The 57,095-nt window shown below is 37.0% G+C and overlaps 5 protein-coding genes and 1 long non-coding RNA gene across 7 annotated transcripts; 4 read left to right on the top strand and 2 right to left on the bottom strand.

The window, feature by feature from the left end:
- Positions 1-232: 232 nt before the first annotated feature.
- LOC128382343 (sialoadhesin-like) lies at positions 233-33,905 on the top strand. Its single transcript, XM_053342342.1, has 11 exons — positions 233-316; positions 1,427-1,502; positions 1,755-2,138; positions 2,694-2,999; positions 3,104-3,361; positions 13,429-13,734; positions 13,839-14,096; positions 32,342-32,414; positions 32,551-32,602; positions 32,872-33,069; positions 33,783-33,905. The coding sequence occupies exons 1-11, from the start codon at positions 302-304 to the stop codon at positions 33,903-33,905; spliced, it is 2,049 nt and encodes a 682-aa protein (XP_053198317.1). The 5' UTR covers positions 233-301.
- On the top strand, positions 3,831-4,680 carry LOC128382203 (uncharacterized). Of its 2 annotated transcripts, none has more exons than XR_008323701.1 (3): positions 3,831-3,884; positions 4,018-4,054; positions 4,422-4,680. It is a non-coding gene; the product is annotated as an uncharacterized LOC128382203 (long non-coding RNA). The 2 variants fall into 2 exon arrangements; XR_008323700.1 differs by having other exon boundaries at positions 3,842-3,884; positions 4,419-4,680.
- LOC128382200 (myelin-associated glycoprotein-like) lies at positions 19,952-21,579 on the top strand. Its single transcript, XM_053342190.1, has 3 exons — positions 19,952-20,024; positions 20,277-20,660; positions 21,221-21,579. Exons 1-3 carry the CDS (start codon positions 19,952-19,954, stop codon positions 21,577-21,579), a joined length of 816 nt encoding a protein of 271 aa, XP_053198165.1.
- LOC128382199 (myelin-associated glycoprotein-like) lies at positions 30,491-31,911 on the top strand. The gene is made up of 3 exons (XM_053342189.1): positions 30,491-30,563; positions 30,816-31,199; positions 31,556-31,911. The coding sequence occupies exons 1-3, from the start codon at positions 30,491-30,493 to the stop codon at positions 31,909-31,911; spliced, it is 813 nt and encodes a 270-aa protein (XP_053198164.1).
- Positions 33,906-36,717: 2,812 nt separating the features above from the next.
- Positions 36,718-48,878, bottom strand: LOC128382342 (sialoadhesin-like). The gene is made up of 9 exons (XM_053342341.1): positions 48,815-48,878; positions 48,179-48,562; positions 46,939-47,244; positions 46,574-46,834; positions 38,557-38,862; positions 38,195-38,452; positions 38,013-38,085; positions 37,312-37,363; positions 36,718-36,927 (listed from the first exon to the last, which is right to left on the bottom strand). Exons 1-9 carry the CDS (start codon positions 48,876-48,878, stop codon positions 36,718-36,720), a joined length of 1,914 nt encoding a protein of 637 aa, XP_053198316.1.
- A 1,856-nt stretch (positions 48,879-50,734) lies between these two features.
- On the bottom strand, positions 50,735-56,754 carry LOC128382341 (vascular cell adhesion protein 1-like). The gene is made up of 6 exons (XM_053342340.1): positions 56,712-56,754; positions 56,088-56,459; positions 54,809-55,114; positions 54,433-54,704; positions 54,238-54,288; positions 50,735-50,992 (listed from the first exon to the last, which is right to left on the bottom strand). Exons 1-6 carry the CDS (start codon positions 56,752-56,754, stop codon positions 50,735-50,737), a joined length of 1,302 nt encoding a protein of 433 aa, XP_053198315.1.
- Between the last annotated feature and the right edge of the window lie 341 nt (positions 56,755-57,095).

The following is a 57,095-nucleotide window of genomic DNA, read 5'->3' as shown; positions in this document are numbered from 1 at the left end:
GCTGCTCATATACTGTAAACTTGTTAAAATTCTCACAGGATGTGAGCAGTAAAGGTGAGAACTGTTTCTAATTGTTAAATATTTATATCACTCAGGTCAGCTGATCTACAGCAGCTTTACCACAAAACCCGATGGACGTGATCTGTAGGTCTTCAAACACGGGAAGTCAGCTCAGTTTTAAACTGCAAACACTAAAAGGAAGTTGGTTAGTTGGTCTGTTGCACGACAGCTCAGTTTAATAAACTGGACAATTTTCACATAAGATCATCAGTTAAAGGATTTTACTGCTGCTCTGATTCTGATGTGGACTCGTTGGGTAAGACCTTCTTAGCCTTTTACCCCAACAAATATTTATTATTTTGTTATTCTTCGTGAACTGAAGTGGAAAATATTTCATGTGATCAATTTGGGGTAGATGGGACAATGTCTGTAGGAGTTATAAGGACTTCCTGCTTTATGGCGAAGCATCAATATTTTCTACACAGCCACGCCCAACAAGAATAAGTCATACAAAAGATTCTGATAACTGGTCTTATGTCTCACCTGAGTCAATTTCAAGTGAAGATTACGGGAGTAATTAGTCAAAGACTGAAACGAGTGACTTCCTGTCACCAGTCGGTGGCGCTATGACTGTCACTAAATATGAGACTGTACATGTGTTCAGACGAGGACGCTGAACAAGCATATTAAATTTGGAAGAGCTCAGACCAAGTTATGAGGGTTTGAAATTTCATGGCGAGACATTGAAATTGGCTGTGTTGCCACGGCAACCAGGAATGACGGGGAAAAGCTTTTGATAACTTTTCATTTCCACTGTCTCAAGATGTTTCTGAGCGAATTTGAAGTGGATGGGATGAAATCTCTAGGACTAGTTTGTTCAAATATGATGGCAAAATTTACATTAAAATTGAAAATTTGATTCAAAATGGCTGACTTCCTCTTGGTGTTAGGGTATGTGTCCAAGAGAATTTTTGGTGCGTCTTGACATGATGAATATGTGTACCGAGTTTCGTTTCTCTATGTCAATCTGTGACGAGGGGCTCGATTTTATTGATTTTGCAGGGGGCGCTAGAGAGCCATTTTGCCACGCTCATTTATGCAAACCTTAAAATATCAAATTTTTTCGCCGGGTCTGGCTTGCATGCAAACTTTGATGAGTTTTGGGGCACGTTTAGGGGGGCAAAAAGGCCGTCATTTTGCAAGAAAAAATTTTTTTTTGGCAATTACAATAGGGCTTCACACTGGTCAGCGCTCGGGCCCTAATTATATTATAGTCAATAATGTAGTTCTGAAGATTTACATCTCTGGTTTGAATGTGTGAGTTTGTGGATAATCTGGTTGAAAATAAGTTGCATCAAGTTGCAAAAAACCATAACATGATTAAAAGAAGAAAATAAATCCTGCATTGTTGTGTTTGTAAATCCAGGTGATGAGATTGATGGCAGTCCTTTCTACAAATATGTTGACAGTCAACATGTTACTGAGTGTCTTCTTTCTTCCAGGTGAGCTGTTTGTTCACTCACTTTTATTTGGAGACATTACTCAAATCATTTACAGTCTGAAACAAAGCAGAAAGATCAGCTACTTCTTACAACTGTTCACATCCTGACTGCAAAGTTCAATGTTTTATTTTAAAATTGTTACAAGACAGCAAAACATGCAACATACAGCTGCTGAAGTGTATTTATTGTATCATGAACCATCTCATCATGGAGATTTTTCTACTTTATGTTAATGATGATCTGATCTCACAGGTGCTTTGGCTGCTTGTCCTGAAGATTCAGCCCTCTTCATCACTGCACCACTGAAGATGGAAGCACTGAGTGGATCTTGTTTGCTAATCCCGTGTAACTTTAGTGCTAGAAAAGCAACAGAATTTGATGGAAGCAGAGAAACAACTGGAGTGTGGATTAAAAATGACCCATATTTTAAACAAAATTCAAACAATGTGATTTTCAACAGTAGTCAGACTGTTAACACCTATCCAATGAAAATTACTGGAAACCTGAAAGAGAAAAACTGCACCACTCTATTTTCCAATTTAATCACAACATATACAGACATATACTACTTTAGAGTTGAGAACTGGCCATTCTTGTCAACAGCTGTTTGTGATCCTCTTCATATAACAGTCACAGGTAAGATAGTTTTGTTTTTTCAGTCATATTATTGTTTAGAATAAAAAGGAAATCAGTTGCAGCTTTGGTCTGAACAGCAAACACCATGGCCCTAACCTTACTGTGATATTAAATATGTGATGAACACAAAGGAATCTCAGTTGTGGTGAAATGTGAGATAAACCAGGCTTATAACAGATAGTCACTGGTTTGAATGTCCTGACTCACAGCTGAATAATACCTGAATATTTATTAATTTGAAAATAAACTTTATTAATGTTGTCCACACAACTCTACAGTGAGAGTCACAAAATGTTTGTGATCTACTGTTTTTGCTTGAAAAAGGAAATCTGTGAAGTTATTTTCATTCCTCCATATTCACTGAAGGACCAAATTAGTTGTAGTTTGCTTAAATTGCTGATTCTGAAAATCTCTGTCTCAATGAATGTTCTCAATACTCAATGTGGTTTTTACCAATGGATAAAAACTAGGATGAAATGTTACATTTTTCAGTATAGCTATAGAATAAGTAACACTGATGTATAGTGTAAAGTGTGTGTTTGATTTTAAACACAGATTCTCCTCCGAGCCCAACAATTAAACACTCAGGTGAGCTGAAGGAGAAGGAGTCTGTCACTATAACCTGCTCAGCTTTCACTCCCTGTCCACACTCCCCTCCTAAACTCACCTGGAATCTCCAACAAGACGCTCACAACACAATAGAGGAGAACACAGATCAAACCTTTACCACTAAAATCCAGAAGACCATCACTCTGTCTGACAAGGATGATGGATACACCATCACCTGTTCTTCCATCTACTCTGTGAATGAAGGACACAATGTTAAGTCAGCAGAGGGAAAAGTGACTCTCAATGTTTCATGTAAGACAACCAGAGTTTGTTATTGGATCCTGTCAGCACATGATGATTCATGAGATATCAGCTGATTTTTAATAAATAACAATAATCTGTCACATTTTCCTCAGATGCTCCTAAAGACACCTCAGCAATGATCAGTCCATCAGGTTTGGTGTCACCAGGTAGCTGGGTGAACCTGACCTGCTCTAGCAGAGCCAAGCCTGCCGCCAACTTCATCTGGTTCAAGATCACCAAAGATGGACTCATGAGACTATCTGATGGAGACTTCTACAGCTTCATTGTGACAGATGGAGGAGTTTATTACTGTGTGGCCACAAATGATGTTGGTACTCAGTCATCATCACGGATCCATCTGACTATTAAAGGTAAATGCAGAACTGTACTGAATCCAGTCTAATTTGGGACTCCAGAAGTGGGTGCACAACATCACCTGTTATGAGATGCTCTGTGAATGAAGGAAAAGATTTCAAGGCAACAGATGAATAACTGATTCTCAATGCTGATCTGTTCTTGATCATGAAACCTTATCAACCTAAGTGTGATTTTACAGCAGAGCCAGACTTCTGATCTTGTGTTAGGAGAGCCAAGAGAATTTTTCTACAAAGATTAATAATGTGTCACATTGTTGGTTCAACCTTTATGATGTTAAAATATAAAGAAATGTGTCATTTACACAGAACGTTTCCTTTCAAACAGTCTTCTTTTACAATGATATATTCTTCTTCCAGACTCAGGAATGATAGTTTGTGATGTTTTAGAAACAGTTTACATTAAAGAGAAGGTGACCATGTGTTGTGTTACAGGTCATGAGAAATTGGTTGATGTCTACATTATAGTGAAGGCTGTGGGAATTGTAATGCTTGTCAGTACAATGGTCATCTTTGAGTGGTGAGTCCAACTTTTTGATCATTTGCAATTTTGCAGAAAATTTGATTTGATTTAAATGTGGTTTGGATGTTTGAGATAGATCATTATTATCACTGCAGGAACTAAAATGAGACTTTCTCCCTTTGTTTTCAAGTTGGTTTAGAACAAGACGCTCCACCAAACCAGTGAAGGTAATGAAAATGAAAAATCTTAAAATCTTTCATTTTAAAAATCCACCATGAAATGGTCCCAATCGACTGACCCACAGCTACAGTATGTTGCTGTCTGATCTACTCAGTAATCACTGTTTATATCTTATCCTGTCCTACTTCTGAATACAAGTGTTGTTTTATTGAACCATTATACTAACTCACAGATGTTATCATGCTAACATATTAAATTATATCTTAACATTATACCTTCTAAACATCTGCATCGTTACTTTGAAAAGTCACTTTGAGCTGTACAGTGAATAAAACTCTCAGCAGCAGTAAATTCACTACATATCACTAACACCCCACTGTCTCTGTGCTGTTTCATTTCCACAGGACACAGCAGAAAATGTCAGCAGGGTGTTTGAGTTGTCATCATGAGCCACAAGGAGAGGATGACAACATGTTCACTATCAGTGGAATTACATGATATCCATTATTGTCTATTCTGTATTATATGCTTATTCCTTATTTACATGTGTTAGTGTGCCATTTACAAGAAGGCAGATCACTGCTTCCTCCAGGCAAATATTTAATGTTGTTAGTTTGTATAAGTGTGGAAAGATGAACAGGATGACCCAAGACTTCATCAGCATGTTGCGGTATTTTTGTTTTTGTTGTATTTTGTTTGTTTTTTGTACATTTCTTCTTTTGAAAGTCAACATGACAACATCTTCTTTAGTAATGTTGGACTGAGTCATGGCAACAATGTTTTTCCTTTTGTTTTTAAGATATTGAAAAAAAAGAAAAAAGAAAATTAAGCATGTAAATAATACATTATTAATGAAATGAAAAACTGTTAAAATATAAATTTTCAGATTTCTTGCCAGAAAACTTTTCATGCAGTGTTTAATATAAAAACCTTTTTATCACTTATTCTATCATTTGTGTTACATGTTTAAAGAAATTGGTATTTACAGTGCAAAAAAACAAACATAAAAATGGGATATATCTTGTACATATGCATAATAAAGAAGATTAAGCACACTGATTTGTAATGAGTTGTGTGAATGTTTTTTGTCTTTTTGTTTTATTTTACAGTCAATCATTTGAAGTCTGAAGTTTTTTACAGCATCTGACTTCCTTCCTCACAGGACGTCAGTTGCTACATTATTCTTTTGAGTTCTGTCACAATTAAGTAATTGCCTCACTAATATTACTCCAAAATCATGTTTTTCTCATTGTTTCGAGGTGAGTTTGGTTTTTAATGGCACCTTGTACTTCTGGACCTTAGTGCAGTCTTTGACACAATTGATGACAGTATCCTCTTCAACACACTGAGGCATGGGTGGGGTACCTGGTTCAGCAATTCATCTTGCCTGTCAAATGAGAGGTTCTGTGTCTCTATGAACAGCGATGCCTCTTCATTTTCTTATATAAAGTATGGTGTATATACATGCTTCTCCTTGGCCCATTATTAAGAAACATGGTGTTGAACCTTTACGAGCTGGGGACTATAGCAGTTATCATGACTCAGTTTCAGGCACTTTAATCTGAATAATCATAGTTCAGTTTCAATCTAGATTTTACATTTATGTGTTTTTTGTTTTTTGTACAGCACTCTCATGTTTCTCAAGTGGTTTAAGTCGACACATCCACAACAGACTGAGGTAGGAAAATACTGAACATTACTACAGCACTTTACTGTTTGTTGTGAATATTTTAAAAATGTTCACAGCATGAGTTCATCCAGATCATTTCACACATCTTAGTGGGGAACTTAAGTGACTGTGTTAAATATGAAGTAATACCACAAACTCAACAAACATCTTCTTTCCAGGCTTATTTGGTGCAAGGTGGAAGACTTTGCAACTGACATGAGCAGATAATTTCTTGAAACAACATACAATGTTTCACTGCTGTGAAAACAGTTTATTGTGATCTTTACAGTCTATCAGGGGGAGCTGAGTGAGAGAAAGAGGTGACATTGAGAGGTTAAAGCTCCACCTGATGCTTCTAACAACTGTTTGCAGAGTCAAACAGGTGAAGAAGAGCTAGCTAAAACAGAAGAAGAAGGGATCCATTATGGAGAGATCAACTTCTCCAAGCAGAGACCTGGACAGTCCTCTGACTCAGTGCAGGCCAGCAGAGAGCAGCAGGATATTGTGTATGAACAGGTCAAAGTGTCCACGCCACAGACTGCTGACGGCCCAGAGGAGCTGTATGCTCAAGTGAAGAAGAAATGAGAGTTGTTTTGTTGTTTAAAGACAGATTACACTTTAGTGCAATTCATATAAACATAACTTTATTTTGTATTCATACATGCATTCATACAGGTTATTTTATGTCAGGAACAGATACTGAAGCCTTGATAGAACATTTTCACTGTTCACAGTTCAATGAAGAGAAGCTCAAAACTTCCTCATCCTGCAGCTTTTTTCATTTCTGTTATCAATATGTTACATGTGTGCTGACATAGCATAGCTGTTTTATTATTAGTCATGTAGATTTCAGATATAGATAAAAACTCCAAATAGGGAACAAGTCTAAAGAAATCCAGTGAACGTGACACCAGAAGCAGTTCAGCACACACAGCAGCAGCGTAGAACAAGATTAGATTGAACCATAAATTGTTTCTGTATCATTTTGTTTTGTGATATTTTAAATAGGCAAAAATAACTACTACCTTATCATGGTGGAGGGGTTTGTGTGTCCCAATCACCCCAGGAGCTCAGTTGTCGGGGGCTTTTATGCCCCTGGTAGGGTCTCCCATGGCAAACAGGTCCGGGGGGAGGGGCCAGACAAAGGGTAGCTCAGAAAACCCTAATGATGAATAAGACATATGGTTTTCTGTGTCCCTTGTCCGGACGCGGGTCACTGGGGCCCCCCCTGGAGCCAGGTCTGGGGGTGGGGCTCGGGGGCGAGCACCTGGTGGCCAGGCCTTCGCCCATGGGGCCCGGCCGGGCACAGCCCGAAGAGGGGGACCTTGGTGGTCCGACCCTCGGCTGCATAAGCTAGCTCTAGGAAAGTGGAACGTCACCTCTCTGGTGGGGAAGGAGCCTAAGACAGATTACACTTTAGAGTAATTTATATTAAACATCACTTTATTTTGTATTCATACATGCATTCATACAGGTTATTTTATGTCAGGAACAGATACTGAAGCCTTGATAGAACATTTTCACTGTTCACAGTTCAATGAAGAGAAGATCAAAACTTCCTCATCCTGCAGCTTTACATGTGTGCTGACATAGCATAGCTGTTCTATTATTAGTCATGTAAATTTCAGATAAAAACTCCAAATAGGGAACAAGTCTAAAGAAATACAGTGAACGTGACACCAGAAGCAGTTCAGCACACACACAGCAGCGTAGAACAAGATTAGATTGAACCATAAGTTGTTTCTGTATCATTTTGTTTTTTGATATTTTTAAAAGTGAAAAATCATTCTGTACACTTTGTGCTGGGTGTGTTTTGTTTTTAACCTCTCCTCTCTATTTTACCTTTAGTCACTTACATGAAGAAAATCATTTGAGTGTTTACTGCTATCTTTTCTACTGCTAACTTTTTAACTCACATTTCGACCCCTCTGTTTCTCTGGACCACAGAGCTGACCACCTGATGAGATGACTTGTTTGTAACAAGCTGTGAAGTATTTTAGGAAACAATGATCCTCTCTGCTCTGTCCATGTGCACTTTTACTAACTTTAAAAATAAAAAAAAATGTTGTATACTTACCCTAATAATTCTCATCATACATTTATTTGTATTTTGATAAGTTTACTGTTGAAAAGCTTTGCAGTTATGTTTGAATGGCATGTTGCAAAAACAGTAATCAAAAGGCTTTTTAAACAAGAGAAATATGTCATCACCAGAACTCCCTCTATTGAACACATCACTCCTGCCCTGCTGCAACTTCATTGGCTCCCTATCAAATCCTGAATTGACTTTTAGATTCTACTCCTCACGTTCAAGATCCTTCCCAACCTGGCACCATCATATCTCTCTGAACTTATTCACATCTACACACCTTCCCGAATTCTCCGATCCTCCTCTGCCAACCAGCTCTCTGCCCCGTCTGCTAACTTAACCACCATGGGGTCAAGAGCATTCAGCCGATCTGCCCCCCGCCTTTGGAAATCTCTCCCACCAGATATTCCCACTTCTGACTCTGTCTCCACCTTTAAATCCAGCTTGAAAACGCACCTATTCAGAGTGGCATACTCTGTCTCACACTAACTATGCAATCACATTCTTGTTTATTTATTGAACTAATGCACTTTGTAGTCACATTCATATTTATTCTTTATCTTTGCACTAAATGTCACCTGATTTATATTGTTTGATGTACTGTTGTTGTGTTATATGTGCCTTGTAAGTAGGGGTGGGACGATATGCTTTGGTGATGATTCGATTGTATCACGATTCTAATTAGCCGATTCGATTTGTATCATGATTCTCGATAATTGCGATTCTACAAATATTGCGATTCGATATAATCAATCATTGCAATTTTCTTTTCCTTCTTAAAAACCAAATAAGTTGAATTATACACTTCTAGAGATGATAAAGCATGAGACATTCCCATAAACAATGCACATCAGTCTGTGTCACTGTAATGAATTGTTCAGTAGATGAACCAATATGTTTTTAAATAACAAGTAAAGTGCTCTGACTGCTCAGTGCTCTCTGAAGTAGTATAATGTCTGATAGCTTTAAAAAAAAAAAAAAATAACATACACATGTATGCTACACTTAAATAGGTATTTTCTGTTGTTCAGTCAACCTGAGCTGTTGTAACAACAAATAAAAAATAATAATAATGGTTTATTTTCGTAGTTAACAGTTTTACTTTTTCCATCATTAGGCTTCCATACTAACTATGTGAGCTAGATTCCCCTGCTGCTCTCCTCCTCTCCCTAGCTGCTGCTGACTGTGAGATCTGAGCAGGTAGAAGCTGATAGTTGACTAACTATAACCAGGGAGCACACTGCAACAAGGTTAATGATCCACACAGTCACATTATATCATTGATATGACGCGCAAAAGCGATAGAAAACCGATCGTTTTTGGTGCGCGTGCATACGTGCGCATGCACGCTTCGTGCTGACCTCGGCAGGATGCAGTAGTTTTATGTAATGTGAACTGCTCCTACACTTTAGAAGATTTAGGTGCGATTAGTGTAATAAGCAGCAACACACACTATTAGGACGCTGTGCTCTCACATGCGCTGCATTGAGTCACACACACACACACACACACACACACACACACACTGAGACACGCACACGCGCGCAGTCACTCTCTAGTGCGCGCTCTTGCTTGGTCTCTCCAGATGATGGAGACTTACAAGACGTCCAGGAGAGTCGGGTTGTCTGCTTTTGTTATCCCCCTACTTCAGTATCTTATGAAGGGAGGGGGCAGGTTGTGTTATGAAGCCTACATCGAAGCCAAAAGCGAAAATATATGGTTAACTAGCTGCTAGCAACTTCTAATGAAATCAAGCAAGTGATTAACGTCAGGTTACTTCAAGCACAGTCATTTTTGCAGTGGTGCTGAGAAGGTAGTGCTGTAAGGTAATAAAATAAAACACTTGGCCAAAATAGAGCCTCTAAAATAGAAAAAAAATCGATTCTGGGGAGAAAATTCGATTTTTAAAATCATCCCATAAAAATTGCGATATGTACATGAATCGATTTTTCCCCCCACCCCTACTTGTAAAGTGTCCTTGAGTGCTTTGAAAGGTACCTTTTAAATAAAATGCATCATTATTATTATTATCTCAATGTCACTTTTAAACCGCATTTTGTAGTTTTAATCTAAATGTCTTGAACTGTGTTGCACATTGTTCATTCTATGTTATGCTGATGACACACATATGTACCTGCCCATTATATCCACACACCCTGCCTTTGCAATGTCAAGGACTGGATGTCAAACAATTTTCTTCAGCTGAACTCAAAACACAACAGAGATCCTTCCTTGTGTCTCAGCACATGGAAAAGCAAATTGTGCCATCTGCTGGTTCCCTAGTGGAACATTTCAAACCTGGCATTTTATTTGACAGTAATTTAAGCTTTAAGCAGCACACCAAAACACTTGTGCAGTCTTCTTTTTATGATATTATAAACATTTGAATCATCTTTATTTAATCTTTACTTTTAAAGACACATAGGCAATTTTACATGCTTTTATCTCATCATGTCTAGATTATTACAACAGCATTTTTACTTGTCTGAACCAAAAAATCTATTGATGGACTCCAGATTGAACAGAACTCAGCTGTCAGGCTTTTAACCAGAACAAAGAGATGTGATCACATCCCTCCTGGTTTAGCCTCTTTACACTGGCTCCCAGTATGTTTTATAATTCATTTTAAGATCCTACTGATCACTGTTAAGGTTCTTCACAGCCTCTCTCCCAGATATTTCTCTGACCTCTTAGTGCTGAATGTGTGAATACGTACACACGTCTTTTCTCTGTTCCAGAGTCCCAGCTGAAAAGTACAGGGGGTAGAATATTTGCTGTCAGAGCCCTGAAACTCAGTTCTAACAAAAAAATCTTCAATTCTGTCCCAGTGAGCACCAACGATGTGATATTCAGTGAGAGTTTGTTGTGTCAACCACCTAAAATACGGTTTCAACGTCAACTTGTCATAAAACATAAATTAGTTTCAACATTTTTGATCTTTTGTTGAGTTGTAGACTGAAAGAGAGACAGTATTGATTAGTGCGAAGGTATTTCTCCAAAGTCACATTGCACTTTTGAGTGAAATGTGATGCCAAGCAATTATAATGTTGAATGTTCAACATGTTAGTTTTGCCAATTAGCACTAAACACAAAGTACAGCTGAGGCTGATGGGAAAGTGATTAGTTCAGCAGGAATTTTGTCATAAACCAAAGTATTGGACAAATTACAATTTAGATGTGATGGTGACAATAGATGAAAAGTCAACAGATCACCAAAGTCAGTATGAATTCCTCTTCTGAGGACCATGAATATCTGTAAAGTTTTGTGTTCATCCATTTAGCATGTTGAGATATATGAGTTTGGACCAAAAATGGTGGACCATCTGACAAACACTGCCATCCATACAGTCAAACATCTCTATAAAAGAACAAAGAACGATTACAATTAAAACATTGAAATGATGAGTCAGCAGAAAATGTCTGTAGCTGTGTAGATGACTTAATGCTGATTTAATGTCATCCAGCACAATGTTGACTCTGTAAACATTATATTCTGAAATGATTCACAAAATAACTTGTAGAACTTATTCAAAGATAAACGTGTAATAACACAATAACACAACTAAAAACATGCACAGTGAAAAAAGTATTTTCATCACTGATTATCTCATTAATACATGAAGTAAATATATCATCTGTTAATTATTTATTTAAATTATTTTGTTTTTATTTTGTTTTTTGTGGGATAAGCAATAGATTAGCTGAAGAGGGATGGGGAGGGTGAAGACTGGCAGGGGTTGGTTTGGGAGGGAGGGTTTTTGACAATCTCTGTATTTTCCCTGTCACCAATATTGTGTAATGTCAATGTATCTGAAAAAAGTCAATAAAGATATTGTTCAAAAAAAAATCTAACTGTTAAATATTCATATCACTCAGGTCAGCTGATCTGCAGCAGCTTTAACACAAAACCAAATGGACTTGATCTTCAAACACAGGAAGTCGACTCAGTTTTAAACTGCAAACGCTAAAAGGAAGTTGGTTAGTTGGTCTGTTGCACGACAGCTCAGTTTAATAAACTGGACAATTTTCAAATGAGATCATCAGTTAAAGGATTTTACTGCTGCTCTGATTCTGAGGTGGACTCGTTGGGTAAGACCTTTAAGATTTTTAACCCAAATGTTTTATTTTGTTATTTTTCGTGAATTGAAGTGGAAAATATTTAATGTAATATTTTTGTGTGTTTTGTTTATTACTATCTAATTAAATAGAGGTTGCTGATCATTTTACCATTAACAGAGACCATAATCTCACTACTTTGATGTCAGTAATAATTTACATTATATATTATAGTCAATAATATAATACAATATATATATATATAATAACAATATATCAATATATTGAATGTGTGAGTTTGTGGATAATCTGGTTGAAAATAAATTGCATTAAGTTGCAAAAAACCATTACATGATTAAAAGAAAAAATAATAATTCCTGCATTGTTGTGTTTGTAAATCCAGGTGATGAGATTGATGGCAGTCCTGTCTACAAATATGTTGACAGTCAACATGTTACTGAGTGTCTTCTTTCTTCCAGGTGAGCTGTTTGTTCACTCACTTTTATTTGGAGACATTACTCAAATCATTTACAGTCTGAAACAAAGCAGAAAGATCAGCTACTTCTTACAACTGTTCACATCCTGACTGCAAAGTTCAATGTTTTATTTTAAAATTGTTACAAGACAGAAAAACATGCAACATACAGCTGCTGAAGTGTATTTATTGTATCATGAACCATCTCATCATGGAGATTTTTCTACTTTATGTTAATGATGATCTGATCTCACAGGTGCTTTGGATGCTTGTCCTGAAAAAATAGCCCTCTTCATCACTGCACCACTGAAGATGGAAGCACTGAGTGGATCTTGTTTGCAAATCCCGTGTAACTTTAGAGCAAAAGTAGCAAAAGAATTTGATAGAAGCAGAGAAATCTTTGGAGTATGGATTAAAAGTGATCTCAGTTTTTACACCTATCCAAACAATGTGATTTTCAACAGTAGTCAGACTGATAACACATATCCAATGAAAATTACTGGAAACCTGAAAGAGAAAAACTGCACCACTCTATTTTCCAATTTAACCACAACATATACAGACAAATACTTCTTCAGAATTGAGAACGGGCCATACAAGGCAACAGCTGTTTGTGATCCTCTTCATATAACAGTCACAGGTAAGATAGTTTAGTTGCAGATTTGGTCTGAACAGCAAACACCATGGTCCTAACCTTACTGTGATATTAAATATGTGATGAAGACTACAAAGTAAACTGTGTTGAAATGTGAGAAAAACCAGCCTGTGAACAAAGTCACTGGTTTGAATGTCCTGACTCACAGCTGAATAATACCTGAATATTTATTCATTTGAAAATAAACTTAATTGATATTTTCTGCACAACTATACAGTAGAAGTCCCCACATTTTTGTCATTTACTGTTGCTTGAAAAGGGAAATCAGTTAAGTTAATTTCATTGAAGGACAAAATTAGTCTTAGTTTGATTAAATTGCTGATTCTGACAGTCACTGTCTCAATGAATGTGGACAATACTCAATGTGCTTCATTTCAAATAGGTACAATTTAGGATGAAAGATTAAATTATTTTCATTTTAGCTGTAAAAAAATAACACTGTAATGTGGTGTAAAGTTGTTTTGATTTTAAACACAGATTCTCCTCCGAGCCCCACAATTGAAATCTCAGGTGAGCTGAAGGAGAAGGAGTCTGTCACTATAACCTGCTCAGCTTTCACTCCCTGTCCACACTCCCCTCCTAAACTCACCTGGAATCTCCAACAAGACGCTCACAACACAATAGAGGAGAACACAGATCGAACCTTTACCACTAAAATCCAGAAGACCATCACTCTGTCTGACAAGGACGATGGATACACCATCACCTGTTCTTCCATCTACTCTGTGAATGAAGGACACAATGTTAAGTCAGCAGAGGGAAAAGTGACTCTCAATGTTTCATGTAAGACAACCAGAGTTTGTTATTGGATCCTGTCAGCACATGATGATTCATGAGATATCAGCTGATTTTTAATAAATAAAAATAATCTATCACATTTTCCTCAGATGCTCCTAAAGACACCTCAGCAATGATCAGTCCATCAGGTTTGGTGTCACCAGGTAGCTGGGTGAACCTGACCTGCTCCAGCAGAGCCAAGCCTGCCGCCAACTTCACCTGGTTCAAGATCAACAAAGATGTTCACATGAAAGTATCTGAAGGAGACTTTTACAGCTTCAATGTGACAGATGGAGGAGTTTATTACTGTGTGGCCACAAATGATGTTGGTAATCAGTCGTCATCAGAGATCCATCTGACTATTAAAGGTAAATGCAGGACTGTAATGATCCAAGTTACTTTAATTGTTGAAAAGTGGGAAGTGAGCAAAGGCTCTAAGAACTTCATATGTCGTCACGTTTACATTGTTTTTTTTCCAAAAGCCCAGGGGGTAGATCTTGGAGGAATCATTGGGATCATCATACTCATCTGCCTGGTTGTCACTGTGTGGTGAGTATCACAAATTATAGCAGCTATCATGACTCAGTTTCAGGCTCTTTAATCTGAATAATCATAGTTCAGTTTCAATCTAGATTTTTCATTCATGTGGTTTTGTGTTATTGTACAGCACTCTCATGTTTCTCAAGTGGTTTAAATCGACACATCCACAACAGACTGAGGTAGGAAAATACTAAACATTACTGTACATTACTGCACTTTTTATAGTGAATGTTTTAAAAAGGTTCACAACATGAGTTCATCAAGATCATTTTACACATGTGAGTGGGGAACATAAGTAACTGTGTTAAATGTGAAGTAACACCACAAACTCAACAAGCTTCCTCTTTCCAGGCTGCTTTGGTGGAAGGTTTAACCCAAATGAGTCCACAATTTCTTGAAACAACATACAATGTTTCACTGCTGTGAAAACAGTTTATTGTGATCTTTACAGTCTATCAGGGGGAGCTGAGTGAGAGAAAGAGGTGACATTGAGAGGTTAAAGCTCCACCTGCTGCTTCTAACAACTGTTTTTTGGTTACTTTGTTTTGCAGAGTCAAACAGGTGAAGAAGAGCTAGCTAAAACAGAAGAAGAAGGGATCCATTATGGAGAGATCAACTTCTCCAAGCAGAGACCTGGACAGTCCTCTGACTCAGTGCAGGCCAGCAGAGAGCAGCAGGATATTGTGTATGAACAGGTCAAAGTGTCCACGCCACAGACTGCTGACGGCCCAGAGGAGCTGTATGCTCAAGTGAAGAAGAAATGAGAGTTGTTTTGTTGTTTAAAGACAGATTACACTTTAGAGTAATTTATATTAAACATGACTTTATTTTTTATTCATTCATGCATTCATACAGGTTATTTTATGTCAGGAACAGATACTGAAGCCTTGATAGAACATTTTCACTATTCACAGTTCAATGAAAAGAAGCTCAAAACTTCCTCATCCTGCAGCTTAACATGTGTGCTGACATAGCATAGCTGTTTTATTTTTAGTCATGTAAATTTCAGATACGATAAAAGCTCCGAATAGGGAACAAGTCTAAAGAAATGCAGTGAAGGTGACACCAGAAGCAGTTCAGCACACACAGCAGCAGCGTAGAACAAGATTAGATTGAACCATAAGTTGTTTCTGTGTCATTTTGTTTTGTGATATTTTAAAAAGTGAAAAATCATTCTGTACACTTTGTGCTGGATGTGTTTTGTTTTTAACCTCTCCTCTCTATTTTACCTTTAGTCACTTATATGAAGAATATCATTTGAGTGTTTTATTCATTTTTACTGCTACCTTTTCTACTGCTAACTTTTTAACTCACATTTCGACCCCTCTGTTTCTCTGGACCACAGAGCTGACCTCCTGATGAGATGACTTGTTTGTAACAAGCTGTGAAGTATTTTAGGAAACAATGATCCTCTCTGCTCTGTCCATGTGCACTTTTACAAACTTCTTTTTTCATGCTCTTAAAAATAAATGTTGTATATTTAAAATACCTTTTTTTTAAATCATTCCTTCTACATGATATATATTGTACAACCATTCTCATCATACATTTATTTGTGTTTTGATTAGTTTACATTAAAGATGACAAAACGGCTTTGTTTTCTGAATAAAAACACATTAATTCAACCACCTTCTAAAATTTGCAGTTAAATTTGTTGGTCCTAACATTTCACACATCAACATGTCTAATATTGTAAAATAGAAAATCATGTTCTTAAAATGAATTTATAATATCTTCCTTGGTGTATGTTAAACAAAGAGATTTTGGTTTTGCTGAAAACTAGTTTCATATGAAGGTAATTTAATGTTGAATTAATTATTACAGTGATTATGAAAATAACTTTCATATTTACCTTTAACTTAAACATCTCAGTACGTTAATCTACATACACTACAGAGCACATTCATTTAAAATTGAGACAAAGATTTTTTTTGTTAAAAATGACATCATCCTTTAAACAGACCAGGGTTTTTGTGCATGGTGGCTGTGATGCATATTTGAGTATGTAATCCACACCATCAATGTGCCAATGTGTACATAGATCAGGAGTGAAAATACAGCCAATGTGAATAACACCTGTGATCCATCTGCATTCAGACAGGATGGGACCAGTGTGAGGGCTGCTGCACAATCTTTATGTGCACACACTGACATGTTTTAAGAGCTGGATGTACACACTCCATGTCTCCACTTCTTCAGTCTGTGCTCACAGTTCTCTGTGTGACCACAAGAGGGCAGAGGACTGGGAAGAGCTACAGTGCTTGGTAAGAGAAGACTCCAGTGCAGAAAGCCGTGATAGTACCCAATCTGTGCCGGGTGCCTGATCTGTTCTGCCCATGCACAAAATGCTACAAAACACAAAATGCTACATGTCACCCCCCTAACCCTAACCATACCACTGCTCATAGGAAAAATCTAACTATATCTTGTACTGATGTTGTGTCGGTTACAATTGACACCTTAAAATCAAAACTAAAGTGATGTTAGAGGCACATGCTCAAACTTTGAGGAGTCTGTGTCCCTCTGGTTGCACTGCTTGCTCACTTTCATTTTCCCAGTCTTCCTGCATGCACTACCAGCTAGGTAACTACATCCTCTCTTCTCACTCTGTGCAGCAGCCACAGTTCAGCAGCCTTGCATGTTATCATGAATGGAGTCAAAGGTTCAACAGACATTGGCAGCCTACTTTTTAATCTTCAAGACTTGTGCAGAGGATACATGAGCATTAACTATACTAACAGTTAAATCACTTTGAGCAAATTGAGTTCAAACTGGGTAAATGGAGTCTGTAGCTTTGTAGATGACTCAATGCTGTTTTAATGTGTCATCCAGCACAATGATGACTCTGTAAACATTATATTTCAAAATAACTCACATAATATCTTGTGTAACTTATTCAATGATAAACTTGTAATAACACAAATAAACAAGTGAAACAAAAAAAGGATTTTCATCACTGAGATTATCTCATTAATACATGAAGTTAATATATATAAGTTATACATCTGTTCAAATGAATACATTATTTTAGTGATTTATACAATTGTTTCTACATAATAGTGAATATAAACCTGCATTGAGCTGCTCATATACTGTAAACTGGTTAAAATTCTCACAGGATGTGAGCAGTAAAGGTGAGAACTGTTTCTAATTGTTAAATATTCATATGATTCAGGTCAGCTGATCTACAGCAGCTTGACCACAAAACCAGATGGACTTGATCTGTAGGTCTTCAAACACGGGAAGTCAACTCATTTTTAAACTGCAAACGCTAAAAGGAAGTTGGTTAGTTGGTCTGTTGCACGACAGCTCAGTTTAATAAACTGGACAATTTTCACATGAGATCATCAGTTAACGGATTTTACTGCTGCTCTGATTCTGAGGTGGACTTGTTGGGTAAGACCTTCTTAGCCTTTTACCCCAGCAAATATTTATCATTTTGTTATTCTTCGTGAATTGAAGTGGAAAATATTTCTTGTAATATTTGAGTGTGTTTTGCTTAGTGTCTTATTAAATAGAGGTTGCTGATCATTTTACCATTAATAGAGACCATATTCTCACTACTTTGATGTCAGTAATAATTTACATTAAAGCTGCAAGCAGCGATGAATGGGCCCTCACTCTCCCCCACGCATGTCGGGCTGCGGCTCAGTCGGAGGGCGCACGCGTAGACGCCTTCATACGCAGGCTTTTATTTGACGTTGCATGAAGTGGTGAAATATCACTTCCTGTGTTCTTTATGTGGAGCTAGAAAACAGCCACAAAGTAACACACACAGCCACTAATCATAAGTCATGTTGTAGTGTACGATGTGGAGAACACATCCTGTAAATTTCATATAAATCGGATAATGTTTGTCATATGAGGCTGACTTCCTGTGTCCAGTAGGTGGCGCTGTGTATTTGACACAGTATTGATGCATAGATGTGTTCAGGGCAGGACCCTGTACATGTGTGATCAATTTGGGGTAGATGGGACAATGTCTGTAGGAGTTATAAGGACTTCCTTCTTTATGGCGAAGCATCAAAATTGTCCGCACAGCCACGGCCAACAGGAAGAAGTCATAAAAAACATTCTAATAACTGGTCTTATGTCTCAGCTGAGTCAATTTCATGTGTAAATACTTAAGATTATGGGAGTAATTAGTCAAAGACTGAAGCAAGTGACTTCCTGTTGCCAGTAGGTGGCGCAATGACTGTCACTAAATATGAGACTGTAGCCTACATGTGTTGAGACCAGGATGCTGAACAAGCATATGAAATTTGGAAAAGCTCAGACCATGTGGAGTCAAGTTATGAGGGTTTGAAATTTCATGGCGAGACATCGAAATTGGCTGTGTTGCCACGGCAATCAGGAATGATGGGGGTAAAAGCTTTTGATTACTTTTCATCTCCAATGTCTCAAGATGTTTCTGAGCGAATTTGAAATGGATGGGATGAAATCTCTAGGAGTAGTTCGTTACAATATGAGGCCTGGAAATGACCAAAAAACTCACCAAAATTAAGCATTTTCCCCAAGATGGCCGACTTCCTGTTGGACTTTTTGTGTGTCTGGAGATGATACGTAAACCTACCGAATTTCATTCTTCTATGTCAGTTGGGAAAGCTGAGGTTCAATTTTGGAATATTCAAGGGGGCGCTATTGAGCCGTTTCGTTACGCCCATCCCATTGAAATATATAGGATGTTAAATGAACCCACTCCAGACGTGTGTGTTGAGTTTTGTTACCGTGGAGGTATCCTTTGACCCTGATAACTGTAATCGTATTTCATGGCATTGAATGTGTTGTCATGGCAACAGTATTTGATGATGGGTCATGAGTTGCAGAATGTAGCATCACCAAGGTCTTATGTCTCAGCTGAGTCCATTTCAGGTGTAAATACTTAAGATTATGGGAGTAATTAGTGAAAGAAGGAAGCAAGTGACTTCCTGTTGCCAGTAGGTGGCGCTATGACTGTCACTAAATATGAGACTGTACATGTGTTCAGACCAGGACGCTGAACAAGCATCTGAAATTTGGAAAAGCTCAGACCATGTGGAGTCAAGTTATGAGGGTTTGAAATTTCAGGGTGAGACATCGAAAATTCGCCACGTCACCACGGCAACTAGGAATGACGGACAAAAAAGTTTTTGATCACTTTTCATCTCCAATGTCTCAAAGTGATTTTGTGTGAATTTGAAGTGGATGGGATGAAATCTCTAGGACTAGTTCGTTCAAATATGATGGCAAAATCGGCATTAAAATCAATAACTTGATTCAAAATGGCCGACTTCCTGTTAGAGTGACGTCATGGGTACCCCAGACTTTTTGGTGCGTCTTGACATGATGAACATGTGTACCGAGTTTCGTTTGTCTATGTCAATCTGTGGCGAGGGGCTCAATTTTTTTCATTTGCCAAGGGGCACGTTTAGGGGGTCAAAAGGCCGTTACTTTGTCAGAAGAAAAATAAAAATAAAGAGAAGAATCCTGGCAATTACAATCGGGCTTCACACTGGTCAGCGCTCGGGCCCTAATTATATATTATAGTCAATAATGTAGTTCTGAAGATTTACATCTCTGGTTTGAATGTGTGAGTTTGTGGATAATCTGGTTGAAAATAAATTGCATTAAGTTGCAAAAAACCATAACATGATTAAAAGAAAAAATAATAAATCCTGCATTGTTGTGTTTGTAAATCCAGGTGATGAGATTGATGGCAGTCCTGTCTACAAATATGTTGACAGTCAACATGTTACTGAGTGTCTTCTTTCTTCCAGGTGAGCTGTTTGTTCACTCACTTTTATTTGGAGACATTACTCAAATCATTTACAGTCTGAAACAAAGCAGAAAGATCAGCTACTTCTTACAACTGTTCACATCCTGACTGCAAAGTTCAATGTTTTATTTTAAAATTGTTACAAGACAGAAAAACATGCAACATACAGCTGCTGAAGTGTATTTATTGTATCATGAACCATCTCATCATGGAGATTTTTCTACTTTATGTTAATGATGATCTGATCTCACAGGTGCTTTGGATGCTTGTTCTGAAAAATCACACCTCTTCATCACTGCACCACTGAAGATGGAAGCACTGAGTGGATCTTGTTTGCAAATCCCGTGTAACTTTAGTGTTAGAGTAGCAACACAATTTGATGGAAGCAGAGAAACCTTTGCAGTGTGGATGAAAAGGGATCACAAATTTAAAACCTATCCAAACAATGTGATTTTCAACAGTAGTCAGACTGTTAACACCTATCCAATGAAAATTACTGGAAACCTGAAAGAGAAAAACTGCACCACTCTATTTTCCAATTTAACCACAACATATACAGACATATACTACTTCAGAGTTGAGAACAGGCCATTCAAGCAGACAGCTGTTTGTGATCCTCTTCATATAACAGTCACAGGTAAGATAGTTTTGTTTTTTCAGTCATATTGTTGTTTAGAATAAAAAGGAAATCAGCAGCAGCTTTGGTCTGAACAGCAAACACCATGGTCCTAACCTTACTGTGATATTAAATATGTGATGAAGACAACAAAGTAAACTCAGTTGTGTGGAAATGTGAGATAAACCAGGCTGATAATAGATAGTCACTAGTTTGAATGTCCTGACTCACAGCTGAATAATACCTGAACATTTATCAATTTGAAAATAAACTTTATTAATGTTGTCCGCACAACTCTACAGTGAGAGTCACAAAATGTTTGTGATCTACTGTTTTTGCTTGAAAAAGGAAATCTGTGAAGTTATTTTCATTCCTCCATATTCACTGAAGGACCAAATTAGTTGTAGTTTACTTAAATTGATAATTCTGAAAATCTCTGTCTCAATGAATGTTCTCAATACTCAATATGGTTTTTACCAATGGATAAAAAGTAGGGTGAAATGTTACATTTTTTCAGTATAGCTATAAAATAAGTAACACTGATGTATAGTGTAAAGTGTGTGTTTGATTTTATACCATAGATTCTCCTCCGAGCCCCAGAATTGAAATCTCAGGTGAGCTGAAGGAGAAGGAGTCTGTCACTATAACCTGCTCAGCTTTCACTCCCTGTCCACACTCCCCTCCTAAACTCACCTGGAATCTCCAACAAGACGCTCACAACACAATAGAGGAGAACACAGATCGAACCTTTACCACTAAAATCCAGAAGACCATCACTCTGTCTGACAAGCACGATGGATACACCATCACCTGTTCTTCCATCTACTCTGTGAATGAAGGACACAATGTTAAGTCAGCAGAGGGAAAAGTGACTCTCAATGTTTCATGTAAGACAACCAGAGTTTGTTATTGGATCCTGTCAGCACATGATGATTCATGAGATATCAGCTGATTTTTAATGAATAACAATAATCTGTCACATTTTCCTCAGATGCTCCTAAAGACACCTCAGCAATGATCAGTCCATCAGGTTTGGTGTCACCAGGTAGCTGGGTGAACCTGACCTGCTCCAGCAGAGCCAAGCCTGCCGCCAACTTCACCTGGTTCAAGATCAACAAAGATGGACTCATGAAAGTATCTGAAGGAGACTTTTACAGCTTCAATGTGACAGATTTACTAGATGTTTATTACTGTGTGGCCTCAAATGATGTTGGTAATCAGTCGTCATCACAGATCCATCTGACTATTAAAGGTAAATACAGGACTGTACTGAATCCAGTCTAATGTGGGACTCCAGAAGTGGGTGCACAACATCACCTGTTATGAGATGCTCTGTGAATGAAGGAAACAATTTCAAGGCAATAGATGAATAACTGATTGTCAATGCTGATCTGTTCTTGATCATGAAACCTTATCAACCTAAGTGTGATTTTACAGCAGAGCCTGACTTCTGATCTTGTGTTAGGAGAGCCAAGAGAATTTTGCTACAAAGATTAATAAGGTGTCACATTGTTGGTTCAACCTTTATGATATTAAAATGTAGAGAAAATTCATATTCCAAACATTGTGGTTTACACAGAACGTTTCCTTTCAAACAGTCTTCTTTTACAATAATATATTCTTCTTCCAGACTCAGGAATGATGGTTTGTGATGTTTTAGAAACATAACATTTTACATTAAAGAGAAGGTGACCATGTGTTGTGTTACAGGTCATGAGAAATTGGTTGATGTCTACATTATAGTGAAGGCTGTGGGAATTGTAATGCTTGTCAGTACAATGGTCATCTTTGAGTGGTGAGTCCAACTTTTTGATCATTTGCAACTACAGATAAATTGATATGATTTTAAATGTGGTTTGGATGTTTGAGATAGATCATTATTATCACAGCAGGAACTAAAATGAAACTTTCTCCCTTTGTTTTCCAGTTGGTTTAGAACAAGACGCTCCACCAAACCAGTGAAGGTAATAAAAATTAAAAATCTTGAAATCTTTCATTTTAAAAATCCACCATGAAATGTTCCCAATCGACTGACCCACAGCTACAGTATGTTGCTTTCTGATCTACTCAGTAATCATTGTTTATATCTTATCCTGTCCTACTTCTGAATACAAGTGTTGTTTTATTGAACCATTATACTAACTCACAGATGTTATCATGCTAACATACTAAATTATATCTTAACGTTATACCTTCTAAACATCTGCATCGTTACTTTGAAAAGTCACTTTGTGCTGTACAGTGAATAAAACTCTCAGCAGCAGTAAATTCATTACAGATAACTAACACCCCACTGTCTCTGTGCTGTTTCATTTCCACAGGACACAGCAGAAAATGTCAACAGGGTGTTTGAGTTGTCATCATGAGCCACAAGGAGAGGATGACAACATGTTCACTATCAGTGGAATTACATGATATCCATTATTGTCTATTCTGTATATGCTTATTCCTTATTTACATTTGTTAGTGTGCCATTTACAAGAAGGCAGATCACTGCTTCCTCCAGGTAGATGTTTAATGTTGTTAGTTTGTATAAGTGTGGAAAGATGAACAGGATGACCCAAGACTTCATCAGCATGTTGCAGTATTTTTGTTTCCTTTTTTTACATTTCTTCTTTCTTCTTTTGAAAGTCAACATGACAACATCCTCTTTAGTAATGTTGGACTGAGTCATGGCAACAATGTTTTTCCTTTTGTTTTTAAGATATTGAAAAAAAAGAACAAAGAATATTAAGCATGTAAATAATACATTATTAATGAAATGAAATGAAAAACTGTTAAAATATTCATTTTCAGATTTCTTGCCAGGAAGCTTTTCATGCAGTGTTTAATATAAAAACCTTTTTATCACTTATTCTATCATTTGTGTTACATGTTTAAAGAAATTGGTATTTACAGTGCAAAAAAACAAAAATGGGATATATCTTATACATATGCATAATAAAGAACATTAAGCACACTGATTTGTAATGAGTTGTGTGAATGTTTTTTGTTTTTTTTGTTTTATTTTACAGTGAATCATTTGAAGTCTTAAGTTTTTCCCAGCATCTGACTTCCTTCCTCACAGGACGTCAGTTGCTACATTATTCTTTTGAGTTCTGTCACAATTAAGTAATTGCCTCACTAATATTACTTCAAAATCATGTTTTTCTCATTGTTTAGAGGTGAGTTTGGTTTTTAATGGCACCTTGTACTTCTGGACCTTAGTGCAGTCTTTGACACAATTGATCACAGTATCCTCTTCAACACACTGAGGCATGGGTGGGGTACCTGGTTCAGCAATTCATCTTGCCTGTCAAATGAGAGGTTCTGTGTCTCTATGAACAGCGATGCCTCTTCATTTTCTCATATAAAGTATGGTGTATATACATGCTTCTCCTTGGCCCATTATTAAGAAACATGGTGTTGAACCTTTATGAGCTGGGTACTATAGCAGTTATCATGACTCAGTTTCAGGCACTTTAATCTGAATAATCATAGTTCAGTTTCAATCTAGATTTTACATTTATGTGTTTTTTGTTTTTTGTACAGCACTCTCATGTTTCTCAAGTGGTTTAAGTCGACACATCCACAACAGACTGAGGTAGGAAAATACTAAACATTACTTTACATTACTGCACTTTTTACAGTGAATGTTTTAAAAAGGTTCACAACACGAGTTCATCAAGATCATTTCACACATCTGAGTGGGGAACATAAGTAACTGTGTTAAATGAGAAGTAACACCACAAACTCAACAAGCTTCCTTTTTCCAGGCTGCTTTGGTGAAAGTTTTCTGTCCTCACTCTCGGGTATCTGGACGAGGTTAGACAGATAGCGTACAAAAACTCAGCCAAACCGTCTTCAGTTGTATGGTTTTTTACTGATGTTGTTTCTGTAAAACTGAACAGTACAGAACAGAATTTAATTACATGCAATACATGAATATACATAAAACACTGACATTGTAAACACTTTTACAACAATACTTACGGACAAATCTACTCCAAGGCTGAATGCAAAGGAAAACACTGCTCACTGTAAGGCTGCTAGGCTTCTAGGCTGCTATCTTCTAGCTTTTATCTGTAGCACATGGAGAAGGGAAAATGAGAGTAATACCAAAAGTCGCCACTAGATGGCCACAAGGTCAGGGGCTCAGCACAGAAAGGTTTAACCCAAATGAGTCCACAATTTCTTGAAACAACATACAATGTTTCACTGCTGTGAAAACAGTTTATTCTGATCTTTACAGTCTATCAGGGGGAGCTGAGTGACAGAAATAGGTGACATTGACAGGTTAAACCTGCTGCTTCTAACAACAGTTTTTTTGGTTACTTTGTTTTGCAGAGTCAAACAGGTGAAGAAGAGCTAGCTAAAACAGAAGAAGAAGGGATCCATTATGGAGAGATCAACTTTTTAGAACATTTTCACTGTTCACAGTTCAATGAAGAGAAGCTCAAAACTAACTCATCCTGCAGCTTTTTTCATTTCTGTTATCAATATGTTACATGTGTGCTGACATAGCATAGCTGTTTTATTATTAGTCATGTAGATTTCAGATATAGATAAAAACTCCAAATAGGGAACAAGTCTAAAGAAATACAGTGAAAGTGACACCAGAAGCAGTTCAGCACACACAGCAGCGTAGAACAAGATTAGATTGAACCATAAGTTGTTTCTGTGTCATTTTGTTTTGTGATATTTTTAAAAGTGAAAAATCATTCTGTACACTTTGTGCTGGATGTGTTTTGTTTTTAACCTCTCCTCTCTATTTTACCTTTTGTCACTTATATGAAGAATATCATTTGAGTGTTTTATTCCTTTTTACTGCTACCTTTTCTACTGCTAACTTTTTAACTCACATTTCGACCCCTCTGTTTCTCTGGACCACAGAGCTGACCACCTGATGAGATCACTTGTTTGTAACCAGGTGTGAAGTATTTTAGGACACAATGATCCTCTCTGCTCTGTCCATGTGCACTTTTACAAACTTCTTTTTGAAAAATAAATGTTGGATACTTACCCTACCCATTCTCATCATACATTTATTTGTATTTTGATAAGTTTACTGTTGAAAAGCTTTGCAGTTATGTTTGAATGGCATGTTGCAAAAACAGTAATCAAAACGCTGTTTAAACGAGAAAAATATATCATCACCAGAACTCCCTCTATTGAACACATCACTCCTGCCCTGCTGCAACTTCATTGGCTCCCTATCAAATCCTGCATTGACTTTTAGATTCTACTCCTCACGTTCAAGATCCTTCCCAACCTGGCACCATCATATCTCTCTGAACTTATTCACATCTACACACCTTCTCGAACTCTCCGATCCTCCTCTGCCAACCAGCTCTCTGCCCCGTCTGCTAACTTAACCACCATGGGGTCAAGAGCATTCAGCCGATCTGCCCCCGGCCTTTGGAAATCTCTCCCACCAGACATTCACACTTCTGACTCTGTCTCCACCTTTAAAATCTATTTATAATTAAACTGTGTTGCACACTGTTCGTTCCATGTTATGCTGATGACACACATATGTACCTGCCCATTATATCCACACACCCTGCCTTTGCAATGTCAAAGACTGGATGTCAAACAATTTTCTTCAGCTGAACTCAAACTAAACAGAGATCCTTCATTGTGTCTCAGCACATGGAAAAGCAAATTGTGCCATCTGCTGGTCCCTAGTGGAACATTTCAAACCTGGCATTTTATTTGACAGTAATTTAAGCTTTAAGCAGTACACCAAAACACTTGTGCATTCTTCTTTTTTATCATCTTATAAACATTTGAAACATCTTTATTTAATCTTTACTTTTAAAGACACATAGGCAATTTTACATGCTTTTATCTCATCATGTCTAGATTATTACAACAGCATTTTTACTTGTCTCAACCAAAAATCTATTGATGGACTCCAGATTGAACAGAACTCAGCTGTCAGGCTTTTAACCAGAACAAAGAGATGTGATCACATCCCTCCTGGTTTAGCCTCTTTACACTGGCTCCCAGTATGTTTTACAATTCATTTTAAGATCCTACTGATCACTGTTATGGTTCTTCACAGCCTCTCTCCCAGATATTTCTCTGGCCTCTTAGTGCTGAATGTGTGAATACATACTTTGAGATCCTCTGTGGAGGTCTTTTCTCTGTTCCAGAGTCCCAGTTGAAAACTAGAGGGGACAGAGTATTTGCTGTCAGAACCCTGAAACTCAATCAGGTCAGCTGACTCAGTGATCTCTTTTAAGTCCCTTCTTAAATCATACTTTTATCAAAGAGTCTTTCCTGGTATTATTTGAGTTTTAATTTTCCTTGAATTGCTTTTATCTCCTTTAAATATGTTTTGTCTATTCTTGCCTTTCTCCTATATTGAATTGTTTTTTATTGATCAAATTGTTATTAATTCTTTTTTAAAGCCTAATCATTTTGTGAAGTTCCCATGTTGAGTCCCTCTGTAGATCAATACATCACAGTGAAGGAGCTGCTCTGTTATGTTCAAAACTCTGACCCAGAAAGAAGTCATCTGAAAGTGATTTAGCACCATGTTCTCTGCCAGATAGGAGAGGGGCGACTGTCATCCATATTTGAGTCTGGACCAGAATGGTGGACTGGCAGACAAACAATGCCATCCATACAGTCAAATATATTCATAAAAGAACAGAGAATGATTAAAATGGTGACTCTGTAAATTATATTTTGAAATAACTCACAAAATAACTTGTGGAAATTATTCAATGATAAAATTGTAATAACACAAATAAACAAGTGAAATGAAAAAGCATTTTCATCACAGATTATCTCATTAATACATGAAGTTAATATATCGTCTGTTCAAATGAATACATTATTTTAGTGATTTATATAATTGATTCTATATAATAGTGAATATTGAGCTGGTTAAAATTCTCGCAGGATGTGAGCAGTAAAGGTGAGAGCTGTTTATAATTGTCAAATATTCATATCATTCAGGTCAGCTGATCTACACCAGCTTTACCACAAAACCAAATGGACTTGATCTGTAGGTCGCGGGAAGTCGCCTCAGTTTTAAACTGCAAAAGCCAAAAAGGGAAGTTGGTTAGTTTGGTTAGTATTGTCAACTCAGCTTAAATTACGAGTTTCACATGAAATCAGTCAAAGGATCTTACTACTGCTCTGATTCTGATGTGGACATGTTTGGTAAAACCTTTAAGCTTTTTAAGCCAATTTTTTTTATTTTATTGTTTTGTTATTCCTTCTGAAACGAAGAGGACAATATTTGATATAATGTCTTATTTTTTCTTCTTTAGTTAATTAATATTTAATAAATTAGAGGTTACTGCAACATTTTACCATTAACAGATACCATAATGTCACAACTTTGGTATCAGTTATATTTTACATTAAATATTGTAATTCATAATGTAGTTCTGCAGATTTACATCTCTGGACTCATTGTTTGAATTTGTGGTTTAAAGTGACTTCTATGATGATGAATAATCATAAAGTAAATAATACATTAATAATTAAATTAAAAACTGTTAAAATATGAACTTTCAGATATCTTGCCATGAAGCTCATCATGCAGTCTTTAGCAGAAAAACATTTTTATAACTTCTCTATCATTTGTGTTACATGTTTACACAGAGGCTTAAAAGAGCTACTGATGATGTCATTGTTAATGACATTTACAGCACAAAAAAACCCCATTATCTTGTCAGTGGATCAACTGTGTCAATAATATGATTTATGCCATGTATCTTATACATATATATAATAAAGAAGATTAAGCATAGTCTTTTAATGAGATGTGTTTAATTTTTAATTTTTAATTTTTTTAATTTTTTTTTTTTACAATGAATCATTTGAAGACTGAAGTTTCCATCTGATTTCCTTCCTCACAGCACGTCAGCTATATTTAAAGTGTTTGTGTGCAATGTTTTAGCCTCTGAGGTCACATGATATCTAGAAGCCTGTTAACCAAAAAGGTGAACTCAGAGAGGTTTAGCTGAAGACGTGTGACAGACCAGACATGAAATACAAATATGTCCCAAAGTGACCATCTTTCACTCATTCATATGTTTATCAGTCATTAATAAAAGCCTCATGGATCAACAGAGTTTTTTTCAATACCAGATACTGAACACTACAAGCAGGGCACTCAATGCCTGTGAAGATCTCAGTCATCCAGGTGATGCTATAATTCAAAATTGTTGAGTCAAGAGCAACTGGACTTGTACATTCTCATAGAAACAAAAGGCTTCATCAGTTGTTAGAGTTTGCAGAACTTCAGTTCTTCAATGTTTTGTTTGAAGGAGGTTAAAGTTAAAAAAGGTGATACAATACTGAAATGTACAATACAGGATGATGTCTTGAACATGTTTCAAACTATTCATACTGCATTCATAAGGTCTAAAATGGACTGAACAGGTTGTGAGTGAGTAAATGTAAAAAAAGAAAAGAAAAAAAGAAAGAAAGAAAAAAGAAAAATATATATAATTGAAAAAAAATCCTGTTAACAATCCACATGAACTTTTAATTATAATAACTATTAATCATTTTTAATCTAAGTGTCTGCACAACTGACGATTCATATAGGCTATACAAATTGAAATAGATCAGTGTGGAAAATATATATAAATGACTTGCTTGTGTCTTACATTACTGTAACAGAACATTCTTGAAATTAGCAAGAAATAGAAATAAAATCCATAATTCATATTCACATTCAGTCACTGGGGGTCACTGTCAGACACAACACAGAGAGCTGCTGATGCATCTGGAGGTGAAGTCAGAGCTTCTCTGTTGTGTGACAGCAATAAAGTCAGTTCATGTATTCATGTTCAAATGAATACATGATAGTGAATATAGACCTGCAGTGAGCTGCTCATATCCTGTGAGCTGGCCTGGATCAAATTCTCACAGGATGTGAGCAGTAAAAGTGAGAACTGTTTATACACGTATATATTCTCAAAATTGTATTGATCAATCTCATTGTACCTGGCCAAAGGTGATTACTGATGTGTATAAATAGAAAATAAAAAGAGGAATGTGTGTGAAAACAAAATGATTCCAACTTTATGGGCGACCATGTAATTGTCAAATATTCATATCATTTAGGTCAGCTGAACTACAACAGCTTTACCACAAAACTAAATGGACATGATATGTAGGTCTTCAAACACAGGAAGTTGACTCAGTTTTAAATTGCAAAAGCTAAAAAGAGAAGTTTGCTTTGTTGGTCTGTTGTACGACAGCTCAGCTTGACTTGAAATCACCAGTCAAAGGATTTTACTGCTGCTCTAATTCTGATGTGGACTTCTCAGGTAAGACCTTAACTTTTAACCCCAAAGGTTAATATTTGATATACCATAGAATAATTATATATGGTCATTACAGCATTTCTAAAACATCAAATCTAAATGTGTCTTCGGCACCCATTATCTGTAAATAGCAAGAATATCTGTCAAATTCAGTTAAAATTCTGACATTTCCACATCATCTTTTTCAGCGGACACACCTCAAAGTCCTTCATCACGTTTCTTATAGTGTGCAGATATACAGACTGTGCTATGGTCTTAGGCCACCATTAGATTTGTTGATTTAGCAATGCTATAATGACCATATATGATTATTTCTCAGTCTCTTTAATAGAATACAACCAGAAAAGACAGGAAATGTGTATGCAGTATTAAAAAAAAAGAAGAAAAAATAGAACAGAAAATACTTGGCTAAAGCAGCAGGTATTTAGTGTGACCTCCTCTTACATTTGAGGAAAAGCAGGAACCTGGCTCTCTTTAACCTAAATGGAATGGAACTTTAATTAAAAAAAACCATAACATGATTAAAAGAAAAAAATCATAAATCCTGCATTGTTGTGTTTGTAAATCCAGGTGATGAGATTGATGGCAGTCCTGTCTACAAATATGTTGACAGTCAACATGTTACTGAGTGTCTTCTTTCTTCCAGGTGAGCTGTTTGTTCACTCACTTTTATTTGGAGACATTACTCAAATCATTTACAGTCTGAAACAAAGCAGAAAGATCAGCTACTTCTTACAACTGTTCACATCCTGACTGCAAAGTTAAATGTTTTATTTTAAAATTGTTACAAGACAGAAAAACATGCAACATACAGCTGCTGAAGTGTATTTATTGTATCATGAACCATCTCATCATGGAGATTTTTCTACTTTATGTTAATGATGATCTGATCTCACAGGTGCTTTGGCTGCTTGTTCCTTACATTCAGACCTCTTCATCACTGCACCACTGAAGATGGAAGCACTGAGTGGATCTTGTTTGCAAATCCCGTGTAACTTTAGTGTTAGAGTAGCAACAGAATTTGATGGAAGCAGACAAACCTTTGGAGTGTGGATTAAAAATAACCCATATTTTAAACAAAATTCAAAAAATGTGATTTTCAACAGTAGTCAGACTGTTAACACATATCCAATGAACATTACTGGAAACCTGAAAGAGAAAAACTGCACCACTCTATTTTCCAATTTAATCACAACATATACAGACATATACTACTTCAGAATTGAGAACTGGCCATACATGGCAACAGCTGTTTGTGATCCTCTTCATATAACAGTCACAGGTAAGATAGTTTTGTTTTTTCACTCATATCGTTGTTTAAAATAAAAAAAAAACAGATAGTCACTGGTTTGAATGTCCTGACTCAAAACTGAATAATACCTGAATATTTATTAATCTGAAAAAGGAAATCTGTGAAGCTATTTTCACTTCTACATATCCATGGATGGTCAAAATTAGTCTTAGTTTGCTTAAATTGCTGATCTGACAGTGACTGTCTCAATGAATGTTCACAATACTCAATGAGCTCTTTAACAATGGATTCAAAATGATGATGTAATGTTAATTTTTTCCAGTTTAGCTGTAAAATAAGTAACACTGATGTATAGTATAAAGTGTGGGTTTGATTTTAAACCACAGATTCTCCTCCAAGTCCCACAATTGAAATCTCAGGTGAGCTGAAGGAGAAGGAGTCTGTCACTATAACCTGCTCAGCTTTCACTCCCTGTCCACACTCCCCTCCTAAACTCACCTGGAATCTCCAACAAGACGCTCACAACACAATAGAGGAGAACACAGATCGAACCTTTACCACTAAAATCCAGAAGACCATCACTCTGTCTGACAAGCACGATGGATACACCATCACCTGTTCTTCCATCTACTCTGTGAATGAAGGACACAATAAGTCAGCAGAGGGAAAAGAGACTCTCAATGTTTCATGTAAGACAACCAGAGTTTGTTATTGGATCATGTCAGCACATGATGATTCATGAGATATCAGCTGATTTTTAATGAATAAAAATAATCTATCACCTTTTCCTCAGATGCTCCTAAAGACACCTCGGCAATGATCAGTCCATCAGGTTTGGTGTCACCAGGTAGCTGGGTGAACCTGACCTGCTCCAGCAGAGCCAAGCCTGCCGCCAACTTCATCTGGTTCAAGATCAACAAAGATGGACTCATGAAAGTATCTGAAGGAGACTTTTACAGTTTCAATGTGACAGATTTACTAGAAGTTTATTACTGTGTGGCCACAAATGATGTTGGTAATCAGTCGTCATCAAAGATCCATCTGACTATTAAAGGTAAATGCAGGACTGTACTCATCCAAGTTACTTTAATTGATGAAAAGTGGGAATTTAGCAAAGGCTCCAACAACTTCATATGTCGTCACGTTAATACTTTTTCTTTTTGTTCTATAAGCAAAACCACAGTGGGCAGTTCTTGGAGGAATCATTGGGATCATCATACTCATCTGCCTGGTTGTCACTGTGTGGTGAGTATCACAAATTATAGCAGCTACCATGACTCAGTTTCAGGTTCATTAATTCCAGCAAAGTTTGTAGTCTGTTGCTTCTTCTTTACATGTCTGACCAATCACACCTAAAGTTGTATTTATATATTTTGTACAGCACTCTCATGTTTCTCAAGTGGTTTAAGTCGACACATCCACAACAGACTGAGGTAGGAAAATAATAAACAGTACTATACAGCATTGATGCACTGTTTATACGGAATGAAAGGGGGGGGGGTGACTGTGTTAAAAATGAAGAAATGCCACAAACTCAACAAACATCCTCTTACCAAACCACTTTGTTGCAAGGTCGAACACACGTGAGCAGACAATTTCTTGAATGACGGAGGACTTGAGTGAGAGAAAGAGGTGACATTGAGAGGTTAAAGCTCCACCTGATGCTTCTAACAACTTTTTTTTTTGGTTGCTTTTTTTGCAGAGTCAAACAGGTGAAGAAGAGCTAGCTAAAACAGAAGAAGAAGGGATCCATTATGGAGAGATCAACTTCTCCAAGCAGAGACCTGGACAGTCCTCTGACTCAGTGCAGGCCAGCAGAGAGCAGCAGGATATTGTGTATGAACAGGTCAAAGTGTCCTCGCCACAGACTGCTGACTGCCCAGAGGAGCTGTATGCTCAAGTGAAGAAGAAATGAGAGTTGTTTTGTTGTTTAAAGACAGATTACACTTTAGAGTAATTCATATAAACATAACTTTATTTTGTATTCATACATGCATTCATACAGGTTATTTTATGTCAGGAACAGATACTGAAGCCTTGATAGAACATTTTCACTGTTCACAGTTCAATGAAGAGAAGCTCAAAACTTCCTCATCCTGCAGCTTTTTTCATTTCTGTTATCAATATGTTCTGTGCTGACATAGCATAGCTGTTTTATTATTAGTCATGTAGATTTCAGATAAAAAGCTCCAAATAGGGAACAAGTCTAAAGAAATACAGTGAACGTGACACCAGAAGCAGTTCAGCACACACAGCAGCAGCGTAGAACAAGATTAGATTGAACCATAAGTTGTTTCTGTGTCATTTTGTTTTGTGATATTTTAAAAAGGGAAAAATCATTCTGTTCACTTTGTGCTGGATGTGTTTTGTTTTTAACCTCTCCTCTCTATTTTACCTTTTGTCACTTATATGAAGAAAATCATTTGAGTGTTTTATTCCTTTTTACTGCTACCTTTTCTACTGCTAACTTATTAACTCACATTTCGACCCCTCTGTTTCTCTGGACCACAGAGCTGACCTCCTGATGAGATCACTTGTTTGTAACAAGGTGTGAAGTATTTTAGAAGAAGGGATCCATTATGGAGAGATCCTAATGTATCCTAATGGATACAGTCCTCTGACTCAGTGCAGGCCAGCAGAGAGCAGCAGGATATTGTGTATGACCAGGTCAAAGTGTCCACGCCACAGACTGCTGACGGCCCAGAGGAGCTGTATGCTCAAGTGAAGAAGAAATGAGAGTTGTTTTGTTGTTTATAGACAGATTACACTTTAGTGCAATTCATGTTATACATGACTTTATTTTTTATTCATACAATATATACATACAAGTACTGGTTATGGTTAGAGTTTTGTGCATATACAGAACAGATGCAGTTACATCACTGCTTTCTGCCCTGGAGTCTTCTCTTACCAAGCACTGTAGCTCTTCCCAGTCCTCTGCCCTCTTGTGGTCACACAGAGAACTGTGAGCACAGACTGAAGAAGTGGTGACATGGAGTGTGTACATCCAGCTCTTAAAATATGTCAGTGTGTGCACATTAAGATTGTGCAGCAGCCCTCAGCCCACAATCCACAAATAGCCTGGTCTATTTAAAGGGTGACATCATTTTTATCAAAAAATTGTCTACATTTTTAATGAATGTGCTCTGTATGTACAGTACAAGCATACTGAGAGAAACATGTACTGAAATGTTCTTAAAATGTATTCTTTCACTGTGATACTTCCGTCACTCTTCATTTACCGTCAAATGAAAGTATTTTGTAGCAAAACCAAAAGAAGTTTAGGGGGAAGGTATCTCGTCCTTTTCTTTATGGTTAAGGTAAATTGTCATAATACATGATGTTAATTTAACATAATAAAATAACTGGCCTGGTTGCCTTAACGTTGTGAGGTGACTAAACTTGTTCTGAATAACTGGTTTAATTTTATTCTAACTCAGTCTAAATGATATAAAATTAAACTTAAATCTGCATTAATCTCTTTGGCTTCTTGAAGGCAGCAACAAACAAAGTGTAAACAGAATATTAAAAGACAGGTTCATAATTGTTTTGGGTTTTTTTTCTCTGCGGTAGCTAGCTGTGGCAGCTTCCGGTGGCAACCTCAGCTGCCGCGGCGGCATCTGAGGCTGTGTAGGCAGCTGCCACAGGATGAAGTGACTGTAATGATAGAAAATTATGACAGTAAAAACTGATTAAAATATTTGTTGAATGTCTGAATGCCAAAATCACCGGAAGAGGGAGGGGGTCTCCCCCCCCCCCCCCCCCCCCTTCTATATCCCCTCTCTCTCTCTGCAGAGGAAGTCGTTTTTCCCCTTAAACCTTTATTTCATCAGCTAACGAATTTATAAGAATAAGATTTAATTTTAATTTGAATACTTGCATTTTTTGTGAAAGGGAAATTGAAAGTTTGGAACATCTTTTTTTATTGTGTGGGTTTTTGTTGATAATAAAATGTGGACTTTGTTAAACACTTTGGTGCTATTTGGTATGTTTTTCATTCATAAATGTAGATATTATAAAATCAAACCGTGTTTAACCCATTGGAAGAATGAGTTAAAACTCTGGAGTAGTCTTGTTTTTTTAACTAAGTATTGTTAAAGAAAAGAAAGCCCTTAAATTATTGTCTTTATTTGAAACATTTAAATTAATATGAGATGGCACTGTGGTTTGTTTTGTTTTTTGTTTTTCATGCATGTACATCGCTGCCACGATTTGCGCTTGCTGTCACTTCACATTATAAGGTGAAACGTTTTATGTTATAACAAGAAACTATCACGTTATAACATGATTGATCCGTTGTGGTGTGGCAGCAATACGCTTCCGTAATGATGACAGGCTTGTTACTGGAAAAATCAAAGTGGTTCTCGTTCATAAGGATTCAGCAGTATATTTAATTGCTGAAAAGTATCATGCCCTGTGTATTCCTGACATGGGTGTTTACAGCCTCACACTGATGCAGACAAGCTACTGTTGTATTAATCAGGAGAATCTGCTAAATTATGATCCCTTGCAGTACACTGTTCATGGCACACCACTGATAATGCGTCACCATTCTTTCCCTCTGTTTCAGAATGATGACGAACTTGAGTGAAGAAATCAAAGAGATCATCTGCAAGACCTTGCCAAAGACATCTGAAGACATCCAGCGGCAAATAATATTGAAACTTCAGAGCTAGTCAAAAGAAGACTTAAAATATGCACAGCAGGAAGACTTCGCTGATCTGCTACCTGTTATCCAGCACCGAAAACTCCTAGATGCATTCAGATTAGGTAATATATGGCTAGTTTAGTGTGGCATTCAAGTTGGGATACACTAGTACTTACACAAATCTGGTATCAGGCTGATACCATAGTAACATAGGGTACAGGTATAGGGAATGACCATAATTAATTCATAAACAGTGGGAGCCAATTGTACCATAACAGAAACCGTACTCACTTTATTTAGTTCATTTTCATAAACATTTTAAAATGGCTTTCGCCTCATATTTAAATCAAATTGATGCTTTATATTGGACAGTTTTTTACATTGAACAGTCACTCAGGATGCTTCTTTGCTCTCTTTCACTCTCTTACTGTACCTCACACATTATCTATTTCTGGGTTAAGGGTGCACAATGTCGTTTTGGGCAAGAAATGTTAATGATCATCCACAAGAATCAGGGCCGTTCACACCAAACCAGACAATATTAAATAATAAAGACAATATTAAATAATATTGACATTGGCCCTATACATTATGCCCTGACAAGCAATTTAAGAATTTAAGTTGATCGCCAAGCAGACACTAATAGGCTATATATCTAATAACTGGATTGCAACAGCCGTGTTAAATCAGCAAACACCTCATTGAAAATATGAAGGATGAGGGAGTTGAGCTTCTCTTCATTGAACTGTGAACAGTAAAAAAGATATTTTCTGTGCAGGTTTCAGTACCTGTTTCTGACATAACTGACATAAAATAATATATTGTATGAATAAAAAATAAAGTGGTGTTTAATATGAATTGCATTGAAGTGTAATCTGTCTTTAAACGACAAAATAACTCTCATGTCTTCATCACTTGAGCATACAGCTCCTCTGGGCCGTCAGCAGTCTGTGGCGTGGACACTTTGACCTGGTCATACACAATATCCTGCTGCTCTCTGCTGGCCTGCACTGAGTCAGAGGACTGTCCAGGTCTCTGCTTGGAGAAGTTGATCTCTCCATAATGGATCCCTTCTTCTGTTTTAGCTAGCTCTTCTTCATCTGTTTGACCCTGCAAAACAAAAAGTGACCAAAAAAACAGTTGTTAGAAGCATCAGGTGGAGTTTTAACCTCTCAATGTCACCTCTTTCTCTCACTCAGCTCCCCCTGATAGACTGTAAAGATCACAATAAACTGTTTTCACAGCAGTGAAACATTGTATGTTGTTTCAAGAAATTGTGGACTCATTGTGGTTGCGACGTCTTCCACCTTGCACCAAAGCAGTTTGGTAAGAGGATGTCTGTTGAGTTTGTGACATTTCTTCATATTTAACACAGTTACTTATTTTCTCCACTCAGATGTGTTACATGATCTGGATGAGCTCATGTTGCATCTTTAAAACATTCCGTATAAACAGTGCATCAATGCTGTAAAGTAATGTTCAGTATTTTCCTACCTCAGTCTGTTGTGGATGTGTCGACTTAAACCACTTGAGAAAAATGAGAGTGCTGTACAGAAAAACAAAAAAACACATCAATGAAAAATATAGATTGAAACTGAGCTATGATTGGTCAGGCTCTACTGGCTGCCTGTGCACTTTAGAGTCCATTTTAAGATTATTTTATTTGTTCTTAGATCTTTAAATGGTCTGGCCCTGCTATACCTCTCTGAGCTCCTTCAGCTCCATGCTCCTGCTCGGTGCCTCAGGTCAGCTGATCTGCTGCTCCTGGAGGTACCGAGGTCAAAGCAGAGGCTCAGAGGGGATAGAGCATTTTCTGTTGCTGCTCCTAAACTATGGAATGAACTTCCTTTAGATATTAGACAAGCGTACTCAGTGTCCATTTTTTAAAACTCATCTAAAAACTCATTTTTATTCCTTGGCTTTCAACCGTGCATGAGACTCTGCTCCTGTTTTACTGTTTTATGGTTTGTTTTTAGTTATTGTTTTATTGTTTTTCATTTGTTTTAAAAACAATACACAATTATTTTAATATTTGTTTCGAAATAAATAAAGTTGAGTTGAGTTGGGTTGAGACGTGTGTGGTCAGACATTTAGAGAAGAAGTAACAGACCACAAACTGTTTCTCACTGTCTGTGTGGGCTTGGCTGGAATTATTAGTCTGAGTCATGATAGTTGCTATAGTTTGTGATGCTCACCACACACTGACAACCAGGAAGATGAGTATGATGATCCCAATGATTCCTCCAACAACTGCCCACTTTGGTTTTGCTTATAGAAAAAAGAAGAAACAATATAAGCATGATGACATTGTTGGCTTTACTCACTTCCCACTTTTCATCAATTAAAGTAACTTGGATCAGTACAGTCCTGCATTTACCTTTAATAGTCAGATGGATCTGTGATGACGACTGATTACCAACATCATTTGTGGCCAAACAGTAATAAACTCCTCCATCTGTCACATTGAAGCTGTAGAAGTCTCCTTCAGATACTTTCATGAGTCCATCTTTGTTGATCTTGAACCAGATGAAGTTGGCGGCAGGCTTGGCTCTGCTGGAGCAGGTCAGGTTCACCCAGCTACCTGGTGACACCAAACCTGATGGACTGATCATTGCTGAAGTGTCTTTAGGAGCATCTGAGGAAAATGTGACAGATTATTTTTATTTATTAAAAATCAGCTGATATCTCATAAATCATCATGTGCTGACAGGATCCAATAACAAACTCTGGTTGTCTTACATGAAACATTGAGAGTCTCTTTTCCCTCTGCTGACTTAACATTTTGTCCTTCATTCACAGAGTAGATGGAAGAACAGGTGATGGTGTATCCATCATCCTTGTCAGACAGAGTGATGGTCTTCTGGATTTTAGTGGTAAAGGTTCGATTTGTGTTCTCCTCTATTTTGTTGTGAGCGTCTTGTTGGAGATTCCAGGTGAGTTTAGGAGGGGAGTGTGGACAGGGAGTGAAAGCTGAGCAGGTTATAGTGACAGACTCCTTCTCCTTCAGCTTACCTGGGATTTCAATTGTGGGGCTCGGAGGAGAATCTGTGGTATAAAATCAAACACACACTTTACACTAAAGAATACAGTAAATGTTACAGATGTAGAGTACATGGTGTTTTTCAAGGCCAGCACTGACATTATTGCATTGCAACTGTGGTTTAATAGGTTTTGAGTACTGTGAACATTCATTGAGATGGTGACCATCAGAATCAGCAATCACAGACTGGTTTTTCTCACATTTCACCACAGCTGAGTTTACTTTGTAGTCTTCATCACATATTTAATATCACAGTAAGGTTAGGACCATGGTGTTTGCTGTTCAGACCAAAGCTGCAACTGATTTCATTTTTATTCTAAACAACAATATGACTGAAAAAACAAAACTATCTTACCTGTGACTGTTATATGAAGAGGATCACAAACAGCTGTTGCCTTGTATGGCTCGTTCTCTATTCTGAAGAAGTATTTGTCTGTATATGTTGTTTTTACATTGGAAAATACAGTGGTGCAGTTTTTCTCTTTCAGGTTTCCCGTAATTTTCAGTAAAATCATTGGATTGCTCTTAACATCCTTATTACTATTGAAAATGATATTCTCTTTTTTATGATCTTTTTTCATCCATATTCCAATTGTTTGTCTGCTGCCATCAAATTCTTCTGCTACTTTAGCACTAAAGTTACACGGGATTTGCAAACAAGATCCACTCAGTGCTTCCATCTTCAGTGGTGCAGTGATGAAGAGGTCTGAATCATCAGGACAAGCAGCCAAAGCACCTGTGAAATCAGATCATCATTAACATAAAGTAGAAAAATCTCCATGATGAGATGGTTCATGATACAATAAATACACTTCAGCAGCTGTATGTTGCATGTTTTTCTGTCTTGTAACAATTTTAAAATAAAACATTTAACTTTGCAGTCAGGATGTGAACAGTTGTAAGAAGTAGCTGATCTTTCTGCTTTGTTTCAGACTGTAAATGATTTGAGTAATGTCTCCAAATAAAAGTGAGTGAACAAACAGCTCACCTGGAAGAAAGAAGACACTCAGTAACATGTTGACTGTCAACATATTTGTAGACAGGACTGCCATCAATCTCATCATCCTGAATTACAAACATAGTTATATTTCATTCTTTAAATATCATGTTATTGAGCTTCCAAAGCCAAAACAATGTACACAATTTCAAACAATTTCTTTTAAACATATTATGCAGGTTTTGTGATCATACAAGTTATTTTAAACCAAATTATCATATACATATATACACATATTCAAACCAGACAAAGTAAATCTGCACAATTGCACAATGCATTATAATATTCAATGTAAATTATACCATAGTAGTGTGATTATGCTGTCTGTTAATGGTAAAATGTTCAGTAAGTTAAGATAATATATAAAAATATTTTCCACTTCAGTTTAGGAGGAATAACAAAATAATAAAAACTCTCTGGGTTAAAAACTAAGAAGGTCTTACCCAAGTGGTCCACATCAAAAGCAAAATCCTTTGACTGGGGATTTCAAGTGGAAATAGTTCAGTTTATACAACTGAGCTGTCGTGCAACAGACCAAATAACCAACTTCCCTCTTTAGCTTTCGCAATTTAAAACTAAGTCAACTTCCTATGTTTGAAGATCTGCAAAAAAAGTCAATTTGGTTTTGTGGTAAAGCTGCTGTAGATCAGCTCACCTGAGTGATATAAATATTTGACAAATACAAATTATTCTTGCCCTTACTTCTCATATCTAGTATTTAACCCATTTTAACCGTTTGAATTCCTGCCAAGGCCAGGTTCCTCTGCATGTTCCAGGTCCTTTGCACCATTACTAGTTTACATCCCATTACCTTCTTTGGCACAACTTCACTGTTTCATCAGCCACGTACAAACATCATTGTTGAAACACTCGTATCACCATCTAGAATGTCGAGACAAGAGGTTCCTTTTAAAGTTTTATTTCAGTCTTTATTCTCTTTATGTTCATGTATCAATCTATCAAGCCCTTGTTTGGAAAGGATGTGTCCATCTATAGTCAGATACGACGAACAGTACAATTTAAATACAGCTTTATTTTGATTTGATTTTACACAAAAACATGCTTACTTAGAGATACACTGTGTTGACTGACATAATTGAAGACTTTTAGTTGAAACTGGCCTTTGTGATTGGAGGTTATCAAAAGCACCCTGTAGCTTGAAGAAGGCTTGATTTCTGGTGGTTGATGGTGGCATACAAAATGTTAACATAACATAACAATGCTGATTACACTTGGAAAATAACTATTATTTATTCATGTGTATGGTTGAGTTAGTTAAAAAGTTAAAAAGTATAAAGTTATATCCAAACGATAAAACCGATAAAACAGTTGACCAACTGGTTGAAGCACAAATATCATAGATTCCCATGATGTTGCTGTGCCTCTAGTTGAGTCTGCCCTCATGCCTCTATCCTTCAGATAAAAAAGGAGAGCTCAAAAGCCATAGAGTTATAGTTTGTAGGCATAATGTAAAACAAAGTAAACTTAGAGCCATCTGAAGTGAACTGAGTACAAGAGGGATGCACAGATAAAGCACCCACCCAGTGCCCATCCACTGCCATTTTGTATGAAAGAAATTTTGTATCTTCACACTCATTGGGCTCAAATGGAGGCCCACAAAGAGCCACCATGTAGAGGGCCCTGCACATCAGATGTAATCCATGGCAACTCTGAGCTAGTTGAGAAGAGGTGCCAGTGGACTGTTGGGGGGCATCCCTGTCCCAAGCTCTGCCAGGCACATGGTTTGATATATCTGAAGCATAGTGATAGCTCTAACAATAGACAGAAGTTTATTTCTATGACTTTTAATAAGGACAGCTTCAGGATAAAACCAGGGGTTTGATGTATTCTTTAAATTTTATGAGAAGCATAACTGTCAGTAGTATGAGTAAAAATTATGTAGCTTTGAGTTTTAGTATTAAAAAATGTATGCTTTCCAATGTTAGAGTGTTCATCAGGGAAATTCTGTGTTATATAGTGTTTGAAATAAATGCTGATAAGGTAGCAGTCACTGATCTAGAACAAGAACACCAGAGTTTGAGTTTGAATTTATTTACATTCATGCTCACATGTGCCATCTGAATAATAGCAGAATTTACAATAATAACAGGAGACATATCGATGCAAATACAAACTGTATATACATTTAAAATACACAAAAAGCAGGTATACAACACAGATAATGATGTTCTCAAGTCTGAGCTTGACTTCACAGATACAAAGCCATTTGGATGTTGAAATACTTAAGCTATCTTTTCAGTTCTGTGTTGTACAGCCTGACTACTGTAGGCAGAGTTGCTGCTTTCACCATGTTTGTTCTGCATGTAATGTGTGTAAAATTGTCAGCAGCCTGTTTGTATCATCTGCTTTTGTCTGAGGGAGCCAGTCATGGAGTGGGTGTTGTGCGTGTATCATATATTTAATCAGCTGATTGGCTGCCTGCTCCTTCCTGCTCTGAAGCAATGGGAGTTGCAATGATGGGGACATCGCTATGCTTCAGATATGGCCTAACCACAGCAGTATAGATTGTAAGAAGTGCCTCGCAGGACAGGCTGTGTCTGGCTAGAACATTCAGAAATTGACGCCATTTAGAGGCTTTTCTCATGACCTGTTATGTGAGTATCCCCAAGTACTTGGTGGTGGTCACAACCGGAACTTCCTTATACTGGAGAAACAAAGGAGCTGGCTGTGGTAGGTTTATCGAGAAGTAGGGTTTCAGTCAAGACAAAGATTTTTAAGCCTGTCTGATTTGCTTCATAACTAGTCAAGGTTATAATAAGTAGCTCAGAGGATACGTAAGTTGACCACAAGTTCTTAATATCTTCCAGAGCTTCACTGCCTGCAGAGAGGAGGCGATAAATTCCAACAGTGTTCCCCCAACAGATCCAGAGCAATGTAGTCAAATATGACATTTAACAGCGATGATGAGTTAAGAAGATGAAAAGAGAAACTATTCCTTGCATACATTAGTACGCCATCTCCTTCATCACATCTTAATGAGTTATATCTAGTAACAGTTACACATTCATTAGGAACTTTGGCACTGAGTCAGTTTCTTTGATGGACAACAGTGTCACCTAGTGGTGATTAATGAAAACACAACAATGATAATTTATTTATCACTTCTGCAGGTAGATGGTGACAGAAAATATCCAACTACTATTTTATGGAGTGTGTTATTGTTCTAGAAATTATATAAATAGAGAGGAAACACACCGTGAGGTCCAGCTGATGGAAAAAATAGACTCGAGTGTCCTTCAGTCTTTATCTTTCGACATCAGGTTCTGTCTTTCTCATTCTTGTTCTGTTTCATCTTTTTTTGATCAATTCTTAATCCCTCACATTCACTGCTTCTGATTTCCTAAATTCTGTCTCTTCTTACACTCTCTTCTGCCTCTCACTCTGCTCTCTTTCTCCATCTCTTCCTTCGGCCCAGTCTGCAGCATTAGTTTTTGCTATAATTGGTGATTAAGAATCTTTTGCCTTTCTGTTTCATTTTCTGTCAAAGGACTCATCCATTTGAACTATTGAACCTAGTTTGAAACACAGGAGTTTCATTCATTTCTGACTCTATTGCTGTTAAACTTTACCTCCAGATGCACCAGCAGCTCTCTGTGTTGTGTTGCAGGCTGACAGTGACCCTCAGTGACTGGATGTGAATATGAATTAGGGATTTTTTTTCTATTTCAATATTGTTCTGTTACAGTAATGGAAGACACAAGCAAGTCATTTATATTTTTCACACTGGGCTATTTCAATTTGTATAGTCTATGCATTTTAAAATAAGAGAAAGAAGAAACACTGTCTTTATCTTCAGTTTTACATACATATAAATTAAAAATGAATAATACAGTGGACTGTTCATGTGAACTCACTAATAAGAAACCTATTCGATCCAGTATTCGATCTAGTCTAGACCTGATGAATGTAGATTAAATAGTTCAAAACATCATCCTGTATTGTACATTTCAGTATTTTATCACCTTTCTCAACTTTAACCTCCTTCAAACAAAACACTGAATTTCTGCAAACTCTAACAACTGATGAAGCCTTTTGTTTCCATGAGAATGTACAAGTCCAGTTGCTCTTGACTCAACACTTTTTTTATAGACAACTTTATTCAGCTGTAGATAGACAGGAAACATGGGAGAGAGGGGGGGTATAAGATGCAGCCAAGGACCTCCGGCCGGGATTCGAACCGGGGTTGGCTGCGTATGTGGCATGCACTCGACCACCTGCGCACCCTGACTCAACACTTTTGAATTATAGCATCACCTGGATGACTCAGATCTTCACAGGCATTAAGTGCCCTGCTTGTAGTGTTCAGTATCTGATATTGAAAAAACCCTCTGTTGATCTATGAGCATTTTATTAATGACTGATAAACATATGAAGGAGTGAAAAATGATCACTGTGTGACACATTCGCATTTCATGTTTGATCATATGAACATATATGTTTAGTATAGTATTGCAAAAGATCTGTATACAAAGAAACATATTCTATAAATATAAATATCACAGTCAAGATATTCAAAATGATTTAAAATGGGTATCAGCCTACCACTGATTTGGTTGAAGAAATAAAGTTCTCCTTATCAAACAAGCCCACCACTACACAATGAGGAAAACACCTAATTGGTGTTTCTCAGTCAAAATGAGGCAATTTGTGTATTTTGGTAGGTTTCAAAAGAAATAAGTATGAACTTCCCTCTTCAGGTAAACCTCTCTTAGTTCACCATTTTTGGTCAACAGATATCATGTGACCTCAGAAACTAAAACATTGCACACAAACACTTTAAATGCAGCGCCCTATGAGGAAGGAAGTCAGATGTGATAACTTTAGTCTTCAAATTATGAATTCATTCTAAGAAACAAACACAACTCTTTGCAAATGGGTATGCTTAATCTTCTTTATTATTTATATGTATAAAATATATCACATGAATCATAATAGTTACACAATTGATCAGCTGAAAAGATCATGTTTATTTGCGCCGTAAATGTCACATTAACACATCTGTCATCTGAGGGTTAGGGTTATTCAGATGATAGAATAAGTGATAAAAAATGTTTTTCTGCTTAACACTGCATTAAATCAAGAAAATCAGAAAGTTTATATTTGAACAGTTTTTCATTTAAATAAATTATTAATGTATTATTTACATGGTCTAATTATCTTTTTGATATATTGAAAAAACATTGTTGCCATGAATAAGTCCAACATTACTAAAGAAGATGTTGTCATGTTGACTTTAGAAAAAGAAAGAAGAAATACACAACAGAAACAGAAACAAAAATACCGCAAGAGTCTTGGGTCATCCTACTGATGACATTAAATATTTACCTGGAGGAAGCAGTGATCTGCCTTCTTGTAAATGGCACACTAACACATGTAAATAAGGAATATCATGTAATTCCACTGATAGTGAACATGTTGTCGTCCTCTCCTTGTGGCTCATGATGACAACTCAAACACCCTGCTGACATTTTCTGCTGTGTCCTGTGGAAATGAAACAGCACAGAGACAGTGGGGTGTTAGTGATCTGTAGTGAATTTACTGCTGCTGAGAGTTTTATTCACTGTAGCCTACAGCTCAAAGTGACTTTTCAAAGTTATTGTCATGTCAAGTAATTTCTGTATCAAAAAGAAATGAAATGCGTGACTCTCAGTGAATGTGCAGAAAGTATAAAAAATAAATAAAAATAATGTGCAGAAAATATTAGTTCATTTCTAGCACAAAGTGTTTACAGAGCTTACAGTCATACACAAGTACCATCCATCAGAGAGGACCAAATGTGTCCACACTAGAGCTCCAACTCTAATTTCTTGCCTGTTCCTGTAACAAAGTATTGACTGTAAGCCCAGCTTTGATTCTGCAGATGAATGTGACTAAGATAAAGTGTGTGATTCTGGTTTAGGACAAGACAGCCATGCTCACTGCTCTATGAGGCTGTACTTTGACCATACTTTAAACTGACATTAGCATGCAAACATGCTCACAATGAGTATGCAGATGTTTATAAGGCTAAGGCATAATTTAGTATGTTAGCATGATAACATCTGTGAGTTAGTGTAATGGTTCAATAAAACAACACTTGTATTCAGAAGTAGGACAGGATAAGATATAAACAATGATTACTGAGTAGATCAGACAGCAACATACTGTAGCTGTGGGTCAGTCGATTGGGAACATTTCATGGTGGATTTTTAAAATTTAAACAGATTATTAATTTTTTATTACCTTCACTGGTTTGGTGGAGCGTCTTGTTCTAATCCACCTGGGGCAAAAGGAGGAAGACAGAAGTGATTTTAGTTCCTGCTGTGATAATAATGATCTATCTCAAACATCCAAACCACATTTAAAATCATATCAATTTTTCTGTAGTTGCAAATGATCAAAAAGTAGGCCTCACCACTCAAAGATGACCATTGTACTGACAAGCATTACAATTCCCACAGCCTTCACTATAATGTAGACCAATTTCCCATGACCTGTAACACAACACATGGTCATGATCCATTGAACCAACAATGTGACACTTTATTAATCTTCGTAGCAAAATGATCTTGGCTCTCCTAACACAAGATCAGTTGCTAATCATCTGTTGCCTTGAAATCTTTTCCTTCATTCACAGATCATCTGAAAGAACAGATGATGTTGTGCACCCACTTCTGGAGTCCCACATTCTACTGGATTCAGTACAGTCCTGTATTTACCTTTAATAGTCAGATGGATCTCTGATGACATCTGATTACCAACATCATTTGAGGCCACACAGTAATAAACTTCTAGTAAATCTGTCACATTGAAGCTGTAGAAGTCTCCTTCAGATACTTTCATGAGTCCATCTTTGTTGGTCTTGAACCAGGTGAAGTTGGCAGCAGGCTTGGCTCTGCTGGAGCAGGTCAGGTTCACCCAGCTACCTGGTGACACCAAACCTGATGGACTGATCATTGCTGAGGTGTCTTTAGGAGCATCTGAGGAAAATGTGACAGATTATTTTTATTTATTAAAAATCAGCTGATATCTCATGAATCATCATGTGCTGACATGATCCAATAACAAACTCTGGTTGTCTTACATGAAACATTGAGAGTCTCTTTTCCCTCTGCTGACTTAACATTGTGTCCTTCATTCACAGAGTAGATGGAAGAACAGGTGATGGTGTATCCATCGTGCTTGTCAGACAGAGTGATGGTCTTCTGGATTTTAGTGGTAAAGGTTCGATCTGTGTTCTCCTCTATTGTGTTGTGAGCGTCTTGTTGGAGATTCCAGGTGAGTTTAGGAGGGGAGTGTGGACAGGGAGTGAAAGCTGAGCAGGTTATAGTGACAGACTCCTTCTCCTTCAGCTCACCTGAGATTTCAATTGTTGGGCTCGGAGGAGAATCTGTGGTTTAAAATCAAACACAGACTTTACACTAAAGAATATGGAGGAATGAAATTAACTTAATACACGACTGATTTTCATTTTCCAAGCAAAAGCAGTCGATGACAATTTTTTAACTATTACTTTATATTTGTACAGGCAATATTATTAAAGATGTTTTGGTAATCATTTAGAATACAGTCCACAATGTACAGTGGCATTACTCCATAATTATAGTATAATCTTTTGTGCTAATGTTGTGCCAGTGCTATATCTACCAATACATATATTGGTAGAGATTAAACATTTTATTTCAAAATTACCTTATTACCAACATATTATCAACAAACAAACTGCATTCCTTCATAATTTTGGGGTACTTAAAATAATCACATGGTACATAACAATTTACAATTTCATTTAGCACACACTTTGAGTTGATACAAGTCTAGCAAGTATCAAGCCAGGAGAGAAGAATTGAGTCCAATAGGAAATATGTGCCAACAGGCAGTGCCTCTATGTTTAGTTCTGAACAAACGACCAGATGACAGCCTCTGTCATTCACTTCACCAAAAAACTTAATTATACAAATTGTTCCCCCCTTATTCCATAACTTCACATCTTGTTCCCCTGTACCAACATATATATATAGTATACGTACTGTGCATCATTAGAAACAAAAGATTACATTGTTTGTTTGTTTGTCATTTCAAATGACTAAATATTCAAATATGAATATTCCACTGTGAGTCAGGACATTACCACCAATGACTTTGTTCACAGGCTGGTTTCTCTCACATTTCACCACAGCTGAGTTTACTTCGTAGTCTTCATCACATACAGTATTTAATATCACAGTAAGGTTAGGAACATGGTGTTTGCTGTTCAGACCAAAGCTGCAACTGATTTCTTTTTTATTTTAAACAATGATATGACTGAAAAAAAAATATCTTACCTGTGACTGTTATATGAAGAGGATCACAAATGGCTGTTTTCTCAAATTGCTCGTTCTCAATTCTGAAGTAGTATCTGTTTGTATATGTTGTAGTTAAATTGGAAAATAGAGTGGTGCAGTTTTTCTCATTCAGGTTTCCAGTAATTTTCATTGGATAGGTGTTAACAGTCTGACTACTTTTGAAAATCACGTCCTTTGGATAGGTTTTAAATTTGTGATCCCTTTTCATCCACACTCCAAAGGTTGTTCTGCTGCCATCAAATTCTTCTGCTACTCTAACACTAAAGTTACACGGGATTTGCAAACAAGATCCACTCAGTGCTTCCATCTTCAGTGGTGCAGTGATGAAGAGGGCTGAATGTAAGGAACAAGCAGCCGAAGCACCTGTGAGATCAGATCATCATTAACATAAAGTAGAAAAATCTCCATGATGAGATGGTTCATGATACAATAAATACACTTCAGCAGCTGTATGTTGCATGTTTTTCTGTCTTCTAACAATTTTAAAATAAAACATTGAACTTTGCAGTCAGGATGTGAACAGTTGTAAGAAGTAGCTGATCTTTCTGCTTTGTTTCAGACTGTAAATGATTTGAGTAATGTCTCCAAATAAAAGTGAGTGAACAAACAGCTCACCTGGAAGAAAGAAGACACTCAGTAACATGTTGACTGTCAACATATTTGTAGACAGGACTGCCATCAATCTCATCACCTGGATTTACAAACACAACAATGCAGGAATATTTTTTCATTTCATCATGTTATGGAGTTTTTATTTATTTAATTAAAGCCAGTTCCTCTTTTAAAATTAACATCTTTAATCCAGGGATATAAACCTGCATGCCTACACTTAATATAATTTTTACTGCAAATTCTGAATCATACCAAAAGTAATGTGATTATTGTATCTGTTAATGGTAAAATATTGCAGTAACTAAAACAAAAAAGAAGATATATCAAATATTTTACTTTTAAATTCAGAAGGACTAACTAAATGATAAAAACTTTGGTTTAAAAAACTGAGGTCATCTTACCCACATCAGAAACACAGCTGCAGTAAAATCCTTTGACTGATGATCTCATGATAAAATTGTCCAGTTTAAGCTGAGCTATTTTGCAACAGACCAACTAACCAACTTCCCTTTTTAGTTTTTGCAGTTTAAAACTGAAGTAACCTTCCGTGTTTGAAGACGTACAGAGCAAGTCCATTTACTTTTGTTCAAAACTGCTGTAGATATATAAAGATATATGGTATAAAGATGTGTATGTCCTTATTGATGTTAAAAAGTTGAATATTTTGTGTCATTGGATTGTTGTCTATAATTATTATTAGTCCATTGTTTTGTTTTTTTGTTAAAATATTTGTTCACTTTCATGTCTTGTGCCTGAGCACCCCTAAAACTGAGATGGTGTATCTCAAGAGGTTTGTCCTGTTATTAAATTTGAAAGTGTGTGTGTGTGTGTGTGTGTGTGTGTGTGTGTGTGTGTGTGTGTGTGTGTGTGTGAGAGAGAGAGAGAGAGAGAGAGAGAGAGAAATACAAATACAAGCGGTAATCACCCTTACTGCTCACATTTTGTATTTGTATTAGTAACCTATAACAGTATTTTAACAAATTAAAATACTGACTTCATGTATTTTACACAAGTATTCTAGTTCCCAGTGTCGTTGCTGCTGCACAGTTATCACAACCTCTGTGCAAATGCTCAAACACAAATGGTAAAATATAAATGACATTCAAATGTAATCATTCCAAATTTATTCAAATTTCAATTCATCCTATACATTGGTTTATGACAAAATACCTGCAGAACTCATCCAGCCTCAGCTGTACTTAGTGCTGATTGTTAAAATAAACACAAAAAGTCAGTCTTGGTCTACAATACTATAATAATCAATTCATTTATTGTTGAGTTAATCAAATACAATTATTGACATTCAATGAAATTAAATAATTAGAGGACTAGAAAAGTGTGTTTTTCTAATCTGTTATTTGATGTCCATATTTATTATTAGAGCAGATTGCCTCTGTGAGAACCACACCCAACATTTGTTATTCTTTCCTGTTACTGGTGATTCAGAGACTCTTCATTATAAATGTAGCACTGTAATACAGAAGGAGGTAAGGAGTTTTCATTACAGTGCAATTAATGAACACTTTTGAATGTGTAAAAATATAATATGTTTTAACATTCACTTTTGCAGACTTAGACACAAACAGTTCAAATTTAAACAATCCTGCTTCTGGTGTATTTTAGACTTGTTTACCATTTAGAGCTTTGGGACTTTTATCTGTGTGTATCTGACATTTAAATAACAAATCAGACAACAACAGTTATGTAAGGTCAGCACACATTTATGAAGAAGTTGGTAATCGACATGAAAAAACCCTGCAAGATGAGAAAGTTTTGAGCTTTGTTTCTTTGAATTGTTGAGTGTGAAAATGACATTTTTCTATCCAGGCTCCAGTGTCTCTTTCTACATTAAACGACTAAAACAACCTTGGGTTTAGATTAAAAAAATATGGGTACATTTGACTTTAAACATTAAAATGTCTCTCATTTTTTCTTCACTTGAGCATACAGGTTTTCTGGACTCTCAGCAGTCTGTGTTAAGCTGATTGTTGGTTCAGACACTTTGACCTGGGCATACACCGTATCCTGCTGCTGTATGCTGTCCTGTACAGAGGATGGTTCAGATCTCAATTTGCAGAATTTAATCTCTCCATAATGGATGTTTTCTCCTCCTTCCTCTTCTTTTTCTTCTTCTGCTTTACTGGCTGGCTCTTCAACAGCTGGCTTGTCACCTGTTTGACCCTGCAAAAAATGTACCAATATGAGAAGTTTTGAGGAACTAAAGGGGGACCTTCATCTAGATTTGGAGAATCAAGTTCCAACAGGTAACTTCTTTCAATGTCTGACTTGGTTCCCACTTAAAGCAGCAAAGATCAGAACAATCTGCTGTTGCTAATGTTACATTATATGTTGTGCCACAAAAAAGCTAAGAGATAAATTTTCAACTCTTTTGTGCATTGTAAAGTCTTGGAGAGTGAATACTCAAAATGTTTTACCACAAAAGGTTACTAATAGGATGTTTAGTGTGTTTTCAAACTTCAAACTTTTCCCACCTGAGTTTGTTGTGAAGTAGGATTTGTCGACTGGGAATACCTCAAAGACACAAGAATGCTGTAAATAAAGGAAACATCTTGATTGTGACATGGTGACATGATGAAAATGAAGTACAGAAGAACACAGTTTATAAAGCTGAACAAAGGTAGGATATTGTAACCTTAGCACTGTAAGCGCAGATCCCAGCAGATCCCCCTACTAGACTCCATGGGTAATACTTCTCTAATCACACACATGCAATCACCCCCTGAAATTACAAGTCCTCAGTTGATGTGCATCTCACACTGTATATGAAGCAGTGTCTTACTGCCGCTAACTAGGCTGTCCAGTAAATACTCAAGTGGCAAGTGTAGGAGGAACAAGATCCATGAGTAGAGGGCTCTGCCTGTGCTTATAGAACTACAATGACATAACCTTCATAACTTTCACTCCATCTGACATAGGCTCTGTCCTCTACTGGACTTGATTAGTACAGTGGGCAGGCAGATCCTGATGAATGTTTGCACTGCTGACTCAGACCAGTTGGGGGATCCTTACCTGCACTCACAAAGCCAACCTAGGTGCTTTGATAGGGCTCTACCAGTCACTCCCTCTCAATAGCCCACAATGAGCTGTTCAGGGCACCAAAAGGGATTGGCACGATTCAACATAAGTGATCCCTATGAGCCTCTAGAGCGCTTCTCATGGCCTGCTGACATGAGCACCAATGACTGCATGACAGTCAAAGCTGTTACTACCACTCTCACGCTGCAGTCTGAAGACAGCCTGTCATAGAGCCTCTGTCTAGGTAACAGACAGAAGAGAGGCAGGGGTGCCAGCTGAGTGCTTCCTGCATTATGTAGCCTGTGTGACCAGCTGGACAAAGCAACTTGAGCTGCTATGTGGAACATAGCCTGCACTGATCTAATGCTTCCTCCCCTGCTGGTGATGCAGTGTCTCTTTTAAAGTGTTGTGGGAGATGGCTAAAGCAGTTGGGGTTTGTGGTGCTCTGCCCTGCCTGTGAGCTCTCTCCTTGCCGTGGCATTGCGGCAATGCACCTTGTCTACTCTCTGGTTTGAAGAAGGCGTGACTGGCAGATGACGGCTCATTGTGCTTTCTCCTCTTCCAGGCTCTTGGATGTTTGCGTTGGAGCCAGTTTGAAGCCCAGACTTATGGTGACATATTTTCTGTTTGGAGCAAGGGGCTTTTAAGTAAGGAGTGTGGTGTGTTGTCTTTCATGTTCTTTCATGCCGCGCTACCTCAGATCCAAGCATTAATTAAATGAATTAAAATGAGCAACTTCTGTTAAATTGTGCTAACAGGACATTATGATCAAGAAACATTAAACTCCTTAAACGATTATGACTCTATCTGTCAATCAACACCCACAGTGTAGACAAGTCTAAAAATCTTATTAATGGAGCAAAGATTTCCAAATGTACCACCAGCACACTTGATTGAGACCTCAATGACTTGTTAAAAATGAAGTGGACTCTTTTTAAATGGGAGTGTTTTGGATCCAGGGATTTTTTTGGAGCCAGTGACCGTCAGTGGAATTGCACTTTAAGGTACTTCCACATTGGCTTCAGCCTTAAAATACTACCTGATCATATCCCTATATCCAGTGGCGGAGCTAGACTTTTATCCTTGGGGTAGCAAGGGGGTGGCCAAGTGTATTTCAGGGGGGCAATGGTTTATAGACATAACGAGTGCTGCACAGCCTACCTGTTTATGTTGTGTTTACTATTTTTTTTTAAATTTCTACATGGACTTATGGATGTTGGTCTTGTCTTGTGTTGACATGTCATGACTGGTCATTTTTGTCTTATACTGTATACGTATACACACACACACACACACACACACACACACACACACTGTGATTATTTTTGGTGCAAAATTTACAAGTTAATTAAGGCTTATTGACCTTTCTTATATACACATGTAAGCAGTAATTTTCAATCATGCTTACGTAGCCACATACTAAGCAGACAAAAAGTGCAATTTTGAATGCAATTTGTAGTTTATTTATGTACAAAATGAATATGGTGCATTCTTCAACACCCTGATAACATAGAAACAGTGATCATCAAAGACTCCATCTGGGGGGGCAGTTGGGGTAGCCAATCAGATTTCGGGGGGGTCAATTGCTCCCCTAGCCACCCCTGTAGCTCCGCCCCTGCCTATATCTATCTCTCACTGTGTTTCCCATCTCTGTCCACTGACTGAACAAACCTCCCACCCAATAAAATATAAGGGGACCCACTTGTAAAAACACGGCTCCATAACTGTGGCCCCAAACTCCAGGAGACACCTGCAAGATCCTCTGTAAATGTGTTTGAAGGTATATTGACCTGAATTGCGTCTTCTTCACTCAGTTTCTTTCCAAACATTCAGCACAACATCCTGTGGTCTACAGTGACCTCTAGTGGGTAAATACTAACTAAATATACACAGTATCTTTTTGGATAACCTCTGTCCAACTTTTTGTGCCAACATATACCACATAAAGATCCTTGAAATTGCATATATACTCTTTCTTCTTCATTAAATCCAGAATATATAAATATGCAAATATGCATTTTTTCATTTCAGACATTTAACTGCTGAGTAAAGAGGGGCTTGAAGTAATGCTATTTTTGGAAGGATTGTAATTAATTAAGGAGCAATGAGAGCATTTGTGTAATGACAGTATTATAGCTTTCTCTTTGAGGTGTCTGTACAATGAGAGCCAGTGTGTCATATTGTATGGTGAAGTTTATAATAAAGTTGTTTTGGGTTGTTTTTTTGTTTATTTTTTTTTTACAAAGTCAAGGGATAAGGAGGTTAAGGACTGCCAGATCACAAAATCATCTGTGGCTTTATCTTGAATGTGGCTGCGGCTGAAATTCCCGAGCCAGAAAATGAGTCATGTTATCTGCTATAATTTGTTATACTTACTACACACAAACAACCAGGCAGATGAGTATGATGATCCCAATGATTCCTCCCAGAACTGCCCCCCACTGAAAAGATCCATGAGGCATTTCTGGTTCTGCTCATGAACACAAAAGCAATGTAAGTGATTAAACAAAATCAAAGGTTAAATGTGGACATATCACAGATGGTGTACTGATTTTTGATGTTCCACAGTAGAGTGGATTAAACACAGTCCTGCATTTACCTTTAATAATCAGATGGATCTGTGATGACGACTGATTACCAACATTATTTGTGGCCACACAGTAATAAACTCCTCCATCTGTCACATTGAAGCTGTAGAAGTCTCCTTCAGATACTTTCATGAGTCCATCTTTGTTGGTCTTGAACCAGGTGAAGTTGGCGGCAGGCTTGGCTCTGCTGGAGCAGGTCAGGTTCACCCAGCTACCTGGTGACACCAAACCTGATGGACTGATCATTGCTGAGGTGTTTTTAGGAGCATCTGAGGAAAATGTGACAGATTATTGTTATTTATTAAAAATCAGCTGATATCTCATGAATCATCATGTGCTGACATGATCCAATAACAAACTCTGGTTGTCTTACATGAAACATTGAGAGTCACTTTTCCCTCTGCTGACTTAACATTGTGTCCTTCATTCACAGAGTAGATGGAAGAACAGGTGATGGTGTATCCATCGTGCTTGTCAGACAGAGTGATGGTCTTCTGGATTTTAGTGGTAAAGGTTCGATCTGTGTTCTCCTCTATTGTGTTGTGAGCGTCTTGTTGGAGATTCCAGGTGAGTTTAGGAGGGGAGTGTGGACAGGGAGTGAAAGCTGAGCAGGTTATAGTGACAGACTCCTTCTCCTTCAGCTCACCTGAGATTTCAATTGTTGGGCTCGGAGGAGAATCTGTGTTTAAAATCAAACACACACTTTACACTAAAGAATATGGGGGAATGAAATTAACTTTATACACGACTGATTTTCTTTTTCAAGCAAAAACAGTGGATGACAATTTTGTAACTATTACTTTATATTTGTACAGACAATGTTATTAAAGATGTTTTGGTAATCATTTAGAATACAGTCCACAATATACAGTGGCATTACTCCATAATTATAGTATAATCTTTTGTGCTAATGTTGTGCCAGTGCAATATCTACCAATATATACTGTAGGTACAGATTGAAAATTTTATTTCAAAATGACCAACATATTATTTACAGCTAAACTAAAAATAATTAAATGTTTTCTCCAAATCTTTACCAATTTGTAAAAACCACACTGAGTATTGTGAACATTCATTGAGACAGTGACTGTCAGAATCAGCAAGACTAATTCATTTAGATTATGTTCTTCAATAAATATGGAGGAGTGAAAATAACTTGATACACACATGATTTCAATTTTCGAGCAAAAAACAGTAGACAATGACAATTTAGTGACTCTCACTGTATAGTTGTGTAGAAAGTTAAGAAAAAAATTAAGAATTTGTGTCTGTTAGAATCAGCAATTTAAGCAAACTAACACATATTTTGTCCATTCATGAATATGGAGGAGTAAAAATAACTTCACTGATTTCCCTTTTCAAGCAAAAACAGTAGATGACAAAAGTTTGGGGACTTTTACTGTATAGTCATGAAGTTTTGTTTCAAATTAATAAATATTAAAGTATTATTCGGTGGTGAGTCGGGATATTCAAACCAACGACTATCTACTCACAGGCTAGTTTTTACTTTACAGTTTACTTTGTAGTCTTCATCACATATTTAATATCACAGTAAGGTTAGGACCATGGTGTTTGCTTTTCAGACCAAAGCTGCAACCGATTTCTTTTTTATTCTGAAAAACAATACGACTGAAAAAACAAAACTATCTTACCTGTGACTGTTATATGAAGAGGATCACAAACAGCTGTTGCCAAGAATGGCCTGTTCTCAATTCTGAAGTAGTATATGTCTGTATATGTTGTGGTTAAATTGGAAAATAGAGTGGTGCAGTTTTTCTCTTTCAGGTTTCCAGTAATTTTCATTGGATAGGGGTTATCAGCCTGACTACTTTTGAAAATTTCATTCTCTTTTTTATGATTATTTTTCATCCATATTCCAATTGTTTCTCTGCTGCCATCAAATTCTGTTGCTACTCTAGCACTAAAGTTACACGGGATTTGCAAACAAGATCCACTCAGTGCTTCCATCTTCAGTGGTGCAGTGATGAAGAGGTCTGAATCATCAGGACAATCAGCCAAAGCACCTGTGAGATCAGATCATCATTAACATAAAGTAGAAAAATCTCCATGATGAGATGGTTCATGATACAATAAATACACTTCAGCAGCTGTATGTTGCATGTTTTTCTGTCTTGTAACAATTTTAAAATAAAACATTTAACTTTGCAGTCAGGATGTGAACAGTTGTAAGAAGTAGCTGATCTTTCTGCTTTGTTTCAGACTGTAAATGATTTGAGTAATGTCTCCAAATAAAAGTGAGTGAACAAACAGCTCACCTGGAAGAAAGAAGACACTCAGTAACATGTTGACTGTCAACATATTCACAGAAGGAAACCTGGGCCCTGGATTTGCAAACACAATAAAACTGTTAGTTTTGTCATTTTCTTTTACTTGTGTGACTTGTGAAGGTTTTTTTGTTTGTTTGTCAGTTTAATTCAAATAAGTACACAAATACAATACATAATGCATCTTCCAGTTAAGTACACACACACAACAAGAACAATAACACTCCTGTTGAAAGAGCCAAAAAGGAAAGTGTTCCTTACCAAAGAAGCCCACGGTTTAACAATGAGGGATAGTCTTATAAATCTGATTTGAAGTAAGACGATTTGTAAATGTCGGCAGATTGTGAGCAACTTCCCTGTTCTGTTAAACTTCTC

Source organism: Scomber japonicus, chromosome 21 (genome assembly GCF_027409825.1).
Source record: "Scomber japonicus isolate fScoJap1 chromosome 21, fScoJap1.pri, whole genome shotgun sequence".
Taxonomy (NCBI): Eukaryota; Metazoa; Chordata; class Actinopteri; order Scombriformes; family Scombridae; genus Scomber; species Scomber japonicus.
The sequence above is the reverse complement of the archived record's forward strand: the minus strand, read 5'-3'. Positions and strand labels throughout refer to the sequence as shown.

What these genes read in the sequence shown, in the direction of transcription:
- LOC128382343 (XM_053342342.1), top strand. An exon ending in CACATCCACAACAGACTGAG is followed by an intron (nt 32,603 to 32,871) that starts GTAGGAAAATAA and finishes CTTTTTTTGCAG; the next exon opens with AGTCAAACAGGTGAAGAAGA. An exon ending in CAGAGGAGCTGTATGCTCAA is followed by an intron (nt 33,070 to 33,782) that starts GTGAAGAAGAAA and finishes TAATGGATACAG; the next exon opens with TCCTCTGACTCAGTGCAGGC.
- LOC128382200 (XM_053342190.1), top strand. Translation starts at nt 19,952, where the DNA reads ATGAGATTGATGGCAGTCCTGTCTACAAATATGTTGACAGTCAACATG. An exon ending in GAGTGTCTTCTTTCTTCCAG is followed by an intron (nt 20,025 to 20,276) that starts GTGAGCTGTTTG and finishes CTGATCTCACAG; the next exon opens with GTGCTTTGGATGCTTGTTCT. An exon ending in TCTTCATATAACAGTCACAG is followed by an intron (nt 20,661 to 21,220) that starts GTAAGATAGTTT and finishes TTTATACCATAG; the next exon opens with ATTCTCCTCCGAGCCCCAGA.
- LOC128382199 (XM_053342189.1), top strand. Translation starts at nt 30,491, where the DNA reads ATGAGATTGATGGCAGTCCTGTCTACAAATATGTTGACAGTCAACATG. An exon ending in GAGTGTCTTCTTTCTTCCAG is followed by an intron (nt 30,564 to 30,815) that starts GTGAGCTGTTTG and finishes CTGATCTCACAG; the next exon opens with GTGCTTTGGCTGCTTGTTCC. An exon ending in TCTTCATATAACAGTCACAG is followed by an intron (nt 31,200 to 31,555) that starts GTAAGATAGTTT and finishes TTTAAACCACAG; the next exon opens with ATTCTCCTCCAAGTCCCACA.
- LOC128382342 (XM_053342341.1), bottom strand. Translation starts at nt 48,878, where the DNA reads ATGGCAGTCCTGTCTACAAATATGTTGACAGTCAACATGTTACTGAGT. An exon ending in AGAGACTCTCAATGTTTCAT is followed by an intron (nt 38,453 to 38,556) that starts GTAAGACAACCA and finishes CATTTTCCTCAG; the next exon opens with ATGCTCCTAAAGACACTTCA. An exon ending in GATCCATCTGACTATTAAAG is followed by an intron (nt 38,086 to 38,194) that starts GTAAATGCAGGA and finishes TTTTTCTATAAG; the next exon opens with CAAAACCAAAGTGGGCAGTT.
- LOC128382341 (XM_053342340.1), bottom strand. Translation starts at nt 56,754, where the DNA reads ATGTTGACAGTCAACATGTTACTGAGTGTCTTCTTTCTTCCAG. An exon ending in TCTTCATATAACAGTCACAG is followed by an intron (nt 55,115 to 56,087) that starts GTAAGATAGTTT and finishes TTTTAAACACAG; the next exon opens with ATTCTCCTCCGAGCCCAACA. An exon ending in TCATCATACTCATCTGCCTG is followed by an intron (nt 50,993 to 54,237) that starts GTTGTTTGTGTG and finishes CATTTTTTGCAG; the next exon opens with GGTCAAACAGGTGACAAGCC.